The following is a 72,089-nucleotide window of genomic DNA, read 5'->3' as shown; positions in this document are numbered from 1 at the left end:
CCGCAACGATAATAGTGTGTGTGTGTGTGTGTGTGTGTGTGTGTGTGTGTGTTGTGTGTGTGTGTGTGTGTGTGTGTGTGTGTGTGTGTGTGTGTGTGTGTGTGTGTGAGAGAGAGAGAGAGAGAGAGAGAGGAGGCACCAACATGATGCGCGCACGATGGTACTGGACTGTGTTAGCTCGAGCAGGTAGACGATTGGTTCTCGAAGTAGTAATGCTTCAAAACTAAGCTTTGACATTCACTATTTTTTACCTCTTTCTAGTCTTAAGCAAAGCGGCCACAACTGAGTTTTTTTTTTTTTTTTAAGTCCACGATTCTTTGCCATTTTCAGCGAGCCGTAACTCCCAAATGGTTCAGAATTTGCCCGGGGCCGCCCGGGGCCAACTCACATGAATTTGTTTGCCTTGTTGAGCTCTTCGACAGTTGTGTGATACAAAAAATTCATATCCAGCTCAGTTTGGCTGAAAATTCACCTACAAGTTGACAATTTCGACAAAAACAGCGCAAAACAGCATTTTCTCACCTTTTCCCTAATCTACGGGCTGAAACGAGCATCAGAATGAAGGAATCTGAAAAAACTTAAAGAAGCAATATTTTTCCTTGTATTGAGGACGAAAATTCCTACATACAAAACTTTTCCAAATTTTGACCTTAGCATCCTCAAAACTAGCTCCCAACAGCTGTCCCGGGTCAAAATTTGAAACTTCACGAAAACGATTAGAATAAAGTCGTAGACTGTGGAAAATGGTGAAATGAACGATAAATATTATATAACATTACTATACTCTGTATTATGTACAACATATGTATAATCACAATATATATATATATATATATATATATATAAAAATATACTCTATATACTATATAGTCTATTTACTATATACTTTTTACTGTAAGTATAACATTATATACTAATAATCTATGTATACTATATAACGTACTGTAGTGCTACTAGACTGGACTGGACTGGTATTGGACTGAACTTATCCTCGACTAGACTGGACTAGTACTGGACTGAACTTATCCTGGATTGGGATTGGTACTGGACTGGATTATCCTGGATCGGTACTTATCTTGGATTGTACTTATCCTGTACTGGTACTGGTACTAGTATTGGACTATACTAGTACTAGTAATGGATTGGAACTGGAGCTGGTACTGGTACTGTACTGGACTAGACTTGACTGATACTGGATTGGACTAGTACTGGATTGGACTGATACTAGTACTGAACTGAACTTGACTGGTACAGTACAGCTACTGGACTGGACTCGATTGGTACTTGACTGGATTGGTACTTGACTGGACTGGTACTGGGTGGACTAGTACTCGATTGGTCTAGTACTGGACTAGATTGGACCGGACTACTACTAGATTGGACTTCATTGGTACTGGACTAGAATGGTATTGGACTGGACTGGACTTGGTACTAGGTGGACTAGTACTGGATTGGACTTGACTGGTATTGTACTGGACTGGACTGCTACTAGACTGGACTTGATTGGTACTGGACTGGACTGGTACTGTACTGCTACTAGACTGGACTGCACTGGACTTGACTGGTACTGAACTGGATTGGTACTGTACTGCTACTGGACTGGACTTGATTGGTGCTGGACTGGACTGGACTGGACTTCATTGGTACTGGGTGGACTAGTAATGGATTGGACTTGACTGGTACTGGACTGGACTACACTGGACTTGATTGGTACTAGACTGGACTGGATTGGACTGGTATTGTACTGCTATTGGACTGGACTTGATTGGTACTCGACTGGACTGGACTTGACTGGTACTGGGTGGACTAGTACTGGATTGGACTTGACTGGTATTGGACTGGACTGGTACTGGACCGGACTGGTATTGTACTGGACTGGACTAGACTAGACTGCTACTAGACTGGACTTGATTGGTACTGGACTAGACTGGTACTGTACTGCTACTAGACTGGACTGGCCCAGTACTGGTGCTGGTATAATGTAATGTAACTATATATACTATATACTTAAATACCATATATTCTATATATACTATACTATGTCCATTTTAATTTTTTTAACGCTTAATTGGGAATATAAAAAACTCTACTCTATACTATATAAAAAACTATACTCTATACTATATATATATATATATATATATATATATATATATATATATATATATATATATATATATATATATATATATGAATTTTTAAAACATCGTATATTTCATAACTCCTATGTTCATTTTTTTAATATGCGCGTATTTGGGGAGATTTTGAAAGCTCGATAGGTGAACAGATGGATTTGAAAACATGCTGATTCAAATGTATCTTAATGGCTGTGACTATGCATATCTTAAAGAGTGAATATTCCAAATCTATTTAGAACAGTTTTCAATGAATGAATTAAATTTCGAATAGTTTTCAATGAACACAGCCATAACTTTTTGCAGCTGCATGCTTTTACACTTTCTTTGTACCTTATGCACATTCTCTTCCTTCTCTTTTCGTCATTTTTTTTACCTCAAGTATTATTCCTCCCTGTCTGTCTCAAACATGACAGCTACAACTACAGCAATGCTTTCATGGACGATTAATGGTGCTCATATGGATTATAGAGTCTCATTAAGAAATGGAGAGCTTCTACTTAGTGAATATTTTCTTCAAAGCCTATTGCCTCCTTCTATTCAGTTTGAAGGCTTGCAAGCAGTCGTTCAGATAGGGAGCTCAGAGTCTAAGGTCAATGTGTTTCCTAGATGGGATCATGAAGATCAAAAGCATTACCTTCTTGACCATTCTCTGTCCTCAACTTACCGCATTCTTCATTCAGATGGCTATGTTTATGTGGCTGATAGTTTAGAAACAAATTAAGAAGTCGGTGATTCTTCTATGTTCGCTACACCATGTAACAAAAGCTCGACTCCATCACATTTAAATGTTGATATTGATGAAGGTACAGACACAGTTGTTTTGGAGACAGTGGAACTAACCAGGTCACCAGGACCCTTTCAAGACACACAAGATGGGGTGGAGCATACAATGCAGGAGTATTCAAAGGATATATCCATCATTTCATGGATGAAAGACAAGGGTAAATCGTGCAGGTTGTCTAAACTTTTAGAGATTTGTGGAACTCCCAAAAAGGTTGACGAGCTGCCAAATTTTTATAATGGCAATGTTTGTTTCGAGCTTCCTCCAATTCACAACAATAAAAGGATGCTCGGTGTGGAGCAGAAGTACGACGATCACCTTTGGTCTCGCCCAGCATCGACCAACATGGCCATAGATTGCACTGTGCGTTTGAGTTATTGTCTTGGAAGCCTTCAATGTTGCAGAGTGACATGCCCTTTTTACCTTGGTGAAAGGAAATACAATGATGCCTTCTTTCATGGACATCTGGACAGACAAATCAACATGGGCTATCTTGCTAGCGAAGGTAAATCTAAAATAACCTGCCACTATTGTGACACAACGGTCACTTGTTGAAATGTTTGCAAGTGTATGATCTATTATGTGATGCCAAAGGAAACAACAATAACACGTTTGGTGATCCATCTGGGAGTGCATGACCACAATGTACAGCCAGGTACTAGAAGGGCAGCTCTTGAAAAAGTGCGCAATCGTGTTAAGACAGTTTTAAAGACTGAGAAGGGGGGTCCTAGAAAAGTACAGATGTTAGTTGCTAGTCAAATGCTATTTTAACCATTGACTAAAGAAGATGATTTAGAAGCCACTGATGTAGAGCTTAACCATTTTCTTGAGGAAATGATGCCCCTTGTTCAAAATAGGGGATTCAAAAGTATTTTGTCAAATGAGAAAGCTAAACAGGGTCAGGTTGTTGGTGATGGATACGACAATATACTATTGCTACAGAAACGGTGTGTTTTTCCATTCTTTCATGGAAGTCGTTTTCCAGGCCAAGGTGGCCCTAACAAAAAATATTATGTATTCAAAATGTCCACAAAAGGACCTGCTTCTGGAATTGAACTAGTCAATAGAATGAGGCGAGGAGGGACAGAAGATTTGAGTAGTGCTTGGGTGCACTTTGATCATACTCATCGAATTGAAGGATCGGCAACTATGTCCTGCTCGGTTTATGATCCTGGGTAAGTGAATTTATAAAAATATGTTAGATAGCATGTTTGATATAAGACACATGTTATTACTTATTTGTTCTATGTGTACAGCATGCGAGCATTGCAAGTGATTGCAATATGTGAATGTAAAGAAGAAGACGAAGAAACACAAATCTTGTTTTGGAGAAATTTAAACACAGTTATGGAGAGGTGTGGGCATGAACCAGCAGACTTTGTTGGATTTATGTCTGATGAAGCTGGGGCTAATTGGCTAGCAATACGAGTTGTATACAATGGTGGACGGCATAATGTAATGGAGGGAAGGGAGCGCTCGTGTCTTTTCCATTGGGAGCAGAGTCTACACAAACATACAAAAAAACATGTCGCTACAGATAGACAAATGCATCAAATTGAAATGTGTGAAGCATGGCGCTTAGCAAAGACTACAAATGAGGCCTCTCGTATAGCTTCCACAATACGAGAATGGTGGGTGAAATATGTGATAGGGGATAATAAAAAGGCTTTAGAGAGATGGTTTAATTGGTGGGAGCAACGGATTGCCCATTGGGGAAGCGCTTAGACAATGGTATATCAATCATTTTTTTGGTTCTTATTAAATACTTGAAAATAGAGATTTACATTTATATGGTTTTAATTGTTTTGCATTTATAGGTCAGTAAGAGTCCATGGGGGAGAGCTCAAATTCCAAGTATAAACTTGTCAGAGAGCATCCATGCTAGTTGGTTGGCAGGTGAAGGTGGTAAACGTAAAATCTCACTTTATGATGCATGTGTCAGTGATGTTTTGAATGCATATATTCAATGTTCAAAAAGATTGGGATACACCACAGGCAATGATGGCCAGTTCCAAACACAGAGAATCTCCAAATCCAAATCATTTTACAAGTACATTAAAAGGCTTGGTTGCTGGTAGTCCTTTGTATGAGGAGCCTGTGATGGAAGGTGACAAAGAGACAGTACAACGGAAGAAGAAAACATGTGAAGTCAGTACAAGCTCACATAAACCTGGATATGTAATGGAAGCAAGACAATGAAAAACCAGAGGGAGACCACGGAGTATACATTTTGATAGAGAGGCTAATGAAGAAGTATATGTTGTCACTGATAGTGAAGTAGGAGATAGCATTCCAGTGCAGCCTGGGGAGAATTCAACAAGGTGTATTCAAGAGGTCCATGTTGCCCGTGAACAGTGGGCTTTACGAAGGATGCCAACCAATTGCATGAGGAAATGTTTTGGAATGGTAGGGAAGAAAAGTTGTGGTAACAAATTACAAAGCCGTAATGTGGGAATGGTTGCTCCTTGTTTTTGGTTTGAGAGAACTTTTAAAGACAAGACAATTGCACAGTGGATATGGTTCTGCAATTATGAAGTAGGACACACACAAAAAGTACAGAGGCAAGTTAAATTCTCACCTGTCGTTCCTACTTTCTGGCAAGTGGATATTGGAACCGATTTATCAAAGGAAGAGAGTGCAGCTTGGTACAAAGTGGATTTCAATTTGCAGATTTTGCAACACCACTACGATGCATGAACAATACAAATGCTACTCTTACACAAGGAGGCTCCAGTAGTAGCAGGAAGCGTAAGTGGAGACATGGTATTTCCAAAGAAGTGCAAAAGAGATTGGAGTCAGCTGCAAGCATGGTTGCAACGTTCTTGGACGAGAAATTAGAAAGTGAACAACACATAGTTTTTCGAATATTGACAGAGAGTTGTTATGATGTACACATTAAGGTAGAACCTAGTTGCACCTGTTCCGATTTTCAGAAGAGAGAATCTACACATAAAGCGTTTTTGGCATGTAAGCACATGTACTATGTGTATGTACATATTTTAGGGCTTCAACCAAAAGAACACATGGTCATTCATCAGCCTGCACTAACTCCCACAGACCTTGCATTTGTATTAGGGCAAACCCGCAAGATAAAGCCTGTGGTGTAGTGAGCCTAAATCTTAGAGATTGCCCTGTAGAGGTATGCATTGAAGTAGATTTCTCCTTTGTATTAGATGTGGAGTAGCTTTCCTAGACATATGAGACTTTATTTCTCCTTTTAGTAAGAGAAGCATGCTTTGTGGTATCTATCTAGACAATTGTACAAGCTCAAAATTAGGGCTTTTGGAATCTTGTACATGTTTTTGGTGTGTATCGTTAAAAGAGACTCAAAATCTTAAGCCAAATTTTTATGAGATTATAGATCTTTTTGGTCGTGTATAATATTTTGATGTCTTTGTTTTGGGTTAATTTTTTGTGTCGTTAGAAAAGGCTCTAAATCTAAAATCAAAAAGCTCGCAAAATTGGTTTGATTGCAAAAGCTCGAAATTGAAAGCTCGCAAATTAAAGGCACCCCCGTGAGACTACATGAAGTACTAAATTTTGGTGCCATTTCCTAGAACTTTCCCTTAATCCATAAAGTGTTTTTCTGAGTCTACACACAAGCTCTTCCCTCATTGGCTTAACAAACCCTTCAAGCTATTGTATGTAGACATCTTCTTCATGATCTATGTGAAGGAAAGTCATCTTCGTGTACATTTGGACCAATGCCAAGTCCTCTATGGCTACTAGTCCAAGCACCATGTGCCAAGTATTCATCTTGACCACCAATGAGAAAATTTCATCAAAGTCCACACCTTTCTAATGCTTGACACCTTTAGCTATGAGTCTAGCCTTGTACTTAGGCTTTGGATCTCCTGGCATATACTTCATCTTGTAAATCCATTTGCAAGGTATGTTGCCTTTCCTTCAATAAATGCAACCAATTCCCAAGTTTCATTATCAAAAATCAAAGCATATTCTTATTGCATCGCTTACTCCCACTTGTCCTTATTGTCCATTTACATGGTTGCTCTTGGAAGCAAGATGGTTCCGATAGTTAGGCAACGTAAGGTAGTCTAAATCTGGCTAAAAATGCTCATACAAATTTGAGGCTTGAATAGAGCATCTCAATCCCCGCCTACCACTCTTTGTCCTCTCTAAAGCATTCCTAGGGGAAGGCTCCTCACAAGACTTCTGAGTTTTGAACAAATTTGAGACAACGTGCTTGAATGTGACTATCATGTACTCTACCTCTTTGATAGACTTCTTATGCATCTTGGACTCATTGAATATGAAATGCAAACTTTATTAGGAGATTTTTAGGTGCCAAAGACAATATCCATCTCTTCATCTATAGAATAACCACTGAAGATACATTTGTGTGACTTCGGTTCAAGCTTCTCTCTAAGCTCTTTTGGCACATGTGCATATGGCTCACAAGCAAAGACACATAAATGATTATATTGTGGTTTCTTGCTTGATCATAACTCCTCTACAATCTGATAATTCAATGGCATACTAGGTGATCCATTTACAATGTGAACTATTGCCAAAACAGCCTTGGCCCAAAAGCCTTGAGGCAAGTTTTTCATATAGAGCATAGTTGTGACCTTTCCTAAATTGTGTGTTTCATTCTTTTTTCTAGTCCATTTGGGTATGTGTATAAGGCACAATAAATTGCCACCAAATCCCTCTTTTAGCACAAAAGTATGCAAATTCCTTGGAAACTTATTCTCCCTCATTGCTAGTCCTTAAGCTCTTGACAACTTTTTGACTAATGTGCAGAAGGCTTTGTCCTTATATTCAAAGGATATACCCAAACCTTCCTAGTAGATTGATCTATAAATGTCACAAAATAGCTAGCCCCCCCAGAGACTTGGTTAGATTATTCATTCCCTTCTAGATCATACGGCCTAGCAAGCTATGCCACAACTCAGTAGTAGACGACAACTCATCTATAGAGATAAAATCATCTTTTGCATAAGATATGTATACGGAGTAAAGAGTACCTTGTTTATGAACTTTGAGAACCACAAAAATCCCTTCTTGATCATCCAAGATCTATTCCCAAAGTGTGTAATGTACCCCAATAAATCTAGCTATCTAGCTCTTTGCCAGCTTGGGTACATGTCTGACATTGCATCACATAAACTCTATGTTGTTATTCCATACCAATTTGATGTCTCCAACCCAACTTATCAAGCGCATCAAAGTCTCCAAGCTTTACTATCCGTTGAGTTTTTACATAAGTGAAGATAGGCCTCACATGGGTAATTTAGGGCATCCACGTGGGGGGTGTTAGCAATTTCTCTATTCATGTGTTGCTTTATCCTCCTCCTAGCCTCTCATATTCTCACACATGTGCATAAATGACACTCCAATTTAGGACTTGGTCCATATCCATGTTCCTTGTCTTGCCTCTCTCTTCCTTGTGCATTGTAAAATTGTGCACAATATCACTATTTGCAAGGTATTCCATACCATTTTTTGCTTGCGTGTTGTTTTCATGTGTTTTGTGCAGTTGTTGCACTCCAAATTATTGCAGTTATAAAGGCAATTAAAGTCCAAAGAGTGTTTTGTTGTCTTGTATGTGGTTATAAACCTTTGGATTAACTCTTGGAGGTTTAAGATTGTATATCTTAACTTTCTTGAAAACATACAAAGGAAATATGTTCATGAGGGTTCAAGAAGGAGCCCACATCTATTGAGCACCTATAGCCTGTGAGAGGCGCATGGAGGTAGAGGGTCTTGAAATGATCTGCGGTAAGGCAGATGTTAGTTACGAGGTACTAACCATGCTTAGCTCCATGATGCACCCACCTGTGGGGTTGGGTGCTCCTTGTGGAAGAGGACCCTCGAGCTATGACCATGGATCTTCTATAGCAGTCTAGCTTCTACCCTATTTTTTTGGGAATGTGGGCAGCCACTCTTCTCTCCTCCTTCATGCGAGGAACAATGGTGGCTGAGGATTAGCTTTATCAGCTCTCAAAGGCGGGGGTGCCTATGGTAGAGGCATGCCCATCAGTGGCTTTGAGGGATCCAATCAAAAGGGGCCCCTAAAGCCTGCAAGTGTTCTTTGTCTATGAAGGTTTCATGTTGGTGCAAAGCAACATTGTTGTGGGTTTTCTTTGTCGATGGCGCGATCTCTACATTAGTGGGTAGCTTCCCTTCAGCTATTTGGACGGTAGTGGCGGTGGTAACCAAGGTTTGCTTTGCCTCTTCAAAGTATTTGATTTTGCATTGGTAGTCCTTTTTGGTTCCTATGGTACTCTCCTCTGGTGTATATCATGTAAGGCTCAAGAGATTCCCTGTAAAAATATCATTCTTATGGACTCTATATGCATTTCTATGTTCCTCATGCTCGATGTAGAATCCAAGGATCTTTCCTAGCATGGAGCAATTTTATTTCTTCAAGCTATGCTCTAAAATTATTTCCTTTGAACACTGTTGGGATGAGAAAGCTTGTAGTTCTTAAATCTTTAGTAAAGAAAGCCTCTTGAAAAACATATTTTGAAAGTATTTTTCTTGCAACTATTTGAAAAGGAAATAAAACAATATCGTTCTTATGGTCTCATATGTGCATTTGTATGTTCATCATGCGTGACGTAGAATCCATGGCTCTTTCCTGGCATGAAGCAATTTTATTTCTTCAAGCTATGCTCTAAAATGACTTCCTTTGAACAGTTTTGGGATGAGAAAGCTTGTTTGTCTTAAATCTTTAGTAAAGAAGGCCTCTTGAAAAACATATTTTCTTGTAACTATTTGAAAAGGGAATAAAACAATATGCCCCCACTACAATCCAAGGGACCCTTTAATTTAGAAAATGCTATTCTTGGTCTTCCAAATCTCCAATTGATAGAAAACTCCCATGGTGAAACTTATGATTCTAGAGATAAATGGTTGCAAAAGAATATGTAAATATGTGCATCTTTGTGACATTTATTAGCGACCAAAAGTACCGTCTCTCTCTCTCTCTCTCTCTCTCTCTCTCTCTCTCTCTCTCTCTCTCTCTCTCTCTCTCTCTCTCTCTCTCTGTGTGTGTGTGTGTGTGTGTGTGTGTGTGTGTGTGTGTGTGTGTGTGTGTGTGTGTGCACGTGCGCATGTGCATGTGTACAACACAACCCAACATCTATAGCAAGGCATGACACAATGGCATTAAAGTGGATGAATTCTTAGTGCATTGGCAAGATGATGGTAGCAAGTCTATAGCTTGCTTCCTTGACGGATGACGTAGGAAATGGTAGCCCTCAATATTACAATCTCTCTCTCTCTCTCTCTCTCTCTCTCTCTCTCTCTCTCTCTCTCTCACACACACACACACACACACACACACACAGATTGACATAGGAAATGGTAGCCCTCAATATTACTCTCTCTCTCTCTCTCTCTCTCTCTCTCTCTCTCTCTCTCTCTCTCTCCAAAAGCGGATTATAGTGTTAAAGACTCGTGATAATTATCTCATAATTAGTTTTACTAATTATTATTGCTTAAATTCTTTGTTTTTAACAGAAAATTAAGTAAGATAATTAGTAAATTAGCTTAGAAGTTAATGCAAAAAATAAAGAAAAAAATAAGTGAGATAGTTAGTAAATCAGCTTAGAAGTTATTGAGATAAGTTTTAAAGGTAGATTATAGTGTTAAAAACCCATGATAGTTATCTCAAAGTTAGTTAATTAATTTTTCTAATTACTATTGCATAAATTCTCTTATTAAAGTAATTAGTTAAGTAAGATAATTAGTAAATTAGCTTAGAAGTTAATGAAATAATTTTTTGAGATAGATTATAGTGTTAAAAACCCGTGATAATATCTCATATTTAGTTAACTAGTTTTGTTTATTACTATTGTTTAAATTCTCTATTTTAACCAAAAAATTAAGTAAGATAATGAGTAGATTAGCTTAGAAAGTAAGGAAATAATTTTGAGAAGTAACTTATAGTGTTAAAAACTCGTTATAATTATCTCATAATCGGTCAATTAGTTTTGCTAATTGCTATTGTTTAAATTCTTTAACTTTAGCAAAAAATACCGTAAGATAATTAGTAGATTAGCTTAGAAACTAATGAAATAATTTTTCGAGATAGATTATAGTGTCAAAATTTTGTGATAATTATCTCATAATTAGTTGATTAAATTTGCTAAGTATTATTGCTTCAATTCTACATTTTCAATTAAGTAAGATAATGAATAAACCATATTATAAGCTAGTGGAATAAAACCCATGATGATTATCTCCTGACTAGTTAATTAGTTTTACTAATAGCTATGATTAAAATCTTCTAGTTCTTAGTAAAATGTTAAAGGAGATAATTAGCAAATATGTTTTAAAATTTATAAGATAATTTTTATATGTATAATACACTATTAGGAAGCTAGAATTAATATATATTAATCAAATAATTACTTTAATATTTATTAAGTAAAAGATGAACATATTTAAAAGGTGAGGAAGTTAACTCAAAAAATTATACGATAATTATTAGGGCCTAAGTACACTATGAGGAAGCTAGAATAAAAATATCTTGCTAACACATATAGTTAGAAAATTACTATGTCAAAAAGTTACTACTTTTTACTATAAATCAGTGAAAAGATTTAGCAAATTAATTTTTGGAGACTAGGCGTAAATTCATATAGCTAAATTAAGGCATCAAGAACCCATGATAATGATATCACACAAAAAGAAACTATTTATAATGCTATAATCCAATAAATAGCCTTAGGTTCTTGGAAAAGTGGATCTAAGTTAATTGATAAAAATACATCGTGGAAATTCTTATGGTGGTAAGTTTTGAGTTTTGATAATTTACTTAATGGTTAAGTATCCTTTTATAAGGATAAAGACTATGGCCCCCAAAAGGAACCCATGCAAATCAGCAATCACATGATGATATCAATACAAAGAGGGTCAAGGCCACTCACGACCATGAGGTCGGTCTCAGTAGCATTCCAATGGACGAGAGTGTTTCTTCCCCCAAGCCACAACAGAATCTGAACTAGTCTCGGGTGGATTCTTGGTTATGAATTAAGTTCATAAGTAGCATAAATCCTTTTAAAGTTATAGCATTGCATCCATTGAGGAATAGTTAGGTACTTAGGAAACATAAATTGGCTAAAAATGAAAGGGTGCCTTCCAAGAAACATCGTGCAATGGTTGATAATTTAAGAAAGAAATGTTTTGGTTAGTTTAGTTGAACTAGAAAGGATCTCATTGGTCATCCTTAAGACAGCGTGTTTAAAGACACCTCCGATTCCTTGGTATATTTTCATGAATAAGTATGGCTATAAGGCCACTTTTACGTCGGTCACCCCCATGAACGTTGAGTTCTCTACTCCTCCATGTATTGATGTTTCTACATAAGTTAGGATACCATTTTCTTATCTTAGGGGAGCCACCTGGTTATATGGACAATTGGTTTAGCGTATGGACGCTCCAAACTCTTTGGTGATATTTTTTCACCCCGAATTATGAATAAGGAATGAGTGACGTTTTTCACCCTTAGGTGATCTTGAAACAAAAAGAGTACTAGTCATGGTTATTATGGTTAATGTTTTGGTTGACATTACCTTGTCTTAAGTTTAAAGATATTGTTTGATAAAGAATGTTTTCAATGCTTTTTTTAAAGGAACCATTGATATTGGAAATTAGAAGGAACCGTTATTTTAAGTGTTCAAAAAATGTGATAATAATTAGAAAATAAAATAAAGAAGTATGTGTGAGTGCGGGGTGGTAAGTGAGGATCGACTAAGGTTGATCACGTATGGGTGGACCTGATTAGTCAGGTAACTATCCATCTTTGTACATCAACGTTGAGTAAACTTCTTCAGTGGAAGAGGACTTTACCAACTGCTGGGCCCTCACTCACGTAGAGGGAAAAAATTGTTGGAAGAGATTCCTAAGCCTATTTGCAGAGGTTATAAGGCTGAAAGAAGTTTATGTCTTTTAGATTTTGTCTTGTTTTTGCTTGAAGATATGACTAGGTCTTTCTCTAGGGATATAGTCCCAAGCCATTGCCAATAGTAAGGGTCTGTTCCCTGGATTTTTCTTACTTAGAGACTCTAGTTTCTCAGAAGACCTAGAGACTTGTCAAGGACCCCACCACCACTTTAGAGTGCGTGAGTTGGGGACCTCTCAGTTATCAATCTGGTACTCTACAATACCAAACATTGGTACTCCACGGCACCAAAGCTGGTACTTTTTGGTAGTGTGCTTTATAGTTTTAGTTGACTGTTGTGTTACGATAGTACCAAATTCTGGTACTGTGCTTTTTTGTTTTCAGTTGACTATTGTAGTATCAACTTTAATACTCTATATTACCAAACTTTTGTACTATCTCCTACCAATTTGATACTCTATAGAATTGTAGTACCAAATTGATACTCTACACTACCCAAGTTTGATAGTATCTGCTATCTATGCAATCATTTAGTTACTACTATGTTATATAGGACCAATCTTTGGTGGTAATATGCCACCAAATTTGGTAATGTAATACCAAATTTTGGTACTATGCTAAATGGTTTTAGATGACAATTGTGTACAATTCTTTTGCAGCTAGAGTTATAAAGCCCAGCAATATAGCGGTAATAAGTAGCCTTTTTGGTACTCTGCAATAGCTATCCACTTCCTCTCACTCATCCTCCCCTCCCTTGCTCTCATGATCTCTCTCCCCTTGCTTCCTATCATTCTCTTCCTTCCTCTAATTTGGCCATGAAGAGGAGCTACTAACCTAGTAACTCCCACTTGTCTCCTACTCCAAATTCACCCTTGTCACCAAGTAGTAATAGAAAAGTACCAAACCAATAGCAAGAAAAAGTATGTGTACAAAAAGATAAAGTGCACCATTAAAAAATTTCAAGGGACTAAGGTACACGCACAATGATAATTTTCATGAAAAAGCCAAAAGCAATGTACACACTTACAAAATATTTTATGCATTAGAGGGGTCAAATTGGTACAAATACCCCTCCAAAGATACAACATAGTTAGCAACATACAAGGAATTTCCATCCTCGACATCAAACAAGGGTGTGTGGTGGCTGTAAGTAGTGGGGAACTTCTCAAATAGCCACCCGCAAATTCATGGGAAAATGACATCCATAGGATACTTCAACTTTTCCTAGTCATAATACTTTGGCTCATATGAACTGATGCAGAAGCACGAGTCGTAATCATTCTTCAAGGACTTGTATCTCGTGTTGTCCACAAGGAGGGTGTTTGCTTCATTGATCTGCAAAAAAAAAAAAAAAACTAAAACAGTACTAAATAGGCACTAAAACAGTATTTAAATAGTATCACAGCAATACCAGAAGAAATCCAAAATAGTGTCAAAATAGGGACCAAAACAGTATCAAAACATATCAATTTGTACCAAATTAGTTCTAAACATCAGTAAATTGGTACAACGAAGTACCAAAAACTTCCAATATAAATCCAAGCAACACCAAACAATACTAAATAAGTAACAATGTAGTACCAAAGCAATAACAACATAGTACCAAGTACGTAAAAGAGAAGTACCAAAACATGTCAAATTGTACCAAAACGGTTCTAATCATCATTATATTGGTACAACAAAGTATCCAAAACGTACCCAAAAATACCCAATGAGACCCAATAACTTGTCACAAAATGGTTCCAGATCGGTACCAAAATAGTACCAAAAAGCATAGAAAACACCAAAAACATCAAAGATAGTATCAACATAGCAACCAATACATATTTAGCAGTGCCCAATAAGGCCTAAAAACTTGTAGTAAAAATCATCAATGCAGTACCAAAATACTTTCAAAGAGCACCAAATGAAGCAAAGAAGCACCAAAAGTACCAAAGATAGTAACAACATTGAGCCCAAGACATACCCAACAATACCCTATAAGACCAAAAAATTGTAACTAGAAAGTACCAAAGCAATACCAAAATAGGTCAAAAGAGTATGAAATGAATAAAAAAGCACCCAAAGGACCAAGGATTGTGCAAACATAGCCCCCAAGACAAAACGAGATGTACCCTATACGACTCAAAAACTAGTAAAAACAAAAAATTACCAAACCAGTACCAAAATAGTCCAAGGGAGTACCAAATAAATTAAAAAAGTGCCAAGGAAAGTATCATATAGTTAAATAAAGTACCAAAGCACTTCCAAAATATTTCAAAAAAGTATGAAAATAGTTCAAGAAAGTATCAAAGCACTAAATTGGTACAACAATGTATACTAATGAGACCCAAAAACTTGTCAACAAAAAGTTGAAAACCAATTCCGAGATAATTAAAAATAGCACCAAATGAAGCAACAAAGTACAAAAGTACCAAAGATAGTACCAACATACACCCAAGATATATTAATCCAACCCTACAAGAACCATAAATAACAAAATAGTATTAGTGTAGTACCAAAGGTAGTGCCAACATATAACCCAAGACATACCCAACAATACCTATGAGATCAAAAAACTTGTAGCTAGAAAGCACCAAAGCAATTCCAAAATAAGTCAAAATAGTACCAAATGAACAAAAAAGCACCAAAAGTACCATGAATTGTGCCAACATAGCACCCAAGACAAAACCAATAGTACCCTATAAGACTCAAAATTTGGTAACAAAAAAGTACCAAAATAGTTCAAGAGAGTACCAAATGAAACAAAGAAGAACCACAAAGTACCAAGGAAAGTACTAGCACAACACTTAGTGTTGACAAAGTACCAAAACAATAAGAAAGTACCAAAGCCCCTAAAAATATTAGCAAATAAACAAGTCAAGAAGTGAAAGATGCCAAATCACCAAACCATGTGCAAAGTAAACACTTTCAACAATCAAACACAATGCAATAAGCCAAAAATACAATACCTCCTGTTGTTGAACCTCAGCTTGGAGCTTCTAGATATTTTTGAAACCCCCGTGTCATTGTAACAAGCACTGACTTGCTCCCAGCTCAGCTTCCACCTCTCTGATCACTTCATTAGGGACATAGATTTGATGATGTAGCAGAACAATGCGTTCTTCCAGGGTATTAATGTCCTTCATCAAACTTTTTGCCACGCCCTCTTTACCTTCATATACCAGTAGTTGGTCCTTTTTTGCTTGAATAGAGGCCTTTAGGTCTGCCAGTTCGCACCATTGGATGTGACACCGAATTTAGAAGTCTTTGGAGCGATGCCTCTAAATCAGGTAGGTAGTCAACAACGGCCCCTCTAATGGCATGTTGTGGTTCTTTGCAAATGTTGCTGCCACTTTGAGTCATCCAACCCTTCTTATCTAAATATAGGACACTTCCAAGGGGGGAACCATTTTTCCTCTTCCATGTCTCAATTTAATGGTCAAACCTGCCATTCCTAGGTGCTATCATCTACAACACTCCTTTCCCAAACCGAGCCCATGCTACTCTTGTCCTGTTGGGTCTTTTTTCATTGCATGACATTTCTCAAAAGTATAGCACCTAGAGAATTTGTTGGTCAATTCACCATATGAAGGGGGGGCCTAATAAGCTTTGGAAAATAGAAATCTACATTCTTTCACCAAATGTGTCTACGAATGGTTTAACTAGATTTTGTCATTCTTTAGGTACTTGAACTTGAAAAATAGTTCACCACTACTCAGGTGGCAAGTCTTCATCAGTTAGGTCCTTAGCAAGTTTTCCTTCTAGATTGAGACCATACTCCTCATGCAGGTCTTGTGTTGTGTAAGAGAATCTGGTTTATTGAGGGTACTCCACCATTTTATTCTTTCCTGACATGTGAAACAAATGTTAGAAAATTGATGAGATACAGATTAAATATTGTGTCAGGCATTGTGTCTATTGTGATGCAATGCCCTACAATACCAAATGTGACCCAAGAGTACCAAATTGGTACTCAAGGGTACCAAATTTGGTATTATACATTTAACTTCAAATTGCATATCAAACTAGAAATATCTGGCCCATGTGACAAAATATCTAGTAGGACATGTGAAAAGCCCATGTGATTTGATAATTGTCAAAGGTTTCCAATTTTTTTATTAATTAAAGTGACAGTGAAAAATTTTGGCAAAGATTCGGAGGTCAAATTTGATTCGAATTCAATTCTGGAAATTTTTGGTTGAAGTAAAGCTGTGCTTAAGATTTCAAAAATACCAATTTTGACTATGTTCAGGATAAGGGTTTACTAGTTTGGATATCCAATGTTGTCAGATAAAGCTTAGGGTTCATTTTCCTACTTCCAGAAAGGTTGAAACCTTACAATAACATAGCAATAGCATCACAAGTAAGATTCTATTCAAGAGAATTACGAATGTTTCCATTGGTTAGAATTGTAGTTGGAGTAAACACTATATGGCTCTCCTGCTCACTTCCTTCTTCATATGGAATACTTTTGTAGATATTTTAATATATCTCTGAGGATTGTTTAAAGTGGTTATACAGGCTAGGGATAGCCTTCATGGGGAGCCGTATGGCTATAACAAGATGAGAGTAGATCATCACCGATGGTTTCTGATTCAATAGGGTATAGGTATCAATTTTTCCCTCAACGTGGACATAGTACAAGCCCTCAACTAGAATTCCACCTCTTACGATCTTGTTATGCCAAAGGTTCTTCAGTACTGTTGGTGCCTGATACATGGTTTTTGTGCACTTTAGAAGGTAGAAGTCCTCTTTCTCCTCGGTTGTGTTCACAACAAAGTTATCCCCAATGGACAGTAATTGGCTCAACACCTTAGGGTCTCCTTCATACATAGGCATGCTTAAATCTTGCTCATTTGGGAGGAAAATAGATCATTGTAGTTCTCCTAATCATTCTTGTCCTCATCACTATCTCCTTGTACCAACTATGTCAATGGCCGGATGGAGACATATTTCCTCTTCAATGTGTAGTGTATTATTGTATCTCCTCCACTACCCATTCTTCAATGTGTTGTTTATTATTGCATCTCCTCCATTGCCCATTCTTCAATGTGTTGTTTATTGTTTCATCTCCTCCATTGCCCATTCACACATGGATCACAAAAGCATGAAAGCGCCCAAGAATGCACATCACATAGATTGTGTGTTGAGTATCCGTCAACACAATGGAATGAGCGAGAGCCTGTAGTTGGTTTATAGTCCCATAGTGAAGAACGCAACACATCATTCGTTGAAACCAACCAAAACACCGTCTTTGTGCTGACACTCCCACCTTCCCTTGTTATCTAAAACCTTGCCTGCAGAAAATTGACCACATCAGCCACATACTTCATGGGCCAGCCATTACGTTTTAGCTCCTCATGCATTAGGGTTCTCTCAATAACAGCACATGCACCATCATGCTCTCCTTCTCCATGTCCTGAAGTGGAGAAGTGCTGCATCATATGCAATCCTATCAAGTGATAATACCTAGCTACAAAATAGTGTGGTCAACGTGCCTTGAACTATGAAGAGACACCATCTGACCATACCCAATGATAACGCAAATGGTGTCCTTGTTGTTTCATCCAATTGTCATGCAGCATAAAAAAATGTTGAACAAAATGTCTGTCATGGAGATTATCATATGATATGTACAAATGCAGAGTCTTCTCAACAGCTCCTACTAAATTTCTGATATAGGAGACGTGCACCAACATTGTTACATGTGCTGATCACAATGCATGGACTGGATCTAATTATGCACTTTAGAGCTGTAACTCTCTGCAAAATCAAGAATAGAAACCACAACATTTGGAAAACTTAATAAAGCAATCTTTGAATTGTTGGGCCTACCACCTAAACACAAAGTAATGTTTGACGAAGCTGTTTCGTATGATCTGAAAAAAGATGAATAAACCTTTTCCTAAAAAGTTGAAGTAAAAACCATTTTCTCTTTGTAGTGGCTACTAATTTCTCCCCCCTCTCTTCTAAAAGGAGTCCCTCCAAAACCTACTAGACATTCCCTCCCTCCTCTCTCTATTGTAACATCTCTATCCTCTATCCACTCCAGCTTGCAAGTTGTATGTTCTTCTTCATTGTCACTTTTCCCTCTCAAAAGTCTCCTACAATAAAGTTTTGAAACCTCCTTTCCCTCCTCAATCTTTTTGTATTCTTTTCAATGGTAGCCACCACATATTTAAGCTCTCCATTTCTCTATGAACCTCACTTCATGCCCCTCCCTAAAGTTATAGATCTGAACCATATTCTACTCCTAGAGATTCTCTCTTTAGTGTTACTTTCCTCAACAGTTTCCATGCTTCTTATTCCCCATCTAGCAATTGAAGCATCCTATTTCCTATCTACTCATCTATATGCTTACCATATTTCTTATGATTCAACTTGAAAGTGGAGGCTCATAGTGGTATCATTGAGGGTCTTCTTTGTGTCCATTCTAACTGTTCTCTTTATGCAGTTATGAATAAGAGTAACTAATCATAAGTTTCTTTGTGCAAGTGGTGCTACTTCCTTCCATGGAATGTCCAGCTACTCAAAAACCTAGGAGTTTTATTGACTCAATAATTTGCAGCAATGTACAAGACAATAGTTGTTGCTAGGTTGTTATCGACTACAGATGATTTATGTAGGTGACAATGTAGCCAAGTCATCGACGTGCACACAAGGTTTCAAGGAGACACATAGTTTTTTGAGCACACCACTGGAAGAGAAGACTCATGGAGTTCAAGTAAACACAAGGTGATAACTTTCTAGAAAAGGTGCAGCATGTATATAGCTTTTCAATTGAAGCTCAGGACAACATTAACTCAATCGAGGTTTCCTGCAAATTGTACATCCTCTTCGATTTAAATACTTAGGATTGTCTCTTTTTTCCTTTACCTCATATTATTCTTCAAATGTGTGCATGGTATAGGTTGTTTGTTCATTCTTGCAAATATTTTTCCATTTGATTTTTTAGAGTGGGAGCCGATAGAATCCTTCATAGGCACCTTTGAAGCTGGATCACCTGGAACTTGGAAAATTGTTATATGGCATTTATCTATCCTCTAAGCTTGCCTCACATTACATCTCTTTTTGTCACTCCAAGCAAAATGGGTATGGAAATCTATCTTCCATTCACTCACCAATCATAGAGAGTTTGGAATGGTCTACACCAGATAACATGCTAATAGCAACCAAAAGGAGAATGGAGGTAAATGTGCACACAACCATGAAGTGTAACTATGGGTCATACAAAGCAACAATAACATGTTTTAAACATTTTCATGTGTTTGTGTACATCTTTCAATCATAGGGTGTCCATATAATACCAACAATGTGGATTTGCAAAGGGGATGGTGCAATGAACCACTTCCTTGTAGTTGGATGGGACACCAAGATGGTTAATCACCAAGGAGATACCTTTAAGTGTTGTGTAATTGGCAAGAAATTGGTATTCAAATACCATATTTCAAAGCAAAGCTTTTCAATGGTCTTTCCCTATGAGAGGTGCAAGCAAACAATGGGAGTATGATAGTCACTAGACTCTATTGTTGCTACTAGAGACATCAAAGACCTTCAAATATGTCTACACAATGATGTGGTGTACAATATCTCTATCAATAATGCTTGGCACTTCATCCATCTTTGCGAGTATCTAAATTTCTAATACCTCTTTATTGGTCAATGATAAAGTTATTCAGCTTAGAAAAGAAAAAGGTTTTCTTTGTGAGGACATTATGTTCCCGAGATGTACTATTGCTTGCGATTGACACGGTTTTTTCCCTTATTTAATAAATATGGTTTTTTGTATCTCATGTCTATGTATATTTATTTAATTTTAAGTTTTTATGGAGTATTTTAAGTTTTTGAGCCAAAACATTCAACTTGATGGATTGCAGTTGTCAATTGGTTCAAATGGTGTTTTGTGTTGTTTTGTTCTTGAGAGTATCTACAAGGGAAAAAAAAAAAAGAAAAGGCAAGCAACAAGGACCCTTTAGCCATTTTTGAGGAAGAAAATAAAGATGTCACAGGTTAATGAGCAGATGGAAGCATAATTGGCATTTGTTCTCTTACAAGAGGCCAACTCCATCAAGAAGGAAGAATCAATGATAGAGGGAGCGGTGTTAGTATACCTACAATGCCCACCTATCAATTTTTCCCACCATCATATATGTTGAAAAATTTGTTAGGGCCCCATATGAGAAGAATCCAATAGTGCACATATATTTGGTGAATTCCAACTTACACGTTGATGAGGTCTTTATCTGTGATTGTGGATGGTATAGAGACAATTTTGGAGCCCAACCTTGGGGTCCGAGGTGTAGTGAGCATCCCTAGCTAAGGAGTCTAGGGGGCTAGTGGCACCCTAGGCAGGGGTTTGGGGCACTGCCCTTGAAGAAAATCTTCAAGGAATATTCCTAGAATATTTTGTATGATACTAGGCCATATGCATATGCCATTAGTACTATGGCCGGAGGCTATGGACGGTGGGTTAGCATAGTCAATATTGCACATCACACACACACACACACACACACACACACACACACACACACACACACTTATCTATCACCCTACAATAGCAATATATAAGGAGGCCATCTCCATGAACAATGGCATCCTTTATTGAAGGATAAACAACCCGTTAAATTTTTGCCTACTACCTCTTGTTGCTTATATCACCATCTAAGCTCTACCTTGAGAGCACATGGATGGATGACTCTATTACTTTGCAATAGTGCTAAATTAAATTTTGAATTTCCACTAATCTACTTTGCATATTGTGTGCACGTTTGTCGCACGTGTTGGAGCTAGGGACTCACCGAGCATCTATGCAAGCCATGAATGGCTCCAAGCACACAACCAAGCTAACCTAGCAAGCTCAAAGAGAGCAAAGGGTGTGTCACTTATCGCTCTACGCTCCCCACCGTGAAGGATTCCTTGCCACAAAGAAGAGGGAGCAACCACCGCCGCAATGCTCCATCGCCCATTCTCTCTCTCTCTCTCTCTCTCTCTCTCTCTCTCTCTCTCTCTCTCTCTCTCTCTCTCTCTCTCTCTCTCTAGCATACACACACACATGCACGCACTCATGAGTACACAATGGAGAAGGAGATGAGATAGGGAAAGAGCACTCTTCTTTAGCATGCACCCTTTAGAATGAGGAATTTAGGTCACAATGGCCCTTTTATATGGGTTTGGTCTATTCACACATGGACGCCCACATTGGTCGGTCAAGGTAAAAATATTGTCAAATGAAATATGTGGTGCACCTCTCATTGTAAATCACCCAAGCACCTATAGAACCAACAAGCCGGCCCATGACTCAAAACAATGTGATATGCGTCCATTATCGGTTAACATGCCCCCCTTCCTGCTGTAGATTCCGTCCTCAAAAGCTAGTGAGGTGAAGCTCGTTCATCAAGGTGGTAGAGCATTTGGGATAAAATGTCTGCAAAGCAAAGTCACCGTGAGAGTATGCAAGTTGAACTATATGCCAATAAATAATGAGGGCAATGTAAAGTACATGTGGAAATGAGTAAGTGCAAAGAATTATGAACTGCTACATTGCCATTAAGGACCAATAAATTTCACTTTGATGAAATTAATCAATCAAGAGTTTTGGGCTTATGGATGAGTCTACCGGTTAGTTAGCTAAGGTTAAAACAGCTACTCTAGATGCAAGATTACCTAATTGTGCTTATGGATGAGTCTATTGATTAGTTAGCTATGACTAACTAATCAATAGACTACCTAATTGTGCTTATGGATGAGTCTATTGATTAGTTAGCTATGACTAAGGTTAAAACAACTACTCTAGATGCAAGATTTCCTAATTGTGCCTTTCAGCTTTGATTAGCCAACTAACTCTCCGAACTCCAAAGAAAATCTTGAATTTTTCCCTTTAAGCTCAATGGGAGTCTTCTTCATCTCATTTTTTTCCCTTTTCCTCTTCAATTTCTTTCTTTCACTTTGGTTCAAAATTATTTGACGTGTGTACTTATTTTGTATGCCTAGGGCTTTTTGCTTTTCAAAGAAAAGTGCCCACACTAGGAACCTCTATATAGATCGGGTGGCATCCCTAAGGCTAGGCCTCTATCTTCATCATCTAGATAAACAAAATCATTTTCAATGAGTCCATAGTCTTCCTCGGTCTCTATTATTGATTCTTCATCATCTTCTTGTGCATATATGTTAATCAAGAACCTCACTACGCGTGGATACTCATATTGTGTAAAAGAATAAGCATGTCCCACTCGAGAAACATTCGCTACTGGGTAGGGATCACTAGTAGTCCATAGATGTGTCAACCACTCTAACTCCTCAAAAAAAAATTCACACACAAATCTCTCTACCAAAACCCATTTAGAAGAAAGTACAAGGTAGCATATGTAAAACACTTGAAAGAAATAAAAAGGGTACCTTTCATCAATAATAGAAGCGCACATGTCTAGTGAACTAGCCATCTCTGGCAACACACATAGATTTGGTTAGGTCTCTAAAACATAAGGTTTGTCTTCTTGTGCTGCTTGATGTGACATGGTGAATTTGGGTTATGTGTTGGATCCGATAGGGTGAACTCTCGTTGCTATTTTCTCTTGATCTACTTTTGTTTTTATTTTTGTTTTTTTATTAGTATAAGTATAAGGCTATGTATATACAGTCCCTAAGATTAAGAGGTTAAGAGGTCGGGGAGGAAGGTTAAGAGGGAATAAAGTGAATGATGGATGTCAGTAAACACTCGCCCCTTCCTTTGGTAGATCATACATTTTGGAAAAATGTCATCACCTTTTGAAACCACTTGTTCCAAGTTGTAATGGGTGAAGACTTTGACCAATAGTTTTCATCCACCCTAGGTGCTTCATCAAGTCCCAAGGGTGGTAAGGTACTCTCCCATGATCTTCCTTGCAACGTTGCTTTAGGTGGCAAATTTACAATGGGAGGTGCAAAGTCTTTCTTTTTTTTGGGGTATTTACAATGGTAGGTCGAGGTTTTGTAGGATTTTGTATTTTTGTGGATGAACTACATGAAGCTTCATTTGACTTCCCTATTTCTGAGCTAAGTCATACAAATCGTACTCGCTTTGGTTCCCAAACTAGCTTTGGAACAGTTGTGTAGTATTCTGTGATCTTTTCCTTCCCTAGGTCTTTAATCGGCTCCATAGTTACAAGATCCGACTCACATGGGTCTATAAGTGAAAGGGAAGAACACATTTTACATTTAGGCACCTAAATTTGATCATTTCTGTCATAGTAGCCTTGGGCTTCTAATAGCCATTTAGAGATCCAACGTAGCATTTTCTTACATTTCTTGGCGCAAGTGAAGCGTCTCTTATGAGCTTCTGTTTTGAACCAGATTGAGCATCAAAGGTGTTCATTAACGAAGCTTTAGGGACCCATTTATATGTTCCCCTTGTCAAAACACGATGATTCGTGGGTGCCATATTTAGGTGTGGAAGTTGAACTTTTAGAGGTTTTTGCTACATGTATGGATGCTTTAACCTCTCGGATCTGTAATTTTTTGTTCTGTGATTCCTCTGGAGACGATATCTCAGGGGCTACTGCTTGAGGGGTAGGGTTGAGAGTTGGTTTTTGTGTCGTGATACTCCCGGTTTCCCAATCAATGCTACATTTAGTTGTAGACATCCACCCATGCCCTAGGTTTATGTTATCCTCCATAGTTCTAGCAAGCATGACCAAAAAAATTTGGCCTAGACTCCCATTTTGATAGGAAACATGTATTTGAAGGATTCCAAAAACAGTGGTTCTCTTCATATTAATGCCCTTGACTTGCATGGTACTCGAAGATAGGGGTGGTTTCCCTAACTGGCACATACTCCATATGACAGCAAATTATGTCGAGCTTACGTATCTAATAAGGCATTATACAACACTCTCCCACGAGGGGTTTTTAGCTCAATGGGTTATCATAGAGGTGGATCATATTCTAATGATTCGTCATTGAGTTCCTCAAAAAATGCTTGCATGATCCCCAAATTAGCCTCTTGTTGGTGTCTAAGACTTTGTTGCCGTTCTCGAGTCTCAGCTTGGGCTTATATCTTTTTAAGTTCTGTTTCTTTCTTGGCTTCCTTATTTTGATGGATGTCTTGCAATTATTCTTGGCTTAGAGGATCGTAGTACCTTTTGAATTTACTCCCATTAAGGAATCCCGCGGTTTCAACTCCATCTAGAGTCTACACACAAATGGTATCTTGCACGGTCACACACTCAACACGGTCCCTTACCAGCGTATTTCAGTTTCTTCTTTTTGTACGTACACCATACATAAGAACGTTGTCTCCTACTTTTATATCTTTGTCTTTTAAATGGTGGTCAAATTATTTTTTCCTTCTATCTTTCTCCACTAGGGCATTGTACATAGCCAATTGCCTTTCTTCCTCTAGACACTCAAGAATATACAATCGCTCGACCAAAGGATTATCGTCTCAGCCTTCTTAACTGGCCATACAAAGACTAGGGATTACAAATTCCCAAGGCATCACTACTTTTGTCTATATACCATTTTAAATGGTTTACAATTGATGGCTACTTTATACGTAGCTCGATAGGCCCATAAAGCTAACGTAAGCTTTAGATCCCAGTCAAGGCGACATGCCTCAACAGTCTTGGTCAAAGCAAAGATGAGAGTTTTGTTTGTACTCTCTGCTTGTCCATTTGTTGGCAATAATAAGGTGTAGACTTGTGGTGGGATATCATGAAGTTCATTGTGAGCTCTTTGACCATGTCATTTATGAAATGAGTGTCAGTATCACTTACAAGCTCAAAGGGGCACCCAAAGCGTGTAATAATGTTCTCAAAGAGGAACTTAGCTGTTGGCTTTGCGTCAGCCTTGCGTGTAGCCCTAGCTTCATCCCTTTTGGTTACATAATCTGTGGCCACTATAATGTATCGTGATTGTGTGTTACGTGCAGCTGACTAATTGGACCTACAAAGTCTAAGTCCCACTTTTCAAATGGTTGAGTTACCTTGGTGGGATGCAGGGGCATCTTATCCTTCCATTGTGGTTTCTTGTACCATTGGCATTCATCACACCCTTTCACAAAAAGTGACACATCCTTAAACAAAGTGGGCCACCAATAGCCTAATTGCAAAACCTTCCTAGCAGTCGATTCTCCTAAAAAATGGCCGCAAGCTATGTCCATATGTGCTTCTTGCAAAATGTACAAGTATTCATCTTCACGGGCACAACGTCTAAGTACGTCGTCCTTCCCTCTCTTATAGAGAGTTCTATCCATTAGGCAATGTGGTTCACACTCTTTGATTAGCTTCTGAGCTAAATCTTTACGAAGCTTCTTAGGTGGAAAACCATTAACTAAAAAGTTAGCAATTCTCTCACTCCATTCAGGCATTGTTTCAACCATAAATAGGGAAGTATCGGTTAAATCATCATCAATTAGTATAGGGACTTCCCCATTGGGTATGTGAGATAAATGATTAGCCATGACATGATTTTTTCTAGGTCTCACAACAACACTAAAATCAAAGTCAAGAAGAATTAATAACCAACATGTAATTCTTCCTCTTGAGCAAGGTTTATTTACCAAGTATAATAGCACTTGGTGATCTACATAAAAAATAAACTTGGTGGCAAGAAGATAATATCAAAACTTCTTCACTGCATAAATCATACCCAACCCCTAGTGGTGTAGTTCATCTCGCCATCATTTAACTAGCGACTAGCAAAGATAATGGGTTAGTCTAGGTTATGCTCTCCAAGTTGAGTTAAAACACAACCAATATCAAAGTTTTGACACATCAATATGAACATGAAAGATTATCTCCCAATTTGGAATTTGTAGGGTTGGGGCACTTGCTAGAGCCTTCTTTAATAACTCATAGGCCTGGTCACATTCTTCTGTCCAAATAAACTCAATAAGAAGCTTGTACAAGGGACGAGCTATATCAACAAAGAATAATATAAACCGTCGATAATAACCAGCATGGCCCATGAATCTTTACTCCCTCATAGTTCATTGGTGGGGGAAATTCCTGAATGACTCTAATTTTTCTCTCATCTGTAGAAATCCCATTTTTGGACACTATATGCCCTAAAATCACTCCATGTTTAACCCAGAATTGGCATTTGAAGGGGTTCAATGAGATGCGATATAATCTACATTTTTTGAATACCTTTCTTAACAACTTAGATGCTCTTCCCAAGAGGAATGAACACACAAGTCATCTAAGAAGGCCTCAACAAACTCCCTTAGATACTGCTTGAAGGAAATGTTAATAATCTTTGGAATGTAGCAAGGGCATTAGTCAAGCCAAAAGCCATCACTGAAAATGCAAATACATCGAATTCAATTATAAAAGGAGTTTTAGCTTTGTCCTCTAGTGCAATTGTAATTTGATTGTAGCCCGAGTACCCATCTAGGAAAATATAAGCCGCCTTACCTGTGACTCGTTCGAGCACATGTTCTCAATATGGCAATGGATAGTGATATCTTTTAGTGGTTGCATTAACCTTTTTAAGGTCCACGCACACTCCGAGCTTCCCATTCTTTTTTGGCACGATGACAATTGGGGACACCTATTTAGAGTGCTCAATAGGGTATATGAATCCACATTTGATAAGCTTGTCAAGCTCTTCTTTAATTATCTTTGCATACTTAGGGTTCATTGTGTAGGGACATTGTTGGAACGGTTTAGCAGTGCTAACCATCGAGATTGTATAATATACCACGGAAGGTGGAACACCTTTCATATCATGGTATGTCCAAGAAAATACATCCTTGAATCCCTTAAGCAGTGCTTTAAGGTCTTCCTCTTCCTTTTCTTTGAGGTCTTGAGCAATAAAGATTGGTTTAGACTCGTCATTTGGTTCTGCTAAATTGATCTCCTTCGCCATTGTTGGACCATCATATACTCCCTTACTTTCTGGTGTAGGTGTCCTTTGGGCTTTGGTGTAGACCACCTTACGCTCTCCCATGGTATAAGATTTGAAACGTTCGGGTGAGGGGTGTAAGTCCACAGGCTCGTGTTGCTCTAAGTTCTTGGCCTTAGCTTCCGCTTCTTTTTGTTGTTGGGCTAACTCCCGATTTTGTCGTCTCCTCACTAATTTTACGGCTCAACTTGGGCTTCTCTGCAGTCTCTATTTGGGAGATTTCAAGGGGTTGTGGACTGCACCACATGACACTTTGGAGGTATTCACCCCAATCGTCCACTAGCATTTGATGAGCATCCAAAGCTCCCACATAACAAAGCCATTCTACAGTGGATTTATTTTCATTCATTTGAGCATGCACATTTGCTCAATATCGTTGCCTCTTACAACTCTTATTTTTCTTGCCTAGGACACACTTTTAATTTACATATAGATTTGAGTCACTAGATTGGTCCTCGGCAGTGTCCTTTTCACTCTCGAATGAGCTAACATAGGTTGATGTACTCGATCTTGAATGTTTTGACTTCAAAATTCAATAGTCGTGGAAGTTTTATATACGGCAACCACTTGTGGGGGGGGAGAGAGAGAGAGAGAGAGAGAGAGAGAGAGAGAGAGAGAGAGAGAGAGAGAGAGAGAGAGAGAGAGAGAGAGAGAGAGCGAGAGAGAGAGAGAGTGTGTGGATGCATGCATGCTCGGTGTGCTATGCAAGAAAGGAGAATGTAGAGGATTTGGGTGGAGCTCCCAATAAGGATTACTCCTTATTGATGTATATTACCAATGAACAAAGTTAAGGTTAGTACATTGAGTAAGATGGATGTATGGCTAGTTGACTTGAAGCCTAATACTTTACGAAGGTAAGCTTGATGGCACCAGCTACACTTTGTGAAAATTTAAAAATTTTGTAATTGTAGATTTATATGAACTATTGGATACATTGTTGGGGCAAAATGGTGATGACCCAGAGCCTATTGCAATAACTTATCCAAAAAATCCAAGTCTTGTAGTTCCTCCATATACCACTCTTCTACATGCTTGGAATAGAAGGAATGGAGATGTGTTGTGTGCCATTTTCATGTATGTATGTGATTTTGTTCTCACTTTGATTCAACGTACCACTAAAGCACATGAAGCTTGGAGCATATTGGCTTGCCAATATGAAATGCACAATCACATCAGAATTCAAAATCTAGAAAATTAACTTACTACTGAGAAACTTGCTAAGACAACAAAGAGAAGGTGGAGGCCTTTATCAAGCCAATTAAGGATCTCCGAGATCAATTAGCTATTGTTGGTGTGGCTATTTCTTTAGAAGATTTAGATGAGCACTGCATTCACATACTTCCATCTCGATATGATGTTCTTGTTATGGCACTCAACACTCACGTTCGTCCAATCCCTCTTACATTTATAGAAGTGAGTCATGTTTCTTGAAGAGGAGTTATGACTCAAGACTAGGGATGGCAGAGGTGATGTTGCTTTCATGGCTAGCACAAAAGTCAAGGGGAGTACATTAGATGCCTCTAAGATGAATCCCAAGAAGAAAAAATTTACAGACGGCTATTTTTACTGTAACAAAAAAGGTTACGTTGTTAAAGACTACAAAAAAAAAAAAAAAAAAAATCAAATGAGAAGCATGGCACTTTGAAGGAAAGAGAATCCACTAATAATGCAGAGGTAGAGCTTGAAATATGGACTACCATAGAAGAGGTATGCTCATCAACATAAACCCCATTTGTTGATGGTTCTTGGATTCTAAAAATGTGCAATAGTCTTTACGAGCTTTTTGCACTTATGGTAATGACAAAAAAAAAAAGCATAACTCATTATGGCATGAAAGATTTGGTCACTTAAGTATTGAGGTGCTAAAAAAGATGCAGAGATCTGGGATGGTTGCACACATGCCTCAAATCTCAAATATGAATCAAGTATGTGAGGCTTGTATGATGGGCAAGCTACAAAGGAAGGCATCTCTACAAGAGACTAATAATTGAATACATCCTCCTCTAGAGTTGGTACACGTGGAGCTATGTGTAAAATTTCTACTTCTGCTTTGGGTGGATATTTCTATTTTTTGTTGTTGTTCAACGACTTTAGTAGAAATATATGGGTGTATTTCATTCATGAGAAGTCTGAAGCTTTTGAAAAATTTAAAATGTGGTACAAGCTTGTAGAAAATGAGACAGAAAAGAAGGTCAAGATATTTTGCACAAATAGACGAGGAAAATTCATTTCAAATGAACTCAACAAGTATGGAATCAAGCATCACCTTACTACTACTTACACACCACAAGAGATTGGAGTTGTAGAATGTTGCAATCCGACTGTGGCAAAGATGGCACAATGCATGCTCAAAGAGAGGGATATGCTAGACTCCTTTTGGGTCAAAGCAGTAAATACACATCAGTCAAAGATACACAAAGGATTTGGAAGGAAAAACACCTCAAGAAGCCTATTTTAACCTTCAGTCTTACATTTCACAACTTTTGGGTGTTTTTGTATATACGTGTTCTTGATTCCAAAAGATCAAAATTGAATTCAAAAGCAAGAAATGTGTCTTTCTAGGATATAGTGAAGAGTCCAAAGCATATAGACTCTATGATCCAGAGGCAAAGAAGATACTCACTATTCACGATTTGGTATTTGAAGAAGGGCCACAATTGGTGGAGAAAACAGGCTTGTCCACTTTCTTATCAACAAACAAAGAAATAGCCCAACTTGTGTTAGATCAAAGTCGGGTAAAAATTAAGGAGGATGAGTTATTTGATGATGACAACTCAAATAAAACTAACCAACCTATTGTAGCATCATAGAGAAGCCACTACCAAAGTGGACTCAACAACTCTTTGATTATCAAAATCCTCATGTTCACAATCCTTGTGAAGAAGAGTATGGTTTGAAAAGGCTAAAGAGAGTAGAAGAAAAAAACAAGCTTCCAAACACATCCAACATGGCTCTAATGACTAAAATTATAGGCTCTATAAAGGAGCCAGCCTTTGTTGAATAGACCATGGATGATCCAAATTGGAAAAAAGCAATGCAGTCAGAGTATGATAGAATAATAGAGAACAGCACGTGGGAATTGGATTGCTCATTAAGAAGAAGGTCATCAACACCAAATGGGTTTACAAAGTCAAATACAAGGTTGATTGCTCATCAAAGCAAGGTTAGTATCACAAGGTTTTGTTAGGTTTAATGGCCATGTGGCCGACTGCCCATCACTAACTGCTACTAACCCTAAGTGTACAGTAATACACTTTTGTGAGCCACTAACACTAAGTACAGTGTGTATTGTGCCTTAGTGCATAAGATAGAGAAGAAAGAAAACGGGCACACAGTGTGTGTCAGCTCTCCCCCTCCAACCTATGTGTGTGACAATGGTGGTGTGTGTGTGAGTGTGTGCGTATTCCTCTTCCTCTTTCGTTGTGCTCCTGGCTCCTCTCCTTCATCTGGTATCAGAGCTGTTTCATTCCCAAAATTGCTTCCACGTGTGCATGCACTTTCAAGAGTGCAAACAAGATTCCAACTTTGGCATCGGTAGATTCAGCATTCCGAGAACGTTTCTAGCGAGTGACCTTAGGTTTTACCCCCCTTTCGGAGCCATTCGTGCCATCAAAAACCTCATTCGAGCTACGGTTTAAGAGTTTCATTTTTTAGCTCTCTTTTAGTAGTTTGTGCTGCAGAGCATCCATAGCCATTATAGGTACCATTGTTGTAGTCTCTTCCATCTACAAGAGCCCATGGCTCATTCGGGAGTGTGTAGTCTATTTTGGAGTGGCTTCATACACACACATAGAGTGCGAGTTTGATGGCATTGTCTTCTTCGACTACAAGTATAGGTACATAGAGCGGCTTGGGTAGCTTTCTCTATGCTTATCGGCCTTGATTTTGGATTTGTCTATGGCATCAGCATCGACTCACAGGCTACAAGTTTCAGTGCTTGCAATATTTTGGTTCCAGTGGGAGCAGTTTTTATGGTTGGTACTTTTGACAGTGTTTGAGCTCTTTTGAGAGTTGTTTGACTCCGCGCAGGGATATTTCTTTGCATGCACACATGCTTTTGGTGCTTTTTTTACAGACTTGTACATCTTTGTGGATGCTTCCATTGTACGCTTTTTTTGAGCCATTTTTGGCTAGTACGGCAGTCCCGGCCATTTCTGAGACTTGGTCGGATGATAGTCATTTCTAAGCCTTGGCTATACGTTTTGCTACATAACCTACGTTGTTGAGGGTCGATAGTGTGAGGTTTTCATTGAGTTGGGGTATTCTCAAATATAGAGATACCTTCAATGATACAGGTAGCTGGAGCATCCCTTACGAGGCCTCACCATAGGACATGTATAGAGTGGTATAGGTGCTTTTGATGCTGAGTTGGTGGTCTATGGTAAGTTTGACAGTTTATGTGCCTCAGTTGGTCTCTATACATTGTGTTTTTGAGAGGCATTGCCCTCTTTTATGCTTTGTGAGTGACACACTTGGTCATTTTGTCTCGTATTTTGGTTGACATAGTCCCAAATACAAAGGAGACTCTACCGAAATTTTTCCAGAATCTTTTGGTAGTTTTGTCACCATGTCTACTAGCAAAGACTGTGACATTTATGACATAAAGAATTTTGATGGAACTAATTTTCAGCTTTGAAAGAACTAAACGCATGATGTGCTTGTCCAAAAGAAGCAAAAGTTGCCTATTGCCTATGCGGCTAGAACTGAAGATATGCACATGACTCAGTTTGAGTGGGAGGAGCTTCATGAGCTATGCAAGTCTATGATTAGACTGTACCTTGGTGAGTCGGTGTACTTTTCAGTGTTATAATGCAAGATTGCTCATGCTTCATGGCAGAAATTATGCGGCACTTACGAAAAGGATACTGCTAGCAATAAGGTTTTCTTGATGCGAAAACTTTTCAACCTTTGTATGAAGGAATCAGCTAGTGTTGCCAGCCATATCAATTATTTTGATTCTCTTTTTGCCCAGGCTCGTGCACAGTGCATGACCATTAATGATGAGATGAAAGCAATCTTTTTGCTTTGTTCGTTGCCACCCTCTTGGGATATCTTTTTCACAGCTGTTAGTAACTCTACTCCTAATGGTACGCTAAAGTACAATGATGTTACTAGTGCACTTTTGTCAGAGAAGATACGTTGGAAGACCATTGCTAGCTCGCATCATGACAAAGCTCATTATGTGCAAAGGGATGATAAGCAATGTAAGGGCCTTTCTTTGCAACATGAGTCCAAGAAAGAGGGCAATAGAGATGCATCAAAGGGTAGATCAAAGTCTCGTGGTCATTGCAATGTTCAATGCCATTATTGTGATAATTTTGGTCACATAAAGGAGGATTATTATGCTTGGAAGTGTGACAAAGAGAAGGGAAAAGGTAAAGGCAAAGATCATGATGATAAAGAGGAGAAACCAAAGAGTTTGGTTAAGATTGAAGAACTGAACATAGTTTAGGATGACAATGATGCACAAGACATTAATATGTTGACTAAAAGTAATGATGTCTTTTATGATGCATAGGAAACTCTATCTTTGCAGAGTTCTGCACCAGTTGAACTCCTTGTTAGTGGTGAAGTATCCCATACATGGATTCTTGATTCGGCTGCTTCGTTGCATGTCACACCTCATAGGCATTGGTTTACTACATACGAGGAAACCATTGGCTCTATTACACTTGTGACTGTTACTCTTGTGACATTGTTGGCGTAGGTGGTATTGCCATGGTTATGGCAAATGGGGTGAAGTTTATCATCCATAATGTGTGTCATGTTCTAGCCTTGACACGCAATCTGATTTCGGTTGGACGTCTTGATGATTTGGGTTACAAAGTCACTTTTCATCAGCAGTCTTGGCGTTTGCGAAGGGTCATCTTATTTGTGAAGGGTCATCTTATTATAATCGTTGCTTGACATGAAAGATTTGGGTGAAGCCAATCACATTTTGGGTATGCACAATATTGTGACCGTAAGAAGAGGTTGTTGTACCTTTCTCAAAAAGAGTATGTGCACAAGGTTCTTGATCATTTCAACATGCAGAAGGGGAAGGCTTTGAGAACTCCATTGCCTGCATATTTAAAACTTAGCAAGAACGACTATCCCAAATCTGCTGAGGAAAAGGCTACAATGGCTAAGGTTCCTTATGCTTCATCTTGTGGTAGTCTCATGTATGCCATGGTGGCTACAAGACCTGACATTGCACATGCAGTGGAAGTTGTCAGCAGATTTATGTCTAACCCTGATAAAAAGCATTGGGATGCTATCAAGTCGATTCTCAAATACTTGAGTGGCACTGCAGATAGGCAGTTATGCTATGGTCGTGGAGAGTCATCCGTTCAGGGATTTATAGATAGTGATTATGCAGGATGTGTTGACATTCGTAAATCAACAACAGGTTGGATTTACACATTTACTGGTTCTATTATCTCTTGGATATCCGTTCTTCAAGACTGTACGTGCATTTCTACCACAGAGGCAGAGTATGTTTCATTGAGTGAGGCATGCAAAGAAGCTATTTGGCTTGCTCGCCTACTGAAAGATCTTGGATTGGAGCAGTGTACACCAATTCTTCATTTTGACAATCAGAGTGCTATTGCATTGGCTAACAATCTAGTGTTTCATTCCAGAATGAAACACATTGATGTGTGTTATTACTTCAGTCGTGAATGCCTAGAAAAAAAGAACCTTGATTTAGTGAAGATTCTTACATCAAAGAACACAGTAGATGCACTCACTAAAAGTCTCTCCAACCATCAGTTTTAGCATGTCGTGAGTTGATGGGCATTGGGTGAAGAGTGGTTCTCTTCCATTCTTATGGTCTCCCACATTGGCCATCAAGTGGGAGAATGTTAGGTTCACTGGCCATGTGGCCAACCGCCCATCACCAACTACTACTAATTCTAAGTGTACAGCTATACACTTGTGTGATCCACTAACACTAAGTACAATGTGTATTGTGCCTTAGTGCATAAGATATAGAAGAAAGAAAGGGGGCACACAGTGTGTGTCGGCTCTCCCCCTCCAACCTGTGTGTGTGACAATGGTGGTGTGTGTGTGTGTGAGTGTGTACGTATTCCTCTTCCTCTTCCGTTGTACTCTCGGCTCCTCTCCTTCAGGTTTTTCACAAGTTGAATGGCTTAATATGAGTGAAACCTTTGCTTCCACATCTTGAATGACCACCTTCGTCTCGTACTTTCTTTTGTTGTTATCTTTCAATGAGGTTTTTTCTAAATGGATGTAGTATCTACCATTTTTAATGAAATTCTCAAGAAGGAGGCTTATGTAGAGCAGCCACTAACCACTTGTGTTTGAGTCGCGCCACATTCACAAGGGAAGGTTTGCAAGCTGAAAAAGGCTTTATATGGCCTAAAGCAATCACCAAGAGCATGGTATGTCAGGATAGATAGGTTTTTCAAAAAGCCTGCCTTTAAATGGGGTGCTCATGATGCAAATTTATATGAGAACAGAAAGCAAGTCATTGTTATCTTGTATGTAGATGAATTAATTATATCACATGATGATGAAGAGCATTCAACAAAAAATCAAGCAAATTGATTTTTGCATTTGAAATGACAGACTTGGGACTTTTACATTATATCTTGGGGATTGAAATTTGGCAATCCACAAAGGGCCTCTTTATTTGACGGTTTAAGAAAATGATTAAAGATTATTGTATATCTTGCCTTACAAAATAAGTAGTTTTAACCAAAAAGAGAGGTGGATAACACCATTTTCAAATACATGTTTTAAAATTTTAATTTATCTTTTCTCCATTCTTCTTTCCTCTCTCTTACATTGAAACCATACTCTCTTACTTAGAGGTTATTAAAGAAAGCACTTTTCATACCTCTACCTTTCACAAAAGCAATTATTTCATATTCCATTTGCACTCTTTCTCTAAAACGTGAGCTAACTCTCTCTCTCTCTCTCTCTCTCTCTCTCTCTCTCACACACACACACACACACACACACACACACACACACACACACACACACACACACATTGAAATGACATTTTTTGCAGCTTAGATTTGACAAAAAGTGGAGATCTTTTAAGGTTATAGATTTTCTCACTCTCTCCCACTCTATCTTCCTTTAATGTCTCTCAATCCCTCTCTCCCTCATGCTTTTCCATCTCCACCTCAAGCTTAGAGCAATGGGAGTCTTTATCCTACCATTGTGCAATAACATTTCTCTCTCTAGCACAACCATGAGCAACCATTTGAATTCAAAAGATTCTACTCAACATTTCCTTCCTTTCTTTCCTCCATACCATCATCCAAACCTCCTCTCTCAGTTCTATGTGGTTCTTTTCTCCATAGCAAACATCTCTGCTTGTAAGTGCTGCATTGTGAATCACCATTACACTTTGTCTCTCTAATTAACTTAATAAAGCCAATGCTAAATGTCATCAAATTCAATTCTATTTTAAGACATTACTAATAGCAAACATCTCTGCTTGTAAGTGCTGCATTGTGAATCACCATTACACTTTGTCATCAAATTCAATTCTATTTTAAGACATTACTAATAGCAAACATCTCTGCTTGTAAGTGCTGCATTGTGAATCCTTCCTTTCTTTCCTCCATACCATCATCCAAACCTCCTCTCTCAGTTCTATGTGGTTCTTTTCTCCATAGCAAACATCTTTGCTTGTAAGTGTTGCATTGTGAATCACCATTACACTTTGTCTCTCTAATTAACTTAATAAAGCCAATGCTAAATGTCATCAAATTCAATTCTATTTTAAGACATTACTAATAGGCCCAAAAAAAATCATTTTAATGCGAATTTGGAGCAAAAATATGCAACCTTGCGAGTTGGCACATCCAATGTTGTTGATCAACTACGGAGAATTGGGTACAAAATAATTAATTTATGGATTGATGGTCATATTTACCCAAGCAATCCTCTAACCAATTAAAGAATAACATTTGGTGGCTTGTAGCTTTTCATCTCTCGCACGAGACACATGGGTCCTCACGTGATATTTCAATTACACTCCCAATTGTTGACATTGTTTTGTTTTTGTTGCAAGCAAGGAGCTATGCCTTGTCATAGTAAAGATTCAATGATCATGAAAGCAAAGTGTTGGTCTCCATGGTGGTGTGGTTAAGATAAGAAAAGACAAGAAGGCATCATGAAGCACACAAAATCAGCCAAATAAGAAATGTATGAGTGGTAGTAAAGCAAACCATCTACTTTTATACTAGTTTAACTCCCAAATTCTCAACGGGTTTTAGTTATTGAGAAAGGTGTATGTCTTCCCCCACACATTAACCAAAAAGTTTCCCCCATCATGCATTAAACAAAAAGGTAGGAAAGTCATACTCGATGACCCAAAATCAAAAGCATCAGAAGGAAAATGAATTAAGAGAGCTAAAGAGAAGCGAAAGAAAGAGGAAGCAAAAAGAAAAGCACAAAAGAAGCAAGAGGAGGAGAGAAGAATGAAGGAGTAGGAGAAGTAGGCAAGGAAAAAGTCCAAGAGAGACTAACTTGCCAATTCACAAACAAGGATAGAGGCAAAGAAGAAGGCCATTGAAGATCATGTTAAGTATGGAGCCTGATTCACCCTTGTAATTTTCTGTGGTAAAAGCGCACATTTGTAAGGCCCCCATTATGAGGAGAAGCCATCGTGCGTGAAGGAAAATCACTCACCGGAAACCAAAATTTTCACGGACAAGAATCAGGGGCAACTTTAAAAGCCTCGGGGGCGGAGGCCCCCGAAATTATTCTTTTTCGTCGGAATATTATGGCCGGACAGCGGTCGAAAAGTGGTCGGAAAACAACCGGTCGGTTGGCCGGTGGCCAGTAGTCAATGGTCGGGCCGGTGATCGGAAGTCAATGGCCGGTGGCCGGTGGCCGAATTCAAAAGCGGACTTGTCTTCTCAAGGGCGGCCACACATGGGCGGATTGGAGGGTCCGATTTGGACTTATTCGCACAAGGGCGGCTACACATGGCTGTCTCTCATAAGAGAGGGCAGTCCTTTTGGCCTATAAAAGGAGGCCATTTCTACACACATTTCATAGTGTGAAGTTGATGCAACAAGGTGAGTGTGAGGTGGTGAGAGTGAAGCAAGGCGGGAGCTCCATTAAGGGTATAATCCCTTTGTAAACTACTTCTTGTTTTGAAGTACTAAAGCCATTGAGTGGTTGCTTTCCCGTGGACGTAGCTCACATTGGGTGAACCACGTATATCGTGTGTACTCTCTCTCTCTCTCTCTCTCTCTCTCTCTCTCTACTCTATAATCTCGTATATATAAATCTGTCTCTCTCCATTAAGTAATCTACTCAATTATCTATTTAGCTACGTCTTATTTCCTAACAGATCGGGTAGGAGCTGCCTAGCAAGGTGCAACTGCGAGCTCCAAACCCACAAGGTTTCCACCTAATAAATGTGCAAAGAAAAAAAAAAGACAATTTGGATAGCAGTATACACGAGGAGAGGAGGAAAAATTAAGAATGACTCTCAATAGGCACAATAGCCACCTCCACTACTATTCCCAACCACTCAAAAGAAACAAAAATGGAGGCCGAGAATAGTGGCTTTAAGAGGAAGAAAAAAAAAATCAAAAGAGCACTAAGATAATCATTTCTAAAGCGATTTTCTCTTGAGTAGTTAGGGAGATTATGGTTGAATACAATGATTTGGTGAGGAAGATACAAAGAGCTGCCCTAATGGAACTACATGACACCATAATAGATATTTTGGTGCATCTATTCCAAAATGGCGTTTTTTGTATGATGCACGCCAAGAGGGGCACGTTGAAAAATATTGATCTAGCTCTTGCAATCAATTTAACAAAACAAGGTTTGCCTCCATAAGAATTATAATAGTTTCATGTAGCCACTCTTTTGAGAGATGTAGCCATTTCATTTAATATCAATGCCTCGATTTATTTCTTTTATCGCAATTGCACAATTAAAATGTTTCATTTTGTTATGGCATCCATAAAGACTCTTAATTGCAAGATCAGAGTTTGGGTTCTAGGGGCGAGCGTTGGGCATTTTCTCATCAAAACTAAACCACGACAAATCCACATGGAGGGGTGGGGGGCCAGCAAGGCACCACGGTGCTAGGAGGGCCGGATGGGCCATAAAATGGCTTTGTGCACCATGATGTGTAGGGACTTGATTTTGACCTAGTCAGATAGGGTCCCTTTGCGCCGTGACACACGTAGATGCATAAAGTCCACTTGGCCCCTCATGGCTTGATTTTAGTGAGAGAATGCCTAACGATGATGTCTATCACCACCAACACCTAGACTCCAATGCTATGCTCGAAAGTTTTAAAAAATTAAACGCTAATTAAAAGCATACAATACAAAATGAAGTCAGCAAAACAAACAAAATACTTCCATTTTATTTCTTTTGTATTTATTTGTATTTACTCAGGGAGTATTCTTCACTTTGTGAATTACATCAATTGGGATGGGATGAATGGCGAGCCTCATGCTAAGGGTTTTTATGATCTCTTAAGGGTTTGTTAACCCTTGACCTAAGCTCGGGCGTAGTGGGATAGGGATGATTGAAAGTGCTTGCTTGCAAATACATACAAGGTAGTCTCATGATCCACTAGTATACATTTGTTGGCATTGAGAGTGAGCGAATATTCACTAAGGATGGCACTCAATGCCTTGCACTTGAGTAGCTTTGCATAGCCATGCTTCAAGTACTTAGTGCAAATAACTCAAAGCATGAATGGTTCCCAATGGTTCTGGTAATGCCTCAACAAACTATTCGTGCCAATGGACATTTGCGAGAGCCTTCAATTTACATAGGAAACTTATTAATGTGGTGTGCAATCTACAAAACATTTTAAAGAACATTATCTATATTAGAAAGAAAATCGTAGACAATTGTTTTAAGTCTAAGTATCTTTTTCTCACTATCCTCATCTTTTTTTTTGAGAGCTTTCCTTGTAAGGTCGATGCTGGAATGATTGTCTCCATCTAATGGAATCAATTATTTGTGAGGGGGAAAAGCCCTTTTTGACACACTCTCATAACATGAAGCATAAAACTTGATTTCCACCAAGGTGCTTGCAGATAGGAGAGTTTTGCATAGAGACTTTGGTCTTCAAAATCAATTTCAAATTGTGTCGATGCTTCTTTTCCACTTGGATCCTTCATGCATGCATAGATAGCGAACACTGAGAATGACTCGTCCTCTCAGACTCCAAGAATCTTCGCAATGTTGTTGAGGGAAAAAATTTGATGACCCTCCATCACCACTGCATGCAAAGTGAGTAATTGGAAGTTCAAAACTTTTTGCAACACTTTTTCTTATAGGAAATGTAGAACAAAGTAGGACCTTGTAGCAAGGAGAGTATATAGAGATATGATGCAAAGTAGATTAGTGGAAAATCAAATTTTAGATTAGTACTATTACAAAGTGATGACATCATCTACCCATGCGCTCTCAAGGTAGAGCTTAGATGACGATATAGGTGACTAGAGCCAGTAGGCAAGAGTCAAGGGGAAGTGGTTATCCTTCAATATAGGATGCCATGGTTCATGGAGATGGCCTCCTTATATAGTGCTATAAGTGGGTGGTAAATACGTGTGTGTGTGTGTGTGTGTGTGTGTGTGTGTGTGTGTGTGTGTGTGTGTGTGTGTGCGTGCGCGCGCGCGCTCGCCATGTGTGGTATTGACTATGTCAACCATTATTTGTGGACATCGACCACCAATCATAGTATTAATGGCATGTAGGCCTAGTATTGCAGGGAATATTCTAGCAATATATCTTCAATTTTTTCCTCGACTCCCAAACCCTGCTTGGGGGCTAGTTGCCCCCCCAAACCTGCTAGTTGAGGGTGCTCACCACGCCTTGGACCCCAAGGTGTAAGAATCGCAATAGAGCTCAAGGGGGCTTGAAAAAGTAGGCAGCCATAGCTTAGACAATAAGAGATAGAGAAAGAGAAGTACAATGCTAGAAAGTAAAGTCAACTCAAATTGCAAGAACAATCTATTACATTAGCTTAGGATATCTTATGTACATGAAAAATCTTTACTTTATAAGGCCCAAAGGCTATCCACCTGAGAGCCCTTGAATTTCATAAAAGGCTTACAAATATCTTGCCACACAAGCACTTATCCTCACATAGGATTTTCACAAGCAAGAGATAGTTCTCACAAGAGGTGTCATCATTTAGGCCAAAGGCCACAAACCCAACACAAGGTTGGGCTCTTGAATTGGCTCCATACCATCCACGATCACAAATAAAGACCTCGTCATTATGTAAGTTGGAATCCACTAGATATATCTGCCCTGTTGGCTTCTTCTCATATGGGGGCCTTATAAATTGTGCAACACACATGATGGTGGCAAAACTGATAAGTGGGGATTGCAGGTATACTAACACTCCCCTCAATGAACACCCAAAGATGATTTATGTTTGTCATGCGCCAACTTCGAGCTGATGAATGTGTCAAAGTAGTTGGTCTTTTCCAAGATATTTGGTAAAGATATGTGCACAATTATCTTCTGTAGGACAATACTCTAGCTCCACAATCTCATCCTCAATAATCTCTCAAGCAAGATGATATTGAACCTCAATATGATTTGTGTGTGAATGGAAGAGAGGGTTCTTGGCAATCGACATGCAACTTTGGTTGTCACATTGAAGTGTTATGACTGAATCGACAAGGACACCTAAGTCCATGACAACTCTCTTGAGACAAACTACTTCACAAGCTACAAAGAAGCTCTTAGAAGCATTGAAATGATCAAACGATTGTGGCTCTTCCTCATGGGAACTTTCTTGAGATCTATTGGGTGTTTCCCCTATTTCCCCTCTCTCATATATATGATACATGGTGTATCCTATGCATGGTATGGCCCCTACCTTTCCCTTTTGCTTACAATCCTTTCTTTTTTTTTGTAGAATTCACAATTGTGAGTGGTAGATTTTTTTTGCTTACAATCCTACTTGGTTGGGAAATGACTAATGTTGCAGGGCATCCTTGACACTAGCATAAGAGGTGGTGGATGTCTTGGTCCATTTTCCTTCTCCCTATTTTAGGTGATGTACATACAAGAGAGAGGATGCCCAATACATCCAATGGTCAAAGCTCACATACCATGCATCCCAATACCTCGTATTACTTATTAGTAAGGAGGAAGCATTCATCCACAATTCAATAGGGATGGTTGATGGCACATGCGTACAAAGGGTGGAGAGGAGAGATACACCCAAACGATGACTTTTGTGGTGCAGAGAGGGAGAAAGAGTTTGCAAGACCTCGAGGTCCATCTAGCAACAAGCGGTTATGCCTCTTCACTACCCAAGGCAAGCCAAGTGGCCCAACCAAAAGAAACTCAAAAAAAGTTCACACCTAAATAACCATCTCCATAAGGAGGTCATTTTTAGGAGGAAAAGTCAACCAAAGATAATTGGCAAGGGGGAAGGATCACACTTCAAGTAAGCTCCTCCGTCCAAGGAGGCATTTTCATGAGAGAAAAGAACCAAATAAGATACAACTCATCCCAAGGCAAAGGTACATTCCTATAGGGAAGTACATGTATCAAGATAGACCAAAGAAACCATTATGGTACAACCTATCACCGCGTGAAGGATTCAAAACCACACATCAAAACGTTCAGTTGCAAGGAAACCCATTATCCGCAAGTCTATAGAAGGTGATTGTATTAAGAATAGCCAAGGTCACCCATTAACTACAAGTCAGTCGAAAGTGACTATATTAAGAATAGCCAAGGTCAAAGAGAGGCTACGCTTTGAGAGGGAGAAAGACAAGCTGAGTAAAAATACAATGTTTTAAATGTGTGTGTGTGAGAGAGAGAGAGAGAGAGAATATGGGGAGATGCAATCAGCAAAGGAAGTTCCCACCTAAGTAAGCAAGAATGTGATACAAAATATGTGGCACCAGCCCTCCGAAGGCAAGCATTCCCATGAGAAGCAAAAGAAACAATAATGACACCCACGTATCATAAGGTACAAAATATAAAAACCCAGCTATTAAAAATTACTAACGAAGACTTGTAGCTGTCAAGGAGAACCCTAATTTGTAGAGAGAGATTCTTCAAGTTAGAAAGGTGTCCTGTCGAGGTCATAACAAAGCTTGGTTTCACCTTGACATAACAAAGTTGGATTTCGAGAGTAGACAACTTTGTTTCAAGAATAGACCAAACAACCATCTCTCATGTGTGGGTAAAGCATGAATTACGACGAATGTTCAACAAATGTATGTGTTTGTCTGTGTCGATGTGTGTTTTTTGTCAGTTTGTTTATGACATTGTGGTGCTTCTTTACTTTGTTTGCACTTAATTTATCGTTATTTGGAGGATCCACTCGGTTTTTTTGATTGCTCCTTTACATAATATTAAGGTGAAATTTTACCAAGGACACCACTTGTGATTGAAAATTTATCTTTACACCTAGTCCTAAAATATTATCATACTTTTGTGTGTTTTTATCATATTAAAAAGCTATGCTACCAAACATGGTGAAGACCACCCGACAAGATGACCATTGTTTATGGACATGAACTAAGCAGTAGCAAGCATCAAAACTGCTGTAATAAAGGAGAGGAGACTGACACGAAAGCAAGGATCATGTGGCACTGATCCAATGACTGCCAAAAAGTCTTTGTTCCAAAATGCGAGGCAAATCAATCCAGATGCAATATCAATAGGAGAACAAGGAAACAAACTCTATAGCACGAGCATAATTGACCATAAATGACCCACAGCCCACCAAGATGTCATGGTCTAACTTGACTCCCACAAAAACGAGACAAGTGGTCTACCAAGACTAGTAACCTCCCAATGGGGGAAAAGGGTCTTAGCTTACAATCATGCGTGCTCGCTCGCTCTCTCAACACACACTCTAAAGTGTGGTAGATTGGTTACCCCATTCCCCTCTTAAAAAACAGATCTAGAATCAAAACTAGCCAGATAGATCTATGAGGTCTCTTGGGATTGTTCCTACGACATTAAAAACTTTCCTCCTCTCTCTCAAGCCAATTGATTAGCAGTCAAAGATAACACATTCCTCAAACCAGACATCTGATTTGCACTTTGTTGCAATTGCTATCAATACATCTGCCATATAGTGAAGAAGTAACCTTATTTTGATGGAATGCACATATATACAACAGGGGTCGACACTTCAATTACCAAAATGTGTCTCCCCAAGACGATCCATTACGTACATCTGCTGTAGAATTTGCTTTTGCTTCAAAAATAGATTCAATGTCTGTACTTGAATTTGACTTGCAGCACATATCGCATCCGAATTTGTTCAACGTTATAAACAATGTACTCATTGTATAGAAGGCCACCCTGCCAATGTAATAAGCAATGTGTTCATGATTGAGCAGCACAAAAACACCCTCAAAAGGCCAAAAAATTTCCAAACCACATACTGTGTTTCCATTCTTTTGAACCGGCTTTCCCATTGGAACTATGAGACCATCGGGAAGAACCTTGGACTCCTTCGAATCTGGCTCTGTGCCACCCACACCTTTCGTACTGCAAAAAATGGTAAAGAGCAATGTTATGGCCCTTCCATGGTGCAGGGTGACATGAAACGTTTCGTGATGTGATTTCGACTGTTTCGGGGTTTTGAGGCTTTGAAACGTTTTGTTGCAGGGCATGAAAAAAGCAAAACAAGTTCCGAGGTTTCAGAGTTTCGTACCCGTGAAACGGGTTTTTTATGTCACACAGCCATGGTCATAGGATAGTGAAGACTGTTGACATCTTCAATGGTAGAAATTTAGATTCAAGATCATGCAACCACACACACGCGCACACATTAATATGGCAACAATGCACCAAACGCATGAAAGTATGGAAAAACTATGATTGAAATTCCTAAGAAATCTGTACATTGAATATCATACCGGGTCAAAAAAACAAGCTACTTATAACAATTATACATATGTTCCTGTTCAAAATGTTGATAGCCACTGCTTTAAAATCCTTGCACATGTCAATAGCTATTGATTAGGATACCAATGTTATGGATAACATGCTAATGTTGCTCGCTGTTACCCTTCCATAGTCACGCAGGGTGACATGAAACGTTTCATGGTTTCGACTATTTCAGGGTTTTAAGGCTTTGAAACGTTTTGTTTCAAGGCATAAAAAAAGCAATACAAGTTCTGAGGTTTCAGAGTTTCATACCCATGAAACGGGTTTTGTGTCAAACTGCCATGGTCATAGGACAGTGAAGACTGTTGGCATCTTCAATGGTAGAAATTTACATTCAAGATCATGTAACCACACACACACACACATTACTACGGCAACAATGCACCAAACGCATGAAAGTATGGAAAAATTATGATTGAAATTCCTAAGAAATTCCATACATTGAATACCATACCGGGTCAACAAAACATGCTACTTATGACAATTATATAATTGCCTGTTCAAAATGTTGATAGCCACTGCTTTACAATCCTTGCACATGTCAATGGCTATTGATTCTGGTCCAATTAAAGAAAATTTCAATTTACCATATAAATTGATGCAAGGTAAGTATGTTTGTATCATATCATATGTATAGTAAATTCACCATATGCATGCAACTTGCAAAACACAAATCTCAATGGGCAAGAAACTCTGGCGAGTTAACATCGTACTAACCAGAGGCTAACGACATACTCAAGAGTCAAACACAGCTATCAACAATCATAATTCATATGCTTACCTGAGTTTCCCAGATGGAAGCTTGTCCGCATTATAGTCAGCATATTGCAGCTCCCTCATATCTCCAAGTGCTACCTAAATTGGAGACCATATGCTTTTAATAAACAGCTTGCATCAACCTATTAGCTGGCAGCTAGTATAAGCTTACTACCACCTGCCAATTGAAACTAACCTCACATAGTAGAAGCACTCCAATAGGATTGTGTGCAGAGGTGCAACAATAGTTTGCACTCTTGGAGACCATGTCAGCAAAATAGACACCTTTTCCAAACATGTAACCAGTCACAGGAGCCTCTGGGGGAGCGATTCTAAGACCTTGCATTTCCAAATTTTCCATCATTTCCAAAGGTAAGGTGGTTCAACAGCTAAAATACATCAATCTAGCAATATAAGCCTGCCTTGTGAGAGGATTCCGGTCCAATTTGTTAACCTCGACCCATGCCAAAGAAGCATCCTGTTTTGCACACCAGCAAACTGACACAAACAAAGAACAAAAGCAATTGTAATGGAAAGTATTGGTTATAAATCACATATCTATACAGTACTACGAGCTTACTTTCTTAAAACGTTCTCCTTCATCCTCTCTGCTTGCCTTGAAAACTTGCAAAATTTCAAGCCCATAGGAAGCATGTGTCTTTGCATGAGTATTCTGGAGATAGCCCTTGATCTGAAAAAAGCCTCTTAATAAACAGCTCAGCAACCAGAGAGTCAACACCTTTTAGCATAGATAAAGAGACTCAAGGAAACAAGATTCATTATTCAAACAACAGAAAGCTGGTATGCTAGAATATTCTTTACAAAAATTCGACATCTTTCAAGCCATCAAAAGAACTCGACATCTTTGAAGCCATCAAAAGGACTACACTGATTTGTGAAGTCGTCGTCCAAACTTCAGTCATGCAACAATGCAAAGAAGGCACAGAATTCTACAAGTTGATCAACTGTCCGCTAGACTAGTTATGGTTAAAAATGCACAGGTTGGGCATAAAGCTACAAAGTACCCATTCAAATTCTTCATGACTGTGCTCAAGCGGCTCAAGCTGGCATTTCAGGCGTTGATAGGAAGAATATACTGGATCCTGCAAAAGAGCCAACGAAACCAGCGGTCAGTAACTAAATTCCCTTCCACCTTACCCTATGATAACGCTTGCGTAATGGCTCATATCATTGCTCCTTTTTTGTAACACGCATGACTCATCCATATTAGCAGAAAATAAACAAACCTCTTCATCCTCATCTTGTAGCAACTTGGTAGCAAGTTGAATTTCACCAAGTGCCTCTACCTGCAACACAAAGAGCAAATAAAACATTCACCAGCTATCAAAATGCAGCCATATAAAAGGGCTTGCAGACAGTGACAGATGAATCCTGAGTAACGACTAGCTAGGTCAATCAAATGTAGGGAAGACATACCATTTCTAGCTTCCTTTTCAGCTTTGGGTTTGTATCTATGATGAAATTACCTGTTTCCACTCGTTGAAACAAGAGAACTGTTATTCAACATGCTCTGTACATGTAAATCACCTACTTTTCATCGTCATCAAGCTTACTCATTCTTTGAAATCCAAAGTCATGTGGTATCACTGTGTAGAACTCACTGCACGAGAAACCATAAAATTCAAACTTATATCCAATGGCAAGAAGAATTGTCAAGGGCTGATGAGAAAGCAATACCTGCTCAAGCGTTCTAAAGAGCCTGTGGCAGACCCTTCCAGCACCGCTGCAATTCTCTTCAAAGCTTCATAGCCCTACTTCAAATCAGAAACAAAGTCTTAATTCACAGAGGACAGAGGACCCTTCATACAAATGCAAGCACTATGACAGAGCACCTGATACATGGAACGATATAAACCTTCAAAATTGTGGTTTTACTTAATTTACCAAGTGGCATTTTGTTTGCATCATAACCTGTAGCCATGATATCGCCACAATTACTAGCTGCATGCAGATACTAACTTCACACTGAAAAAGTTCAAGTGTTACCTATTTCCATCATCTGCTGCTTCATCATGTCAACACTGCATATACAGCTAATAAATTGTGCAAGTCTACTGTCCAGTTTGCTCTCCTTTGGAGCTTTGGGAATTGAAGGCTTCTTGGCTATGTCCTGTGCAGCATATGCATCAAGATTTGAAGTATGAAGATCAGCTATTTGAAACTCTTTGTGATGATGCAACCCACTTATTTTGTTAAAAATGGCCCACCTTAGCCTTTGACTCTGAAGCTTCAGCATCATCGTTGTAATCCCTCTCAAGCCACGTATACTTATTCTTCACTGGTTCAAAATTTGCTCTCTGTGCCCAAGTATTTCTAGTTTTGTCAAGAAACTTCGCTTCAAATTCACTTATAGCTGTCTCCCTCTGGAGGACACCAAATAATTTATCTTGGCCCTTGGCTCCTACTCTTCCCCAACGATTGTAAACATAATATTGGCCCAATCCATCGTCTGATTCTGCAGAAGTGAGCCAATTAAACTTTACAAATAACTGTCACAACTGATAACAAAAGTCCAAATATGGTAACAAATATACCTAGAACTTGGATGACATAGAACTTATTATTGTTGTCCCCAACATTAGTCTGGTTCAACATCGCATCGTAGATACCTTCAACCTGAATCATACATTAGTCATAAGCCAGAGTAGTCACAATTAAACTTGGGCTGAAATTAGCAAAAAACTACTCACAGTCTCTAGCACATGAAAACGAGACTTGATATGATCCGGCAAATGATTGTCCAGAACTGCTCTTCCTTTCTTAGTCGACGTTACAATCTTCTCCTCTTTGTTGCGTTCCTTGCCTAATTAAAGATAGATTCAAAGTGTCAAGACTACAAGAACATCAGGACAGGATTACATGAAGGGGGTTTTCAGAAACATAAAGAAACATTCATTAGAGAAGTTATGCAAAGCAAAGTATTTGGCAAATGAGCAACTGCAGCGTCTGGTTAAGCAAGCAAAGCTTACTGCAATAACTACTCATCTAATTGGCACTTAACAACTCTATAGTCATTTCCGTTTGCAGGATGATGTAGAACAGGAATCCAGATCTCCCCAGTACCAGATAATATTGCCAAGAAAAGATCAGAATGAGAAGCATTGAAGACTTTTCTGCAGAGATTTGAAGTTGGGAAGATGTCACAAAGCCTATGGAGCCAATTATAAGAGTTAAGCCAGATAAATTTATTCAAGTACGCATAATATCATTCCAAGTTCATGGATTTGTGGGAGTGATAGGCTGCATTGCTAATAGATGGGGAAGGAGCAACATACTTCTTGAAGAAGGATTATTTGTTGTTGGTTTATGCCCGGCTCTCAAAGAGACGTGATAATCCCTGTCAGCTATTTCCTGCTCTTCTTCTTCCTCGTCAGTGTCACAAACCGGTGACGTGGCGTAGCCTTTTGGGGCAGGAGAAACACACACTGTGGCTGCTGGCTGAAATGCTGACATGGCAGTGACGTGGCAGACATTCCCGGAAATCCGCTGTTAGGGCTGACGTGGCAGCAGTGTACGGACACCTGGTTAACGTGGCGCTGATCTGCTGATGTGGCTGAGTGTACAGACGCCCGCTTTTTCCGCTGACTGTACGGCAGTTCTACGCAAAAGCAGGGCAGAATTCACGAAGCTGAAAATTGGCAGTTTTTATGCTTTTGGGGCTACTTGCTTTATTTTTAAAGCTTTTAAAAATTGACTGCTTTTGGGGCTCTGCTTTTGGCATCCCTTGTAATGAATAAATAAGTGGGCAGGGCTCCCACTCTGCAGAGCATCTAGACGTAGAGTCTGAGAGTGAGACCCTCCCCCACTCCCTTGTACTTTGAGCACAGATTTAATACAAAAAGAAATACCGAAAGGGGCGCCAGTCTTTGGGGCCAATACCTCTTGGCACGGAACTCTGCGGGGCCGGTGTCGAATCTAATTGTGAACTATGAATTCTTGTCGTGTTGCAATAGATTCTTGACTTGGAGTGTCCAAGTGTGTTACAGTGGTGTCAAAGCGCGGCCGATTTCTCTTCTACCGGGAAATCCGATCCTTTTTACGCGGTACTTATGGATTCAAGCAAAGGACATTCGACTTCCTCTGCATCTAGAGACGCAAGAAGAGATCACGAAGAAGATTCACGCGAGAAGTACGGCCCGCCTCGGCCCACTCAGGCGGAGCTTGAAGAGATGGTGTAACAGACTTGGACACTCCAAGTCAAGAATCAACCGCGACAGCACCAAATAACCACTTCAAAACAATTCACAGATCACAATAGATTTGCACTGGCCCGGCGGAGTTCCGTGCCTAGAGATATTGGCCCCAAAGACTGGCGCCCCTTTCGGTATTTCTTTTTATATTAATCAATCATCAAAGTACAAAAGAACGGTTAGGGTTTCACTCCCAGACTCTGCGTCCAGATGCCCTGAGAAGTGAGGCCCTCACCACTAATTTAAAGGTTACAAGGGATGCCCAAAAGCAGAGCCCCAAAAGCTTCAAATCAAAAGCAATTGCTCTCTCTCTCTCACAGAGAGTCAAAACATGAAAGCAAAAGCATTCTCTCTCTCTTTCTCATTTAAGTAGAGAAAAAGCGAAATTTGCGTCGCTCATCATTTTCCAAAAAAAAATTTAAAAAATTAAATAATCCACCTTCGTGATTTCCAGAAATTAGGGTTCATGGCAAAAATTAGGGTTTGCAAGAATTTTAGGGTTTCTGCTATCCGCCACGTCATCACTTTGTGACATACCCCCCTCTTGAAAGCATTGTAATCGACCGCGATTACGCCTTCAAAACCGACAAAAGCCATAAACCGTCTTAGCAGACACTGACTGTTAGTACCTACGTACTAGGAACACACATCTAGCACATGTACAAAATCGACAGTCACATCACATGACATTCAACATTCATTCGGATCTTAGACCATGATTTATCGGCAATGTAGCTAGCAATCACATCTAGGTCCAATCGGGACCTCATCGATGTCCGATTGACTAACCCCTATTGCAACCATGTCTATTCGAGATCAATCAAACCAAAATGCTGCAGTCATTTCGGCTATCAGTTCCTGCACTCACAAGAAGTCAAGAACAAATCAGTATCATAATCAGCAATTCCATTTCATAAAGTCATCCAGCAGAATACTGTCAGCTCTCAGTATCCCTGAAGCTCAAAGAGACATCAGTGACTTTAGTATCAAAATCGAGGCATCTGTTGACAAAGGAGTGGAGTGACTCCCCTCTTGTGCATCCCACTGCACCAGATCTCCGGCCAAGCTGAATTCTGGGTTCCGTTTGGAGTAGACTATGCTAAACCAAAACATCGAGGTAAAGTTTCACAATCCGAGGAGTATCTGCTAGGTCCTCCTCCTCCATCCACTTCGCATCAAATGCAGGAAAGTTCTTGAACTTAACCAAGAACCGCCTTCGGACTTTACCTTTCTTCGTATCATTATGTGCCAAAATCTGTTCAGGAACAAGGATCTCCTCGTTTTCTTCCACTTTGGGTTGCTCATCAGGCTACCCATCATCAGGCACATCACCCTTAACAGGTTTCAAGAGACTCACATGCAATGCATTGTGAATCCTCCAAGTATCTGGCAGTTTCAATCGGAAGGAGACATCATTTATCTTGTCAGTAATCTGGAAAGGTCCGTAGTATCACATACTAAGCTTTGGAAAAAGCCTCTCCTTTCCCTTTTTCTTTCTTAGGCATGCCTTCTCAAAAGTAAGAGCACCCAATCATCCTCCTTCAGTTTCCAGTCGCGACGATGGCGATCCGCTGCCTTTTTCTGTCGTTCTTGAGACTCCTGCAAAGTCTCGCGAACCTTGGCAAAAGCCGTATCCAAGTCTCGCGAATATTCATCCGCTTCAAATATCTAATCTTTCGTGCTCAGGAAGGATGGAACCTTCGCAGCACTTTCAACAATCTCACATGGCGTCTTCCCCGTCGAAGAGTGTATCGTGTTATTGTAGGCAAATTCCACCAAAGGTAAGTTCTTTTCCCATTTGAGTCTTCTGATCCGAGATACAAGACTTCAATAAATCTAAAATCACTTAATTGGCAATCTCAAATTGCCCGTCAGTCTGCAAGTGGAACGATGACGAGAACTGCAACCGCGTGCCAATGTTCTCCGAAATTGCCTTCCAAAACAAACTCATAAATCTGGGGTCTCTGTCAGAGACAATCGTCTCAGGCGTGCCATGTAATCGGAAAATCATTGTGATCATTCTGTATTCTCGGGAGATCAAAAAAAATGAAATCCATTTCAATATTTTCCTAGGGGCGGGTGGGTATGGGTAAAGGCTGTAACAATCCCTGTGCCTTATGCCTGTCAAACTTGACCTTCTGGCATACCAAGCAACTGCGCACAAACTCTTCCACATCCTTCTTCAGTGTCCGCCAAAAGAAATCTCTCTACCCCTTTCATGGTGATAGCAATGCCCAGGTGACCCGTAAAAGGTGGACAGTGGCAATCAGTCATAACCTTTTCCCTCAACGGCTGTGTAACCCTTCATTTATCAAAGTCGCTTTCTCGGCCCGGTAGTCAACCACGGCGTAGTTCTTGTGGTACCAAGGGATCCCGAGTAGAACGTCACTCACGTGCCCTGAACACCCCTGTCATTGCAAACGAAGTTTGCCAATGCTCGGTGTAATGGCAACATCCCATCCGGGTGCCAGTCGAACTACCTCCGCCAGTGGCGTCAGTCTGTCGGGCGCAGTTCCAAATCGAGCCGCCAATTCCAAGTGAAAAGAAGTTGGCCTTGGCTCCTTCAAAAGAGCTTCTTGATCCTTCACTTTGCCCCAAAAAAAAAACGGCAAAGTTTGTACTTTCATTCATTTGATTCGGTGCAAGTCCCACGCCATGTGGTACCAGTTCTGCTTTTCTATCTGCCTTTTCTGCCACATTCCTCAGCTGCTCTCGAACTCTCAGACCTGTCGTCGTCTTTATCATTCTGTTCTTTCTGTGCCTTATCAGGGCACTTTGCGGATATATGTCCATGTTTCCCGCATCCAAAGCACTTCCCCTCTCTGATGAAGCGAGCTCTCTCCTCAGGAGTAAGCTTGGGTCGTGCATCCTTTTTTTTCTCTGGGTTGCTCTTTTTCATTCTACTTTCATTCCCAGAAGTCTGTTCGGCTCATTGTGTCATGGCCTCATCTGTGGGGTAGGTCAGACTGCCAGAGTGAATGGCAAAGCCCCGCTTCGCATGACTCATCAACTCCTGAATAGAAGCTGACTTCTGTTCCAAGTAGTGATCTCGGATCTCTGTAGGTAGACCCAAGGTAAACCGCTCAATCTGTTCTCTGAACGAGATCTTCTTGAATGAAGAGGCGGGTAGAAAAGAGTTCCAGAATCTTTCACAATAAGCATTGATTGTATCTTTCTTGGTCATCCGAAGATGGTTCCAAGCAGCTCGTACACCTCGTTCATATTCTTGCGTCAACCAAGAAGAAATAAAAAGCTTCTTAAATTTCAGCCATTTAACTGGCGCAGTCTTGTTTAAAAGAAGCGTGGACAACCAAGTACGAGCATTCCTCTTAAAGTAAGAGGCAGCTCTCTGAATCTTGGAGTGCTCTGAATAGCGTCCTCCCAAGAAAGCGATGTCAAACTGCTGAAAAAAGACACAGCCTTCGAAGCATCGGAGTATATTGAAAAAGTATCAAACTTGATCGAGTGGCCACCTTCCTTAAACTCTCGGACTTTCTTGCTTTTATCTTCGAGAAAGTCATACTGGTTGGCTTTGTAAAAATTCTTCTTGTTCGCATAAAACTTTCCGTCATCGGAATCTCAGCTGTCTGTAGACGAGTCCTCAGTAGAACTGTCAGTCTCTGGGCGAGATGTAGCCTTCTTCTTGCCCTTTCCGAAGATTTGTTTCTTGCTTCGCTTTTTACCTTTTCTGTCTTCTTCGCTCGAATCTGAAGAGCTAGAAGAACTGTCAGAAGAAGAAGAAGAAGAACTGGGTACTCCTTCAAATCGAACACGCTTCTTCCGTTTCTTTGCCTTGTCAAATGTCAACCGACGACCCAAATATCCCGAGAAGTCAGTGCTTTTCTTCTGCTTTTTGCCGTGCTTTTTGTCTTTCTTTTGCACGTCGAAAAGCTGAGCAATCCGTGCATCAACCACGTTCTCCAGTTCTTGCTCCGTATATTTTCTTGGAGGCAGAAGGTTTCTTGAGAGCGGGTTTCGGGAGTGGTGTTGTGGTTCTCTGCCACTCCATCTGTACCTCTTCCAAAGAGGTCTGGCTCATATATTTTGCCATCTTCGGATCCTTGGCAAAATTGAGCATCATCTTTGTTGCATCGCCAATCAACTGGCGACGCTCTATCTCTCGCCGCTCCGCCTAAGTAGGCCAAGGCGGGCCATACTCTCTGCTTGAATCTTCGTTGTGATCCCAGCTCGCATCTCCAGATGCAGAAGGAGTCGACTGATGATTACCTGAAGCCATAGGTGCCGCGGGAAAAAAATTCGGGGATCGGATTTCCCGTAGAAGAGAAATCGGCCGTGCTCTGATACCACTGTAACAGCCTTGGACACTCCAAGTCAAGAATCAACCGCGACAGCACCAAATAACCACTTCAAAACAATTCACTGATCACAATAGATTTGCACTAGCCCGGCGGAGTTCCGTGCCTAGAGATATTGGCCCCAAAGACTGGCGCCCCTTTCGGTATTTCTTTTTATATTAATCAATCATCAAAGTACAAAAGAACGGTTAGGGTTTCCCTCTCAGACTCTGCGTCCAGATGCCCTGAGAAGTGAGGCCCTCACCACTAATTTAAAGGTTACAAGGGATGCCCAAAAGCAGAGCCCCAAAAGCTTCAAATCAAAAGCAATTGCTCTCTCTCTCTCACAGAGAGTCAAAACATGAAAGCAAAAGCATTCTCTCTCTCTTTCTCATTTAAGTAGAGAAAAAGCGAAATTTGCGTCGCTCATCATTTTCCAAAAAAAAAATTTAAAAATTAAATAATCCACCTCCGTGATTTCCGGAAATTAGGGTTTCTGCTGTCCGCCACGTCATCACTTTGTGACAGATGGAACATCGGAGATTGGTCGATGATGCGACAAAGTTGATTATAAATTTTGTGAAGGACCCTAAACTTGCAAAATTTTTCACCCAGACCTCTTTCGACGAGGTGCACTCATAGTGGCGGCAAACCATAGAGCCACCCCTCAAACCGGCACTCAAGAAACCTCCTACTCCAAGGATGTTTACAGAGCAAGAATTAGAAGAGGTGGTTAATGCACGGATTAGCCAGCTTTTTGACGCACATAACAAAGCCAAAAAGCACGACAAAAGCAAAAGAAAGGCACTGACTACCTCGGTTATTTGGGTCGTCAATCTACTTTTGCCTCGACAAGAAAGCAGAAGAAGCGTGTGCGATTTGAAGGAGTACCCAGTTCTTCTTCTTCTTCTTCTTTTGAAAGTTCTTCTAGCTCTTCTGACTCGAGCGAAGAAGACAGAAAAGGGAAAAAGCAAAGCAAAAAGCACAACTTCGGAAAGGGCAAGAAAAAGGCAAAGAAGTCTAAATCTCGCCCAATTTCGGACAGTTCTACAGAGGACTCGTCTTCGAATACTTCAAACTCCGATGACAGCAGATTTTATGCAAGGAAGAAGAATTTTTATAAAGCCAACCAGTATGACTTTCTGGAAGATAAAAGCAAGAAAGTCCGAGAATTTAAGGAAGGTGGACAATCAATTACATTTGACACGTTTTCTGGATTTCGAGATGCTTCGAAGGCTTTGACCTTGATACAGTAGTTTGACATAGCTTTCTCTAGAGGACATTACTCAGAGCACTCCAAGATTCGGAGGGCTACCTCTTACTTCAAGGGAAATGCTCGAACTTGGTGGTCCACTCTTCTATTGAACAAGTAACCGCCACTTAAATGGCTGAAATTTAAAAGGCTTTTTATTTCTTCATGGCTGACTCGGGAGTACGAGCGCGACATACGAACTGCTTGGAACTATCTTCGAATGACCAAGAAAGATACATTGGACGCATATTGCAAGAGATTCTGGAACTCTTTTCTACCAGCTTCTTCATTTAAGAAGATCTCGTTCAAAGAACAGACTTCCTACAAAGATCCGAGATCACTGCTTAGAGCAAAAGTCAGATTCCATTCAGGAACTGATGAGCCATGCGAAACGGGGTTTTGCCATTGATTCAGGCAATTTGACTTATGTAACAAACTGCTTACGTGTAAAAGCCTAAAGAATGGAGCCAACTTACAGATGAAAACAGAGGGGCCTAAACCCTAAGCAAAACAAGTAACAGAAGAAGTCCTCCCAACTTATGGGGACCCCGTCCGATGGGGCCCCAAGTGACATAAAGGATTAAAATAAAGCAGGACCCACACACGCGCAAAAACTGATGACGTGGCAGATTTCCAAAAAATGCCTTGGGATGATGACGTGGCAGGCTGTACGGATTTCCGCGTTTTGCGTTGGCTGATGACGTGGTAGCTGTACGGATTTTCGTGATTTACGTTGGCAGCTTTTTGGCTTTGCTTTTGGACCAGATGCTTTTGAGTTTGAAGGCTTTTCACTGTAAACTGCTTTTGGGGCCTAGGGCCTTTAAAATATGAGGTTAGGGCTCATTCTCTGGCATGCTTCCTGGAGAAGGTGCAGAGTCTAGAGTTCCGGCTTGTACTGTATTGATGCAATATAAAGAAATACCGAAAGGGGCGCCAAGGTTTGGGGCCAATACTCTCTGGGGTGGTATTCCGCCACTCCTTGTCTCTCTCTCTCTCTCTCTCTCTCTCTCTCTCTCTCTCTCTCTCTCTCTCTCTCTCTCTCTCTCTCAGGAGAGGGGATCTAGCCCAGATGCCGTCGGGATGGGCGTCCAGTGTCCAGGCGGACATAGTGTGAACACGGCCAGTCTGGCCGGCCATTATTATAAAAGGGAGGCCAAGGCCTCATTTTCAGCTATCGACCCCACAGGTAGAGTGCCAGTGATTAGCCCGAGAGGCTAGGAGTGCGCGAGGTCACCTCGAGGAGGTGAGCCGGGTGGTATGGGACGCTCGGTCTTACAGGTGCACACCTATGTCCTCGGACGTTGGCCCCAGCACGAGGAGCTGCCGGATGGTGGCTATGGTCGGGTGGTTCGTCCGATGCGCATCTGTAGGCGGTCTGTGTGGCCAGGAGATCCTATCTCCTCGTTCGTTTCATGGTATCAGAGCCGGCTTGGCTGCACGAAGGACCGAGTGCACACTTACAGACTGGTTCGAGTCGGAAAATCATTGTTTTATGTCATTTTTGATGAATTAACTGTTTAACTAATATACATAGATGGGATCTACAGACGCTTGTGTACAGAAGAGCCAGGGCGACCTTTGGAGGAGCTTACTACTATACTGACGCAGACGTTACATGATGCAGCAGCAGAGGCATACCCACACACACAGCCTGAGCAGAGACGTCGTTCTGGGAGCATGCCCCAAAACAGCTGGTATGATGAGGAATGCCGAGAGACCAAAGCTAGACTTCAGAGGGAGGTGCTTTTGGGGGACATCACTCACAGACAGTCACAAATTGACTTCCGACGACTAGTTCGGCGGAAGAAGAGGGCATTTTTGGCTCGCCTAGAGCAGGATCTATACCAGCTATTCTTGAGTCAGGACTCACGTGAGGCATGGCGGCTCTTTCATGAGCACTCCCCTCCCCCTGCCATTACCTCCACAGAGGCTTGGGGCCAATACGCGTCATCTCTGTACACAGTTCCTGGACAACCGCCCCTTCCCGACCCCCCGATCCATGCCCCCACACATGTGCTTTTTTCATCGTTGAGATGGTAAGGAAGGCCATTGACAGGATGAGGACTGGGAGAGCATATGATCATGATGGTTTAGTGGCTGAGCACTTCATGCATGCCAGAGATCTACTAGCAGAGCTCCTAGCAGTTATGTTTAACCATGCCATGTGTGAGGGCTTGCCTGATACTTGGAGCCTATCTACTATTGTACCTATCTTCAAGTCAGGAGACCCTATGGAACCTTGGAATTATCGCACTATCATGATCGGACACACATTGGCACGGTTGTACGCATCCATTCTTGAGCAGCAGCTGTGTAGATGGGCAAAGAGGGAAGGGATTCGCGCAGCCGGGCAGGTAGGATTCAGGAGAGGTTTTTCTACTCTTGACCATATCTTGACACTCAGAGCCATCATTGAGGAGGGCAGATCACATGGGAGACGGATCTATTGCAGCTTTGTGGACTTCCGCAAAGCATTTGACACCGTACCCAGAGCTAGATTGATGCGCAGATTACAGGAGATGGGAGTACCCACAGAGCTCATTTGGGGGATCATGGCACTGTACAGGTCAGTAGTGGGGCATGTACGCACCTCAGAGGGCCTATCTACAGCAGTTCACTCCACTATTGGGGTGAAGCATGGTTGCCCGCTCTCTCCTACTCTATTTGGTATGTATGTGGATGAGGTTTCTGACTACATTGAGAGTGATGGGTGATAGAGGTGCACAACTGGCAGGAACATGGATCCCACTATTGTTATATGCTGATGATATTGTGTTGATCTCCGACTCTCCAGAGGGGATGCAACGTCACTTGGATGCTTTGCATAGCTTTGCCCATGAAAGTGGTTTGTCTGTCAACCTTGGTAAAACCAAGGTCATGGTATTTAATAGTAAATACGACTCCACAGTGGATCAGGAGGTCAGCGCCCGCATTCACATACAGCCAGGAGACGGTGGAGTATACAGATGCTTACACCTACCTTGGAGTTGTTTTTAGTGGACCAGCATTTTCATTGAGAAGAGCAGCAGAGACTAGATTGACAAGAGATCATGCAGCATTAGGTAGATTGGAGAGGATGTGTTCACATGTTCAGTTTCAGGAGCCTCGGACGAAGCTTTGGCTCTTTGACACCCTGGTGGCTTCTGCATTGCTCTATGGAGCTGAGATTTGGGGACCTTCATTGGACCATCATGGGAGGACAGGTCGCACTGATGGATGGGGGGACATGGAGAAGTGCCATTATACGAGCAGAGCTAGCTGCCCCCCCACTAGTGGTTGAGGCGCTCACCAGATCCGTCTCCTTCATACACCGCATCTGGGAACTTCCCAGAAATAGATATGCCCGCCTTGCACTTGAGTCCTCTCGACAACTTCCCAAAAATAGATATGCCCGCCTTGCACTTGAGTCCTCTCGACAGTTAGCCATGCAGGGAGATAGAGCATGCTGGTATGGGGAGATGACATCATGGTTTCAAGCACATGGGTTCAGCATAGACAGACTGCCACCCTTCCAGTACTCACTGGATGCACCCTCTCTGACTCTCACACTGTCCGAGATTACCAAGCTCATCCGCCAAGACCTGACTCGGCTAGACATCAGGAGGACATTGTAACAAACTTGGACACTCCAAGTCAAGAATCAACCGCGACAGCACCAAATAACCACTTCAAAACAATTCACAGATCACAATAGATTTGCACTGGCCCGGCGGAGTTCCGTGCCTAGAGATATTGGCCCCAAAGACTGGCGCCCCTTTCGGTATTTCTTTTTGTATTAATCAATCATCAAAGTACAAGAGAGCGGTTAGGGTTTCACTCTCAGACTCTGCATCCAGATGCTTTGAGAAGTGAGGCCCTCACCACTAATTTAAAGGTTACAAGGGATGCCCAAAAGCAGAGCCCCAAAAGCTTTTAAAATCAAAAGCATCAGTTCTCTCTCTCTCTTAGAGAGTCTTTTCTCTTTTTTTTTAATAAAAAAAAGCAAAAGCAAAATTCGCGTCGCTCATCATTTTCCAAAAAAAAAAATAATTTTATTTTTTTTTTTAATAATCCGCCTCCGCGATTTCCGGAATTTAGGGTTTTTGGCAAAAATTAGGGTTTGCAGGAATTTTAGGGTTTCTGGCAGAAATTAGGGTTTCTACTGTCCGCCACGTCATCACTTTGTGACATACCCCCCTCTTGAAAGCATTGTAATCGACCGCGATTACGCCTGCAAAACCGACAAAAGCCATAAACCGTCTTAGCAGACACTGACTGTTAGTACCTACGTACTAGGAACACACATCTAGCACATGTACAAAATCGACAGTCACATCACACGACATCACAGGACATCACCAGACATCACAGGACATCACATGACATTCAACATTCATTCGGATCTTAGACCATGATTTATCGGCAATGTAGCTAGCAATCACATCTAGGTCCAATCGGGACCTCATCGATGTCCGATTGACTAACCCCTATTGCAACCATGTCTATTCGAGATCAATCAGACCAAAATGCTGCAGTCATTTCGTCTATCAGTTCCTGTACTCACAAGAAGTCAAGAACAAATCAGTATCATAATCAGCAATTCCATTTCATAAAGTCATCCAGCAGAATACTGTCAGCTCTCGGTATCCCTGAAGCTCAAAGAGACATCAGTGACTTTAGTATCAAAATCGAGGCATCTGTTGACAAAGGAGTGGAGCGACTCCCCTCTTGTGCATCCCATTGCACCAGATCTTCGGCCAAGCTGAGTTTCTGGGTTCCGTTTGGAGTAGACTATGCTAAACCAAAACATCGAGGTAAAGTTTCACAATCCGAGGAGTATCTGCTAGGTCCTCCTCCTCCATCCACTTCGCATCAAATGCAGGAAAGTTCTTGAACTTAACCAAGAACCGCCTTCGGACTTTACCTTTCTTCGTATCATTATGTGCCAAAATCTGTTCAGGAACAAGGATCTCCTCGTTTTCTTCCACTTCGGGTTGCTCATCAGGCTCCCCATCATCAGGCACATCACCCTTAACAGGGTTCAAGAGACTCACATGCAATGCATTATGAATCCTCCAAGTATCTGGCAGGTCCAATCGGAAGGAGACATCATTTATCTTGTCAGTAATCTGGAAAGGTCCGTAGTATCACATACTAAGCTTTGGAAAAAGCCTCTCCTTTCCCTTTTTTTTTTCTTAGGCGTGCCTTCTCAAAAGTAAGAGCACCCAATCATCCTCCTTCAGTTTCCAGTCGCGACGATGGCGATCCGCTGCCTTTTTCTGTCGTTCTTGAGACTTCTGTAAAGTCTCGTGAACCTTGGCAAAAGCCGTATCCAAATCTCGCGAATATTCATCCGCTTCAAATTTCTAATCTTTCGTGCTCAGGAAGGATGGAACCTTCGCAGCAGTTTCAACAATCTCTCATGGCGTCTTCCCCGTCGAAGAGTGTATCGTGTTATTGTAGGCAAATTCCACCAAAGGTAAGTTCTTTTCCCATTGAGTCTTCTGATGCGAGATACAAGACTTCAATAAATCTAAAATCACTGAATTGGCAATCTCAAATTGCCCGTCAGTCTGCAAGTGGAACGATGACGAGAACTGTAACCGCGTGCCAATGTTCTCCCAAATTGCCTTCCAAAACAAACTCGTAAATCTGGGGTCTCTGTCGGAGACAATTGTCTCAGGCATGCCATGTAATCTGAAAATCTGGGCCACAAACAGTCTCGCTAAGTGATCCGGCTTGACTGTTTTCTTCACTGGAATGAAATGAGCCTGTTTGCTAAATCTGTCAATAACAGTCCAGATACCATCGTGACCACTCTTGTGTTCTCGGGAGATCAAAAATGAAATCCATCGCTATACTTTCCCAGGGGCGGGTGGGTATGGGTAAAGGCTGTAACAATCCCTGTGCCTTATGCCTGTCAAACGTGACCTTCTAGCATACCAAGCAACTGCGCACAAACTCTTCCACATCCTTCTTCAGTCTCCGCCAAAAGAAATCTCTCTCTACCCCTTTCATGGTGGTAGCAATGCTGCAGTGACCCATAAAAGGTGGACAGTGGCAATCAGTCATAACCTTTTCCCTCAACGGCTGTGTAACGCACAACATAGTCTTTTTCATCAAGTAGCCTTCCCGAAGGGAGTATCCAGCTACTGTCTCCCCATCCCGTATCCGTGTGAAAATATCTGCAAAATCTGTATCTGTGGCACACTGATCGACCATATCCTCGAAGCTCCTATGATGTATCGCGGAAATAGCCAGAACCAACGGTTTCCGAGACAAAGCATCTGCCACCACATTCTTCTGTCCTTGCACATGGACAATCTGGAAGTGAAACTGTGACAAGATGTTCGCCCACCGCATCTGCTTTTCCGAAAGCTGCTTCTGTGACAAGAAGTAGCGCAAACTCTGATGGTCTGTAAAGACAATAAAATCCGCTCCGAGTAGGTAATGCCGCCACTGAGTAAGAGCGTGGATAACCGCCAAAAGCTCTTTCCCATAAATCTGTGCTGTCATCTCCGGCCTAGAGAACAAACGGCTCTCGTAAGCTATGACATGGCCTTCTTGCATCAAGACCGCACCCAGACTACGACCACAAGCATCACAATATACTTCGAATGACTTCTGCAAGTCCGGCAAAGTCAAAATAGGTCCCGTAGTCAATTTCTCTTTCAATGTCTGAAAGGCAGTCACCTCTGTGGGTCCCCAAGAAAAAGGTACTCCTTTCTGTGTCAAGATATGCAAAGGGGAAGCAACCTCTGCAAACTTTCGTATGAACCGCCTGTAGTATGAACATAGTCCCAAGAAGCTTCTAACTTCATGGACATTCCTCAAATCGGGCCAATCACGGATAGTCTCTATCTTGGCCGGGTCCATTTGCACTCCTGTTGTGTTGCTGACACAATGTGTCCCAAAAAGTGTATCCATGGTAGGAAAAAATTCACTTTTCTTTGCATTAATCACTAGCGTGTGATCTCGTAATGCCTAAAAGACTTGAAGCAGATGATCTCTGTGTTCTGCCTCATTCTTCTAGAAAACAATGATGTCGTCAAAGAAAGTGCCAACAAATAGCCTGTACTCTCGAAAAATCCTGTCCATCATCCGGTTAAATGTCGCAGGAGCATTGGTTAAGCCAAAAGGCATCACCAAAAACTCAAATAACCCAAAAGTCGTCCGAAAAGCTGTCTTGTAGACATCTCCTGGCGCTATCCTGATCTGATGATATCCACTCTTCAAGTCAATCCTGCTAAAGCACGAGGATCCCTGTAACCTGTCGAGTATATCATCGATCCTAGGAATCGGAAATCTGTTCTTGATGGTGATTTCGTTGAGAGTGCTATAATCGATGCACATTCTCCAAGATCTGTCTTTCTTCAAAATCAACAACACTGGAGAGCAATACGGTGAAGTACTAAGCTGGACAAGACCCTTTTCCAAGAGGTCTTTCACTGAGTTCATAATCTTTTCATTCTGTACTCGGCTCACACAATAAGGTGGCCGATTCGGTGGTGTGCTTCCAGATATCAGATCAATGGTATGATCTTTAGGCCCTCTCAAAAGCAATCGGCATGAGCGTGGAGAAAAAAATCTTGGCGTTCTTTTCTTCAGGTCAAAACATATTCAACTTTTATCCATGGTTCAGTTCTCCCAAAAGAATGAGTAAGAAAACTGAAGTTCATCAAGTACAATCTCTAAGCCCTTCATTTATCAAAGTCGCTTTCTCGGCCCGGTAGTCAACCACGGCGTAGTTCTTGTGGTACCAAGGGATCCCGAGTAGAACGTCACTCACGTGCCCTGAACACCCCTGTCATTGCAAACGAAGTTTGCCAATGCTCGGTGTAATGGCAACATCCCATCCGGGTGCCAGTCGAACTACCTCCGCCAGTGGCGTCAGTCTGTCGGGCGCAGTTCCAAATCGAGCCGCCAATTCCAAGTGAAAAGAAGTTGGCCTTGGCTCCTTCAAAAGAGCTTCTTGATCCTTCACTTTGCCCCAAAAAAAAAACGGCAAAGTTTGTACTTTCATTCATTTGATTCGGTGCAAGTCCCACGCCATGTGGTACCAGTTCTGCTTTTCTATCTGCCTTTTCTGCCACATTCCTCAGCTGCTCTCGAACTCTCAGACCTGTCGTCGTCTTTATCATTCTGTTCTTTCTGTGCCTTATCAGGGCACTTTGCGGATATATGTCCATGTTTCCCGCATCCAAAGCACTTCCCCTCTCTGATGAAGCGAGCTCTCTCCTCAGGAGTAAGCTTGGGTCGTGCATCCTTTTTTTTTCTCTGGGTTGCTCTTTTTCATTCTACTTTCATTCCCAGAAGTCTGTTTGGCTCGTTGTGTCATGGCCTCATCTGTGGGGTAGGTCAGACTGCCAGAGTGAATGGCAAAGCCCCGCTTCGCATGACTCATCAACTCCTGAATAGAAGCTGACTTCTGTTCCAAGCAGTGATCTCGGATCTCTGTAGGTAGACCCAAGGTAAACCGCTCAATTTGTTCTCTGAACGAGATCTTCTTGAATGAAGAGGCGGGTAGAAAAGAGCTCCAGAATCTTTCACAATAAGAATTCACTGTATCGCTCTTGGTCATCCGGAGATGGTTCCAAGCAGCTCGTATATCTCGCTCAAACTCTTGAGTCAACCAAGAAGAAATAAAAAGCCTCTTGAATTTCAGCCATGTAACTGGCACAGTCTTGCTTAATAGAAGCGTGGACCACCAAGTACGAGCATTCCCCTCAGAGTAAGAGGCAGCTCTCCGAATCTTGGAGTGCTCTGAATAGCGTCCTCCCACGAAAGCGATGTCAAACTGCTGTATAAGAGACAAAGCCTTCGAAGCATCTGAGTATCCTGAAAAGTATCAAACTTGATCGAGTGGCCACCTTCCTTAAACTCTCGGACTTTCTTGCTGTTATCTTCGAGAAAGTCATACTGGTTGGCTTTGTAAAAATTCTTCTTGTTCGCATAAAACTTTCCGTCATCGGAATCTGAGCTGTCTATAGACGAGTCCTCAGTAGAACTGTCAGTCTCTGGGCGAGATGTAGCCTTCTTTGCCTTTTTCTTGCCCGTTCCGAAGCTTTGTGTCTTGCTTCGCTTTTTGCTTTTTTTCTGTCTTCTTCGCTCTAATCCGAGGAGCTAGAAGAACTGTCAGAAGAAGAAGAAGAAGAACTGGGTACTCCTTCAAATCGAACACGCTTCTTCCGTTTCTTTGCTTTGTCGAATGTCGACTGACGACCCAAATATCCCGGGAAGTCAGTGCCTTTCTTCTGCTTTTTGCCGTGCTTTTTGGCTTTCGTTTGCGCGTCAAAAAGCTGAGCAATCCGTGCATCAACCACGTTCTCCAGTTCCTTCTCCGTATATTTCTTGGAGGCAGAAGGTTTCTTGAGAGCGGGTTTCGGGAGTGGTGTTGTGGTTCTCTGCCACTCTGTCTGTACCTCTTCCAAAGAGGTCTGATTCATATATTTTGCCATCTTCGGGTCCTTGGCAAAATTGAGCATCATCTTTGTTGCATCACCAATCAATTGACGACGCTCCATCTCTCTTTGCTCCGCCTGAGTAGGCCGAGGCGGGCCATACTCTCTGCCTGAATCTTCGTTGTGATCCCAGCCCGCATCTCCAGATGCAGAGGGAGTCGACTGATCATTGCCTGAAGCCATAGGTGCCGCGGAAAAAAAAAAAAATCGGGGATCGGATTTCCCGTAGAAGAGAAATCGGCCGTGCTCTGATACCACTGTAACAAACTTGGACACTCCAAGTCAAGAATCAACCGCGACAGCACCAAATAACCACTTCAAAACAATTCACAGATCACAATAGATTTGCACTGGCCCGGCGGAGTTCCGTGCCTAGAGATATTGGCCCCAAAGACTGGCGCCCCTTTCGGTATTTCTTTTTGTATTTATCAATCATCAAAGTACAAGAGAGCGGTTAGGGTTTCACTCTCAGACTCTGCATCCAGATGCTCTGAGAAGTGAGGCCCTCACCACTAATTTAAAGGTTACAAGGGATGCCCAAAAGCAGAGCCCCAAAAGCTTTTAAAATCAAAAGCATCAGTTCTCTCTCTCTCTTAGAGAGTCTTTTCTCTTTTTTTTTAATAAAAAAAAGCAAAAGCAAAATTCGCGTCGCTCATCATTTTCCAAAAAAAAAAAAAAAAATTTTATTTTATTTTTTTTAATAATCCGCCTCCGCGATTTCCGGAATTTAGGGTTTTTGGCAAAAATTAGGGTTTGCAGGAATTTTAGGGTTTCTGGCAGAAATTAGGGTTTCTGCTGTCTGCCACGTCATCACTTTGTGACAGACATGGATACAGCCAACACAGGAGCTGGGCACGAAGATGGCTTTCTACAGAGAGCATCTTCTCCAGCTTACGGAGGACGGTTTTGTGACGAGACCTAGATACATGGACACCCACTTGTCTCATGGGATACGATGTGCTATTGGCCAGATACGCACATCTTCACACCAGCTACGGATCGAGACTGGGAGATACAGCAGAGTACCAACAGAGGCCAGGACATGTCTCCTATGTGACCTGGAGCCTGAGACAGAGTTGCACTACACATGCCACTGCCCTGTCTACTACGAGATACGCGGCCGGTTCCACTGCTTGTTCAGAGAGGGCTTCGGACCACTCTCCAGAGTCATGCGGTACGAGGATTAGAGATGCTTGGGTTTGTTTTTGCTCGAGCTGCGCACACACAGAGAGAGCCTGATGAGAGGAGAGGCTAGCCTGTCTCACAGACAGATCACAGACTTCTTTAGAGCAGACACTGGACACCCGGAGGAGTTACTACCACAGCAGAGGTCGCCGCCTCACGCCAAAGGCACACTGATCGACCGGGCAACCAAGCTGGGGAGATCCAGACACCCGCGACTACAGAGGACTACACGGCACCGACGGAGGCTGCATAAGAGGATTCGGATCACTTTGGCCCGACATGCACGACACCCGGTCAGACTACTGACCATGGAGGAGATTGATGAGATCCGCCAGCGACCAATGCTGGATCTCTTGTGATTTTAGCTATCCCAGCTAGCTGATTAGTTCACACCTTGGAGTTTAGGACTCCATAGTAGTCATTTAGTCATTTTGTCATATTGTCATTTTCATTTCATTTTGTTACTTTTGTTACTCGGACTTTGTATCAGATCCACCACATTGTAACTCTTAGGTCTCATAGGTCACTTTGGCCTTTTGAAGACGTTAATATAACATTTCTCTCTCTCTCTCCTCATCATCCCTGGAGCTTATGTTCTATTACTACAAACCTACATAGCCCAATTTCCTTAAATCTTGGGATTAGTTTGCTCTGCACTGTACAAGTGCAAGCTCTCAAATTTGGCAGAACTCTACATCAGTGACCGCAGTACAATCCTGCAATCAGTTAGCCTGATAACAACATGTGCACCTGAAAGTTTAATGAAATCCTCTGGTTCTGAACTCAATCCAGGATGATAACATGCAACAAGATCATTACAGCAGAATCAATAATCTTCTCTCAACAATTCGTGTTCATGGGAAAATAAGAAACTAGTGAAAGACCTAATATTTACAACATAAAAAAAAACAATTTAATGATGTATTTCAATATGGGGGAAATATTGACACGTCCAAAGCTTCTTCATAGACCTCCTCCTTTCACTAGAACATGCATTAACGCAGTTAAGCAGGTCCAATCTGTCTGCACATGTTAAGAGGAAAAATAGTGATGACAAGAGATTATGCTATGACTTGCCGCATGTCTTCCTCTACTAAAACTTGAGCTGACAACTACGCTTAGTGAATAGAAAATGCTGCCTTTTTCTGGATCAAAACAAACTTTGAGTAGCCAAACCATGAAACGATGTGGCATAGAACAACATAGGAAAAGATTATTTTAGGAAAGGTCCAAATTGCCAAAAGGCACAATTATCTATTTGCAAATAAGCTCACTCCTCAAAAATAGGTGCGAAGGAAAGATTAGCAAGAAATGATTAAAGGAAAGTGAAGAAACAGAATTCATTACAAGTTTGACGCCAAAGACTGGCGAAGTGGCCCTAGACTCTGAGGAGGAGGATGTGTGATAAAAACATACCTCTCTCTTTCCACCTTTAGCAAAAGTCAAAATAGCTTTCTTTATTCTCTCTTCCTAAAAATTCTTGGGGGCACCTAGTTAGTATCTCTAGGCGTCCATTCTGTCGGGACTTAAGACTCATAGAGTAGAATTTTTCAAAAAACACAAAAAATGTTCAAGCTTTTGGTCTACAAACAAACTTTGATTCTTATAAACAGTCAGCTTTTAAAAAATGCATGCAATTAATACGCACCATCACAGTCTTCGCCATCATCCTCTTCAATAGTATCATCAGCTTCTGAGGATCGCATAGCCTCCAATAGCCTACTATGGAGGGTCTTTTTTGTGCCAGTCGTCGATAGTCCACGCTCAGCCAATGCAGAACGAAGATCCGCAACAGAGTAGGAACTTATATCCTTTTTGGACTCATCCTCTTTTGATTCCTCATCAAAATATTCTTTTTCCTCTCGATTATCACCTGCTGTGAAACATGATTAAGCATGCAGGTAAAATTTTAGCCCTCAAACTTATTGAAGCCAACAGTAACCAAAAGTTCATAATGCACTGATGTACAAAGTTTGCAGAAACAATAGTGGCACAGAAAACAAAATTCAACAATAAAATATTCACTTGCTAAATGGAAAATGAGAAAACCCAACCCCCACATTTTGCAAAATTATCGTTCTTGTCATTTTGATCGCCGTTAATGGCCTCTAAGAGCCTGCTTTGAAGTGTCTTCTTGGTGCCTGCTGTAGAGAGTCCCCGTTTGGCCAAAGCAGCCCGAAGCTCCACCACAGTGTACCCATCAATTTCTTTATCATCTGATACTCCCTGAGAGTCAGTTTTAACTCTCTTCCCTCCATTGGCATGGCCATCATCTACAACAGAAGCATCTCGTTTCTTTGACGACTTGTCAATCTCATAAGCATCAAGTCGTGCAACCTGCATGGAAATTATGAAGACTCGACAATGCAATCATCAATGATTTCTTTCAAAAATGTATTTGCTAGTGTAAACAGTGTATAGATGCGCTCTCTCTCTCTCTCTCTCTCTCTCTCTCTCTCTCTCTCTCTCTCTGTGTGTGTGTGCATGCACGCCCGCATCGAGTAAAAGTTTTGATGCTGCGTTACCTTCAGCTTTATGGAGGTACCGTTTTTTCTGTCAAAAACCAAACCATAGCTTCTGTAGATAGGTGATTGAAAGAATCCATACCAGGACAGCTTTCGTGCCAGATGTATCGAGTCCACGTTCAGCAAGAGCGTCGCGGAGCTCCTGCACTTTGAGCTGGCTGGACATGTTTCCTGGTTCACGGTTGCGGCAGACAACGAAGAATCTTAACCAAGCTACGACGACGGTGTGTGTGTGTGTGTGTGTGTGTGAGTGAGAGAGAGAGAGAGAGAGAGAGTCGTGCGCCTAAACGCAGCAGAATGCATGCATCAAAGTCCAAAGCTTCGTGAGGAAGATGCTTGTTTGTTACAATTTTAAATTTTTCTCCCCACAACAGTTAATGGATGAGAATGGTTCTGAAAACTAAGGGTGCGTTCACACTACAGCACTCCCCAAGGACTCTCCCTTGAGTGTCTCTCCCTTATTGGTGGGAAATAAAACGATTGTTTCAGGAGAGGATCCAAGACCGATAAGGTGTTTAGTAATACCATTGGTGACCTTATTAGGGGATAAGCTAAGCAAAGTAAATTCCCCACCAGAAAGGCGTGAGTGAGCAGCTTTCCAAGCAAGGTTTTTGCAAATAAGAATAGGACAATTGGCGCTCTTAACCAGGCCCACAACAAACCAATTATATGTGAGTTTTTGAAATTTCAAACCGAGGTCCAGTGTGATCCTAGTGTTATTCGTGTGACAGCCAATTGTGTGGCAAGAGGGATATGTTTTAAAGAAAACACTATTGAACCAATTTGCTTAAGTCCAATAGGACTATCTTCTCCGGTCGGAGAGCATTGACAAGATCAGTTAAGCACCTAATTAAAGCTGATAGACAAGGTATGGGTTTTTTGGGAAACTAGGAATTTGATTCAATCCTTTCGCCGTAATTTTTTGGACAGTGGGGTCATTAATCACATTTAGATCACAAGTGCAGACATGCTTGCCTAATTCACCAAAATCTTTACAAAAAGTGTTATACTTATCACAAGTACAATCAAGAATAGTATTGCAAGGTAGAAAGTCATTGATGTAGACTAAACTTTTAACAAGCCGATAATATGTCCATCCAACTAAGACATTATCAAGCAATTTATTATTGCCAAAAAGTAAGTCAAAACACTCACGAAGTATTGTCTTGGGTGAAAACCATTCCAAAAGTTCATTCTGGAACAGACAATGTATATAGATAAAATCTGATGTAGAGGCCTTTTTTGAGAGAGCATCCTTCCATAAGGGCCAAAAAATACTTGCAAGGTACCGATGATTACAAGTCGAAGAGGTGACAGATGGGAGTATTTCTACCTTTTCCTTTAGTAAAGTTGCAAGACTTTCCACCATTGAAGCTAGAAGAAGTACTAGGTGTTAGAAAAGGTGTGAAAGAGTTATTGGGGGTTGTTAAAGAGTTAGGTCTCGTCAATGAGGGAGAATCCTCATCTTCAATGCACGGGTTGAGTAATCCAGTAATGATTTTGACACCTCTGTAATTGGCATTGTAGTGAGATATGTCCCAAGCTCATCAGAGTTGATTCCTTAAGAATATTAAGCATAAGGCCACAAAAGATGTTAAAAGAGATTTGAGCAATAACAAGCTGCTTGGCCTGCCCACCCAACCAAGAGCAAATAAGGGATAGATGAAAGTCCCTAGGTTTCTCCGGGAAGAGCTATTCTAAGTGATTGAGAGTATACCAGATTGAATGGTCAAACCACATGATGTTGGAATCACAAGAGGCTTTTGGGTCGAGAAATTTGCAGGCACATTTTAGGTAAGGCCGGAAAACATTCCAAATAGATTCAGTGTAGAGGTCTGGATTGCTCTTGGCGAACTCCATATTGCCTTTTGTACGAATATATAAACCTACATTATATGAACATTTGAATTGGGCAACAAGGTTAAGGTTGAAGGGAGCCTTAATGAGTTCTGCTTTGTCCAAGAACTGTCCTCCTTTTAGAACCTTGAGTCTGCTGTCCTCCACATTGGAAGCAAGGAGGTTGGCCAAATATACCCATGTTTCGCTAAGGATAGGTGCTGAAAAGGCTTTGTTGAGGAGGACCCAAAGCTGATGGTCCACTCCAAAAGACTCAACTTCAATTTGTCTAACATGTAAAAAAGGCAAAACTTTAGAAACCTTAGCACCATCTCCAAAAGGTCAGAGTCACTGAGGAAGCAAAGGTTGTTTTGAAATTCCTTGACGGCTTCCAAAGTAGCACTATCTCTGCAGATGGTGCCACTAGTTTATGGGATAGCAGAAGTAGTAGGGGCACTAATAAAAGTTGGATTAAGGTCGCATAACTTCTTAAGAGAGTTAGATAACTTTGTCCCCAATGAAGAGAATTGAGCTACCTCTTGGTTGTATTGTAAAAGAAGTATAGGAAATTGGGCAATGTAATGGGAGATCATAGCTACACCATCCTTAACCTAGTCATTAAAAGAAAGCATGTGTAAAATAGAAACTTTTTATCCAAAGCCAAAGCCGATTCATAAATAAGTTGTGATGCTTCCAAGATGCTAATACATCTCAGGACAAGGGAAGTTCATAGAAAGAGGTTCGGAAGTAAGCTCCACGCCTTGGGAAAGAGCAAGGTCCTAGTTTTGACAAGCTAGAAAGAGACTACTTAGGGTAAGAAATTACAATGCTTTTGGCCTTTTGGGCAAGAAAGGGCCTAGTTCTGAGAGCAATGGTTTTTTTTTTGGAGGGTGGTCCTTTAAGCAAAGTCTAATTTGCTCTAAAATTCTTGCATGTTTCTCCGTATCCTGGATGACTCTCATGCGAGCAATCAATTTATAATGAGTGGGATCCTGCAAGATTATATAAAAATCAAGGTTAGTACCTTTGGATAAACCTGCAATCCTTAAACCGTCAAAGTCAAGCGACTATGATAGCCGTGAGCAGGAATCCAAAATTATAGTCTAAGAGGGACCACCTAACACTAGTCAACCTAAACAGGAATTAGAGACAATGGGTCCAACTCAGCCCTATAATCCAAACAAGTCTCTAAAGCCAGCATCCTGGTTCTCCCAGAAAACTAGGATAGCCTTGTGTGTAGCTCTTTTATTTTAATAAATAAACACAAATGAACATAAAAGTTCAAAAGACACAACACAAAACCAACTTAGAACTATTTTTGTACATAGCATGAGAATGAGGTCTCATTCTGGTTGTTAAGTACAAAGGTTGATCTGTGTTGTTTGTTCCATAAAGCGGTAAGAGTCTGGTACATCAAGGATGGACAACAGCTAGGACAAAAAAATTCACCTGCATCCTTCAAGCAAGACAACAACTAAGTTAGCCTTGAATGTGTTTTACAGGTGTCAATGGACTATATCAGTTGTTATCCATGTCCAACTTACAACATTTTTAACTTAAAACCATCGTCTAAAGTAATCATGAATTCTAGTCTTGTCAAGTAAAAGGTGTGTTTTTGTTCTTTTAAAGTTCATTTTAATGCTTTTAAAAAAGGTCATCACTCCTTTAAGATACAAGCAAACTTTGGTAGTAATTATAAGTATTGTTAGACCAACGGGTAGACAGACATGCGAATAACTTCCCAACCATCCTATATATAGGCCCCTGGTTCTCTTCCATATATAGATCCCTTTACTACATGTGTGTCCGGCACATTGCCCGGGCCGTGCCCGTTTAGTCCTACCCTTGGCATGACATTACTCCCCCCTTGGAGAAGCGTTTTCGTCCTCGAAAACACAAGTGGTGGTATCTTCATAAGAACACTAATGTTTTCTACCGTGGCATCCCTCATGGATTCAACGGTTCGTTGAATCGGAACCCGGTTCATTGGGAGGTTCAATGAAATCAAGAGTAACATCTTGATTTTCTACATTGTTGTCCCTGT

The 72,089-nt window shown here is 40.7% G+C and overlaps 1 protein-coding gene across 4 annotated transcripts; it reads right to left on the bottom strand.

The window, feature by feature from the left end:
- Positions 1-43,640: 43,640 nt before the first annotated feature.
- PARP2 (poly(ADP-ribose) polymerase) lies at positions 43,641-68,562 on the bottom strand. 4 transcript variants are annotated; one of them, XM_086521863.1, is made up of 19 exons: positions 68,292-68,562; positions 67,739-68,021; positions 67,333-67,557; positions 48,013-48,125; positions 47,857-47,938; positions 47,530-47,777; positions 47,309-47,432; positions 47,178-47,233; positions 47,000-47,073; positions 46,876-46,922; positions 46,739-46,788; positions 46,549-46,608; positions 46,327-46,404; positions 45,882-45,992; positions 45,724-45,799; positions 45,498-45,640; positions 45,327-45,400; positions 44,038-44,143; positions 43,641-43,954 (listed from the first exon to the last, which is right to left on the bottom strand). In XM_086521863.1, exons 1-19 carry the CDS (start codon positions 68,373-68,375, stop codon positions 43,862-43,864), a joined length of 2,127 nt encoding a protein of 708 aa, XP_086377989.1. In that variant the 5' UTR covers positions 68,376-68,562; the 3' UTR covers positions 43,641-43,861. The 4 variants fall into 4 exon arrangements, with proteins under 4 accessions (XP_086377989.1, XP_086377990.1, XP_086377988.1 ...); XM_086521864.1 differs by having other exon boundaries at positions 67,333-67,560; positions 67,745-68,021; positions 68,292-68,561; XM_086521862.1 differs by having other exon boundaries at positions 67,333-67,560; positions 68,292-68,560.
- Positions 68,563-72,089: the final 3,527 nt, after the last annotated feature.

This window comes from Adiantum capillus-veneris, chromosome 10 (assembly GCF_014529385.1).
Source record: "Adiantum capillus-veneris isolate H3 chromosome 10, ASM1452938v2, whole genome shotgun sequence".
NCBI classification, from domain to species: Eukaryota; Viridiplantae; Streptophyta; class Polypodiopsida; order Polypodiales; family Pteridaceae; genus Adiantum; species Adiantum capillus-veneris.
Note: the sequence above shows the minus strand (reverse complement) of the source record. Positions and strands in the feature narration are given on the sequence as shown.

Coding starts and splice junctions, on each gene's coding strand:
- PARP2 (XM_086521862.1), bottom strand. CDS start 68,375: ATGTCCAGCCAGCTCAAAGTGCAGGAGCTCCGCGACGCTCTTGCTGAA. Junction 46,405..46,548: donor TACAAGATGAGGATGAAGAG/GTTTGTTTATTT, acceptor GCTCTTTTGCAG/GATCCAGTATATTCTTCCTA. Junction 45,800..45,881: donor AAGGAGAACGTTTTAAGAAA/GTAAGCTCGTAG, acceptor TGTTTGTGTCAG/TTTGCTGGTGTGCAAAACAG.